This window comes from Mixophyes fleayi, chromosome 1 (assembly GCF_038048845.1).
Source record: "Mixophyes fleayi isolate aMixFle1 chromosome 1, aMixFle1.hap1, whole genome shotgun sequence".
Taxonomy (NCBI): domain Eukaryota; kingdom Metazoa; phylum Chordata; class Amphibia; order Anura; family Limnodynastidae; genus Mixophyes; species Mixophyes fleayi.
In genome coordinates, this window is record NC_134402.1 from 314,184,598 (window position 1) to 314,256,686 (window position 72,089).

Below are 72,089 nucleotides of genomic sequence, written 5' to 3' on the forward strand. Positions count from 1 at the left end.
AAACCTGCTGCTGTGATCTGTTCATTGCCAGAACAACACACTTCTCTCCAGAGGATAGTTCTTGGCTCCAGGTTCCAGTGTTCCTGTCTGCATCACTAAGTGCAGTGTTCCTGTCTGCATCACTAAGTGCGCTGTTCCTGTCTGCATTACAAAGTGCGGTGTTCCTGTCTGCATTACAAAGTGCAGTGTTCCTGTCTGCATTACAAAGTGTAGTGTTCCTGTCTGCATTACAAAGTGCAGTGTTCCTGTCTGCATTACAAAGTGCACTGTTCCTGTCTGCATTACAAAGTGCACTGTTCCTGTCAGCATTTCCAGATTGCTCATTCCCCTGCTATATTCTACATTCAGCAAGAACTTGAGCAGGAAGATCATCCAGGCTGCTAGTTTCTGTTTCAGTCCTGCTCCAGCTCGGCCCAAGGGTCCCGAATCGGATCAGGAAATTCAGACGACCGTGACACTTTTTGTCCACTGTCATCCACTAGGTGTTTCATTCTGTATTTGGCACGTTGACCCCTATACTTTCTAGCTAAAAGCTTCCCTGCTCTGTTCCCTGCGACATAAACATTTTTGCCTAAGTTTAGTCAAAGCTTGTTATGTTTTTGACATCAAGAAATTCTGGAGTTGACCTCGGACCTTTGTAAGTTCATTCTTTAATTCAGTACTGGGGCGCTCCTTATTTTGGCATTCTAGGGTTTGTAGTTTTAATTCTAACTCAGTTTAATAGTGTGCATTAGATCTTTTTAGATGGGATCCTGTCTGAATCGCCACTTCTCTCAAAGCTGCCTTCAGAGCACACCAAAAATTAAAAATATTAGTGTCCTCTGGAAAAGTATTTTGACAATATTGGTGGAGAGCGTTCTTAAGGTCTAATTTGGCTTCTAGAAGTATCAATAGGTATGTTGGCATGCGCCAGGGCCTAGGAGGTTCATATGCTCTTTCTCTATGCCAAGTCCACATTACTGGAGCATGATCAGACCAAAATATTGGTAAGATTTTAATTTGTTTAGTGGCCGGTAGTGTCCACTTATCGGTTAGGATGAGGTCTATATGGGAATATGACTTATGGACAGAGGAAAAATATGTGTAGTCCCTGCCACTCTGTTCTGAGGTTCTACAGACATCGTACAGGTTGAATTATGCTAACAATTTAGAAAAAGCTAATGAGGGCACTGGTATAACAGGTAGAGTAGGGGCATGGGGAGAAGATGAAGAAGGGGAGGACCTATCTAACCTAGAGTCTGCCACAATATTAAAGTCCCCCATGATGATCAAATTACGCTCTTTGTGTTTCTCTATTTCCTGGAACACTCTTCTTAAAAAAGGAATGTGGTGGGAGTTCGGGGTGTAACGTGACACCAAGATCACAGGCTTGTTTTTTAATAGGCCGATTAGAATCAAATATCTATCCGCTTTATATGCTATGGTAGTTTTATGCACATAGGTAACTCTACTACTAAATAATAAAGCTACTCCATTATGTTTTAGTGGATCATTTGCCGTGAAGCAAATTGGATAATGGTTATCCCGAAGGGGGGAAGCTGCTGCCTTAAAATATGTTTCTTGCAGAGCTACTATGTCAGCGTTAAGCTTGTGAAATGAGGTTACGGCTAGTTTCCTTTTATTTGGAGAGTTCAAAACCCTAACATTTTTCGTAAGAAATGTAACTATTCACAATAATAGGTATGTCTGTTATACTACATGGTAGGTGATCTAATGTCGTGTGGTCTTTCCTGGAGAGGGGCGTCCAGATGCAATGTATACTGGGGTAAAGAGAATGGTCCATATGTGGGACAGCGGTAACTAAGAAATAAGTTTTGAAAGTCGCAATTTTAGCATGTAATAGGGTGTTCCAAATTGGGCGGGGGTGAAGGTGGGTGAGGGGGGTATAAGAAAAAGTAAGGGGGAAAAACTGAAATAACTCAAAACATTGGGTTTGAGTATTTGCTGGTAGGGGAGAGAAACCAGCAAAATAAGTAACTAGGGGAGGGTTGAGCCATTAGTGGCTCACCCCATCATTGTCAGCCCAATAAATTTTTGCAAATTAAAAATCTGAAACTGCTAATTCACAGATTTGTATGTTCACTAGAATACACACATACAGTAGTAGTACATTTTCTTAGTTTACCTTTATCGTAGTTTAGCGTCTCTGGGCCTGAGTCATTAAGGAGAGCAAAGCATAGAAAAGGAGTAACTTTGGGCAAAACCATGTTGCATTGTGCATTGGAGGGGGAGATAAATTTCAAATGTGGGGACAGATTTATAGTTGGGGTAGGGGATGTCCTAGATCAATGTTAAATTTCAGTGTAAAAATAAAGCTAGCAAGTATTTGTATGCTAGATGAAAAAACAGCCAGTATTTAACTTATCTGCAAAATAATAAATTCATTTGCACCCTTGCATTGTAACATGGTTTGTTCCAGAGAACATTTGCTCCTATTTTTTGCCTTACTTTCCTTAATGACTCAGGCCCTCTGTGTCTTAGAAAGGGACAGTAGAATAACTAAAATAAAAAAAACTACAAAATAATGTATTTGAAATAAATTTAAATGGTAGAGTCTCTGCTTAATTTGGTTATCAGTGAGCAAAGTTTGCCGTTACATTCCCTTAAAAGGCCTAAGCTGACTTTTAACAACAATTCAAGGATACAAAAAGCCAAAAAGACTTAACTAATAAAATATTTTGCGGTAAACTGCTCAGTAGTGTAAACTGAACACAAAGAGAGCTCCAGAACAAAGCTGCAAGGGGTATATACATAAAATAAGAATATGTTCCGACAGCAAAAGAAAATATAATAATATAATATATTTATAATAAAGGATATTGAATGTATTTATTAATAAAGTAAAAACTTCATGCAAATGGATTGCCAACAATACAAAGTATTTTAAACGTGCAGCGAGTGCTCAAATCAGCATATACAGATAGACACAGGTGTTATAATTGCTCAGAGAAAATTGAGGAACCACAATTAGTCCAACTGTGGTAAAAATGAAAGGTCCTCAATTGGATAAGGTCTTATTGCAGAAGTAACCAACTGGTTTACCAAATCCTCAAGTAATAATAGTACTGATGTTCAAACTTCAGTTATGCACTAGTAAATACTAAATCCTCAATATGAGGTTTTGTTCAGCCAAATCTCGGTACATTCACAAATCAGGCTCTAGTATGTAGCTCCAAACTTGCATACACACTTATATAAATTACCATCCATAAGAGGACTAAGAGGGATGGCTGTGGGGACTATCATCTGTGTATTCCAGTGAACACACAAATCTGTGAGTGACAGCAATCTCACTCCATGACAGTGCTGAATCTGCAGCTAACCACAGGATGTGATGGCATACCATGTCTGTATTGCGCAAGGAACACGTCCATTAAAGTTTCTACCTTAATCGTTGTAATTTCATTGCTTTTTGCAGTTTGAGTCGAAGAGTTTCAATCGTTTTCTTACAATGTAGATTGTGTATAAGGAACCTTAATTGGACATGTTAAACCGTAAGGTTTTTTATCTATGGAATATATATATATATACATATATATATATATATATATATATATATATATATATATATATACATATGTATAATGCCTCCAATTCACATTATGCTACACAGTAGTGCCCCCAATTCACATTATGCCACGCAGTAGTACCCCAAATTCACATTTTCCCACGCAGTAGTGCCCCAATTCACATTATGCCATGCAATATTGCCCCCAATTCGCATTATGCTGTTGACTTATATGTATGTATATATATATATATATATATATATATATATATATATATATATTCCCACCAAATTTCTAAGCTACACAGGCGCTTATAAGTGTGCAACCAAAAGTGATAGTGACAGAAAAAATAATTTGTATACTCAGTACATGAGATGGCAGCTCCCAATACATTCGACACCTATCTGCAGGTATCAGCCTAATAAAATACAAAAAGAGAAAGGGGCACCAACATAGTGCATTAAATATATAACATCTTTGGGATAGTCCACAAGTGTGCATATATATCCACAGCAATTATTTATTTCGACCTGGTGTGGTTTTTCCACTCCTTTCTCTTCTACTATTAATATTATGTTATCAGCATGTGAAAATATGCTATATAATGTGGGAGGTTAATGAGAGATTGCCATAACTTAAGTAGACAGTGACACATGCAGCAATAGTCACTCTGCAACTAAGTCTCAACAGAGACATCTCTGAGTGATGAATATAAGTGAAACCATCTCTGAAGCAGGCTACACTATTGTGGTGGGATCAGAGCACTTAAATGTCCTTTCTGATGCCAAGGAAAGAGAAGTAGAACTTCTACGTAAAGATAGTTTTCAATTAATCGTTTAAGAGTAGTGTGAGTTCAGTGATGTAGGTAAGCCAGGTGCTGTCATCCGGACTGAACATGTAGAAGCAAAGTAAAGGAACTGTTATTCATTTAAGTCTTGTGTAGGAGGAAATATATGGTCTGGTGCCCATTCATATTGCCAATTGCAATTGTAGGGTGCCAGCATACCTGTCGGCTCAGTCATGCCCATACTATAACCATACCCTAGGATAAAGATGACTGAGTTAGACCTATGTCATGAGTATAAGGAGCTCCAGGGGGCTACATAAGAATCCCAGTATACAAAACAAACGATACAAGCCTGACAATATGGGCAATGAAAGATAATAGTAAATTATTGCTATTGTTTGGTGAGAATGTCATACATAAAGACCCTCTTTATAATACCACTCTCTCTACAATGCCAATGGATATTTTATGATGATGGTTACAGAGATACGTCTATATACATAAAGAAGTATGACTCCATATAAAAAGCTGGGCAATTGTATCCCATTCAATGGAGTGTTGGGAGATACTGCTGCTCTGCATGACTGTGCTTAGAAAAACTGGTGCTGAATGCACCTGTATCGTGCGGTATCAAAGGGGTGCATTTAAGGGAGGCAAGGAGGTCTGGAATCAGTCCAGCATGTTGGAGGGCTGGACTCACCCCTGAGATGTGGACCCATTACCCCTTTTTACTGCGGGGCATGCACATTTATCCCAATTCCCCAACTTAAAAAGTTATGAGCTATGGATGCATTTGCCCTACCCTTCCAATCCCTGTCTCGTCTCTCCAGTTGCTGTGGGGCGTAAGAGCCAGAATCAAGCAACGCTGCATAGGAGCGTATAGGAGCATATGGATGCACTTTCTTTCTGAGCATGTGCAGTCGGATTTAACGAAAGTCAAGTTTTTAAGTTAAAGTTCCGCAAGTTATCCACTATTTACTGTGTGTATATATATGGATATGTGTGTATATATATATATATATAAATATATATATATATATGACACCCAAAAAGTTCTTTAAGCTAACCAGCGCTTAGTAAAAGTGAACACAGTGAATTATATAGAAAATTTATACTCAATGTAATAGGCAGCTCCCCAGTCAATCAACACCTGTCTGCAAGTGTTACACCTAAGAGATAAAACACAAAAAGACAGGGGGCGCCACACATAGTGTATTATCAGTGATATATAATATACAGGTGACTCCAACGATAAGATAGTCCCGTACCAAATATGTGATGAAATTAGGCAGATGTAATAATCAGGCTGACCATAATATGGATCCACCTCAGACTTGGATAGCAGGATTCCACGATCACAGACCAAGTAATGGAAGACAATCTGCGGACTCAAATAAATCCACAATAGTGTGACACAGTATAAAAGGAGACCAAATTGGTCTCAAATACCACAAATTTAATGGCACCACATAAAAAATATTAATGCCCGTACATAGAGCACAATAAAACAAGCTTATCTGTCCACTGGCACAACATGGAAGAGAAGGGTAGCAGGCGGCGACACCTCAGATCATCCAGCAATGAGCACAGGGACCAAGAACCTCTCCAACGCGTTTCGTCTTGTAGGTAAGACTTTATCAAGGAGTAATGAATCTAGCATCATCGCGGGCTCCTAAATACTTGAATCCTTTTACATAGGAGCCAATGCGAACATGACCTTAGCGTATGGGCGGTAACCTCCGACTCCCGATACGTCACATCCGGGACTCCACTTCCGGTATGGCGGTTTTGTGTGAAGATAGATTTTATATATTAGATGACATCAGGAGGGGATATTCCCAACAACTCCAGCTCCCGATGTGTCACATCCGGAACTCCGCTTCCGGTATAACGATTTTAGATATAAAGACAGACTTATATTTACATAACATCAGAGGGGGAAGCCCAATGTCTATCAGAATATATATGATAGAAACTATGTACCATCACATCACATCCCGTTCATCATCAGCAATATGAGTATAAGAAGAACTGGATCTTAGTCCAATGCCTCAATAAGCCATACAACATAAAAATAAATACACTAATAATACATACATAAATAAAATATAGCGTCATACTATCTAATACAGAATACAGCTAACTAGTCAGCATTATCACATAGTACATAAAAATTCTAAATATTCCCAGAACACAACAATGTAGTATTTAGCAACATACAGACCGCCCCTTAAAGAGACAGGCAAATGATCAACACCCAGCAGTAGGCTAAAGAAAGGGGGACAGTAGACCCTACCAATACACGAAAATGGCACTACAGAACCCCATATTAGAGTTCCATATGAACCACCTAAAGGGAAGAGAAAATATACCTAAAAAGAAAAACCGGCATTAGTATACAAATCAGTACATAATTACATCAAAAATGAAGCCATTTCGAATGCTTCATTTAGGCCTCTAGGTGCCAAGGTGTCCAGTTTATACACCCAATACATCTCTCTACAGGTGAGTTTTTTAGCCAAATCTCCACCTCGTGCACCCAACACCACATGTTCAATACCTTTAAACTTGAGACCACTAGGGTCAGCATTCTGACAGGAAATAAAATGTCTGGATACTGTATGTAAATCTGATCTATTTCTAATCGCCCTCACATGCTCCTGAAGACGTATCTTAAGGGCCCTCTTAGTTTTACCAATATAGACTTTTCCACAAGGGCATTCTAGTTGGTAAATGACTGACGTAGTAAGGCAGGTTATACGATCTTTCACTTTATATTCCTTCTGGTGCAATGAATCATAAAAGACTTTATTCAAAGGAGAAACAAATTTGCACATATTACAATTGTTGCATTTGAAGGAACCTTTCCCCAGATTATTGAGAAATGTAGTCTTATTACCCTTTTCCTCTTTAAGTAAACTGGGTGCTAATAAGGATTTTAAATTCCTAGTTTTCTTGAAGATGACATCCGGTTTCAACGGAACTACCGGACCTAAAATTGGGTCCATACAAATTAAACTCCAGTATTTATTCAAGACAGATTTTATCTTCCTTTCATCTTGACTATATTCCGTAATGAAGGGAACTAATGTTTTATATCCTTCCTGTTTTCTATTCTTATAAACCAACATCTCTCTTCTATCTACATTATTAGTTTTTATTAGTGCTTCTGAGATAATAGGGTCAGGGTATCCTCTTTCCATTTCTATTTGGATCTAGTTCTGGAAAGTAAGGGTCCTGAAATTCATACAAAAACCTTTATTAAGGAGGTCGATACGAATAGTTACTTACACTATGATAGTTGCCATCTTAGAAAATGGAAGGATAATATTCCTAGGTCACAATTTTACCGTATTAAACGTAATTGTTCGGATGAAAATTCATACAAGGAACAATCCCTTATTTTTGCAGAAAGGTTTAGGGAAAGAGGATACCCTGACCCTATTATCTCAGAAGCACTAATAAAAACTAATAATGTAGATAGAAGAGAGATGTTGGTTTATAAGAATAAAAAACAGGAAGGATATAAAACATTAGTTCCCTTCATTACGGAATATAGTCAAGATGAAAGGAAGATAAAATCTGTCTTGAATAAATACTGGAGTTTAATTTGTATGGACCCAATTTTAGGTCCGGTAGTTCCGTTGAAACCGGATGTCATCTTCAAGAAAACTAGGAATTTAAAATCCTTATTAGCACCCAGTTTACTTAAAGAGGAAAAGGGTAATAAGACTACATTTCTCAATAATCTGGGGAAAGGTTCCTTCAAATGCAACAATTGTAATATGTGCAAATTTGTTTCTCCTTTGAATAAAGTCTTTTATGATTCATTGCACCAGAAGGAATATAAAGTGAAAGATCGTATAACCTGCCTCACTACGTCAGTCATTTACCAACTAGAATGCCCTTGTGGAAAAGTCTATATTGGTAAAACTAAGAGGGCCCTTAAGATACGTCTTCAGGAGCATGTGAGGGCGATTAGAAATAGATCAGATTTACATACAGTATCCAGACATTTTATTTCCTGTCAGAATGCTGACCCTAGTGGTCTCAAGTTTAAAGGTATTGAACATGTGGTGTTGGGTGCACGAGGTGGAGATTTGGCTAAAAAACTCACCTGTAGAGAGATGTATTGGGTGTATAAACTGGACACCTTGGCACCTAGAGGCCTAAATGAAGCATTCGAAATGGCTTAATTTTTGATGTAATTATGTACTGATTTGTATACTAATGCCGGTTTTTCTTTTTAGGTATATTTTCTCTTCCCTTTAGGTGGTTCATATGGAACTCTAATATGGGGTTCTGTAGTGCCATTTTCGTGTATTGGTAGGGTCTACTGTCCCCCTTTCTTTAGCCTACTGCTGGGTGTTGATCATTTGCCTGTCTCTTTAAGGGGCGGTCTGTATGTTGCTAAATACTACATTGTTGTGTTCTGGGAATATTTAGAATTTTTATGTACTATGTGATAATGCTGACTAGTTAGCTGTATTCTGTATTAGATAGTATGACGCTATATTTTATTTATGTATGTATTATTAGTGTATTTATTTTTATGTTGTATGGCTTATTGAGGCATTGGACTAAGATCCAGTTCTTCTTATACTCATATTGCTGATGATGAACGGGATGTGATGTGATGGTACATAGTTTCTATCATATATATTCTGATAGACATTGGGCTTCCCCCTCTGATGTTATGTAAATATAAGTCTGTCTTTATATCTAAAATCGTTATACCGGAAGCGGAGTTCCGGATGTGACACATCGGGAGCTGGAGTTGTTGGGAATATCCCCTCCTGATGTCATCTAATATATAAAATCTATCTTCACACAAAACCGCCATACCGGAAGTGGAGTCCCGGATGTGACGTATCGGGAGTCGGAGGTTACCGCCCATACGCTAAGGTCATGTTCGCATTGGCTCCTATGTAAAAGGATTCAAGTATTTAGGAGCCCGCGATGATGCTAGATTCATTACTCCTTGATAAAGTCTTACCTACAAGACGAAACGCGTTGGAGAGGTTCTTGGTCCCTGTGCTCATTGCTGGATGATCTGAGGTGTCGCCGCCTGCTACCCTTCTCTTCCATGTTGTGCCAGTGGACAGATAAGCTTGTTTTATTGTGCTCTATGTACGGGCATTAATATTTTTTATGTGGTGCCATTAAATTTGTGGTATTTGAGACCAATTTGGTCTCCTTTTATACTGTGTCACACTATTGTGGATTTATTTGAGTCCGCAGATTGTCTTCCATTACTTGGTCTGTGATCGTGGAATCCTGCTATCCAAGTCTGAGGTGGATCCATATTATGGTCAGCCTGATTATTACATCTGCCTAATTTCATCACATATTTGGTACGGGACTATCTTATCGTTGGAGTCACCTGTATATTATATATCACTGATAATACACTATGTGTGGCGCCCCCTGTCTTTTTGTGTTTTATATATATATATATATATATATATATATATATATATATATATATATCAATGGTTTTATGTTAGCCTCATCACAATACATGAGAAAACATTAACAAAGGATGACTGCAATCATGTTGGTTCAACTTAAAGGGCATTACGGCACCTCTACATGTAAGGCAACAGAGAATAAAGCAACACTTGTTCACTGCAGAAGTTAGTGATTTATTTCCTTATTTTTCTGCATTAATAGTTGTCACTGAATGAGAAGCAAGAAACTGTCCTTTTTATTTTTTTTGCATACATATATATGCGTATATAAGTAAACAATCTGTCATCGGACAATTAATAATAATAGTAATAATCATAACTATGTCATAAATGCAGATCACTGAGCAGCAAGGAGCACTTCTATGTCTAGAACAGTATGGGAAAAAACAAGTATCTACGATATATCATATATTAGACATGGTAATTAAAATACTTAAAACCCCTTATAAAGAAAACCCTGTCCCAAACATGCCAGATACAAAATCCTCATACTATATGTAGTGAAACGGCAAATATATATTCTGTAGTTTCAAATATACATTTATGATAATCAGAAAAAGTCAAATAATGTACCTTTGAAAAAAAACAAATTTATATGACATTACTTAAAGCTCGCTAGTAGAAAAAAAAGAAAATTATGATATGCTACTTGAAAAAATTGTTAAAAAATAAAAGAAAGGCGTGAATTTGAAAATAGCACAGTGAGTTACCTTGGAAAACACACTGACATTATAAGGAAACAATTGTTACATAGTACACATGGAAAATATAGTTTAGGGTAATTGGGTTTATTATTAAGCAATGTACTGTATTTGACCACCTATTTACCCGCCCCCCCTTTATACTATGTAAAGCTAAACATTACTATAAAATACATGCTTACAGAAAATAATGCAATGTAAAAGAGCAGTAAACATACAAAAGTCAAATTAAAGCCAATTATTAGGATTATAATAAATATCTGTTAATTTATTTCACTCACATGTGTATAGTTGTTGTGCTCATTGCTGTGATCAGGTCTGAATGTTAATTACTGAATGTCTGAATGTTAATTACTCTGCCTACATAGATTGTCTCTACAATGCAGTATTAAGTCAGTTCCTTATTTCATTTCACTTTGTCTAGACCACAGATATCTCAAACTTCAGATATCCTTGTTACAGCATTTATTTCCTGGTGTGACATACAATATGCAAACTCATCCTCTTTGTATAGTGAGTTATGAGAACGTGACCAGCTGACAGCTTGAGGGCATGGGGTTTAGAACTACTGTATATTGTAGGAAGGTTGGCCCATCTATCACATGTAAGTGAAGTTATTGAAATATATATCCTATTTATAACACTTTATTAATATCTGGGAAAAATTATTTCTTCATAAATTGTCATATTTCTATGAATATTTATATTCCTTTTGTAGCTGGGTTGGTGTAGGTTAATTTGTACCGACTACGTCAGCCTCTGGATTGGCTCAAACTTTTATTTCCTTTGTTTCCTTGAAATTTAAATTAGACATATGAGCAGACCCCCATGTTTTTTTTTTTTCTAAAAACATCTTTGTGCTCTGGTTTTGATTTTGTTTGTGGCCAAAAATTCTCATGTGCTTTGGTTTTGGATCTGAACTCTATTAAAAGTTGTGAAACACAGATACAATCATGCAATTTTAAGCTGTTTTTGTTCCTACATAGTAATTATATAATTAACATTAATTTACAGTCATTTACAGCCTATTTTCTAATTACCTCTTCACAACTATCAAAATTTTCACCAATATTGGCCAAAGTCTGCAGCGAGCTGCCTGGCTAAAATTAGTGACAAAGCAGTGGCAGAAATACATGGCAGTTTAATAAAAGATACAATCCCTATGAAACATAGTGAAACAGCAGTGGCAGACAGGATGGCAGTTTAATACAGTAAAGGACATCTTTAAAACATACAGGCAGAGCACTAGCTGATGAGATGGTCATTTTAGAAAATAAAATATCCAAAGGTAGGCCCTCCCCACAACTGAAATAGTTTGAGAAAACCATCTTATTTTATTCTCGATGTTGTACAGCATGTGTGACATGGAGAGGAATAACAGCTGCAGTAATTAAAGCTAATTTTAGAAAAGAAGATAGACCAAGGTGGACCTCACCCAGAGTGAAATGGTTTGATAAACACAATGGACATATTTGTTATTTTCATCATTAGACAACATTTGTGACACATTGAAGAGGGACAGCAGCAGCAATAATAAATTGTCCTTTTAGAAAATAAAACACACCAAGGTGGCCAAAGCCCATAAAACTGAAAGGATTTCCCAGTGTACTGGAGAAAGGCACCATATTGCCCCTTTCCCCATCTCATGGCTTGATGTGTAGGTCTTGATGGCCTATTCTTATTCCTCCCAGAAATTATGTTATGTCTCGTTTATAGATCCAAATTTGACACAAAAAACTCTGTTTGACTGGGTACCCCAAAATTCAGATCTGTCGGATTTCTTTGAATCCGAACCACTCATTAAACTATCCAATCCCACCACAGAGCCCAAGGTGTGGACCACTATCAATTAGGCTAATCACGAGGTCCACTCCACTGGTACTTCCCAACATCAAAGTCCCTCCTGTCAAAGCCACTTTTAAGGGCCTTTGGATGCTCCAGTCCATCTCTCAATTTGCATGGTGTCTCTGAGGTTCTCGGGCTCTTGACTGGTCTTAATACTGCAGCTATTGCTTTTTCCTCGATCACAGATCATAAGCTAGGCCTGAGACTCCTTACTGTTGCTCCTCTCCCCTGCTTATACTCTGTTTGATAAGGCTGCAAAGATTAAGTTGGCTACACTGCAAATGTTTTCATCTCCTTCCTTGTCAGGCGTGGGGCTGAAAGTAAATGACATTTTCCCAACAACTAATAAATGGGCAGAGACTCTGGTCCTCAAATGCTCCCCAAAAACTTGCCTGGCTAACAACCCCAACCATCACATAATCCTGAGAAACAGCATTATAGGAGGTGGTGTCTAAGTGATTTGTAGAAGCAAAAGGGTTAAACCTCTTGTAGTTGACCTTGACAAAGTGGCATTCTGTTTAATCTGACACTCATCTGTAAAAAATTTGTCCCTCACCAGGTGGTCATGCGTACATTTATTAATTTAATTAGGTTTAATATTTTCAGAGTTTTCCCAAGGTTATCATTGGTTGCTCCAGAAACATACTGGGCCTGACTCATTAAAGCACGCATCTCTGTTTTTTTGTGCGTATCGAACGCAAATCCCGTCTGCACTCATTCACAGTGGGACACTTGACTGTTAGCAAACACAAGTCTGCTGCATATACACATGCAACAAGCACTTACTATAGTCTAGAATACTGGAGTGTGAACAGGAAGGTAAAAGGGGGCGTGGTGACATAGTCAATGTACAATGAGGGCGTTCCTTTGCAGTAACGTCCAAGTCAGGGTTGGGTGAAAGTAGATAGCAGCGTGGTTTACGGCATAAAATATGCACCTGCCAGGGCTCTAGTAACTCCCCTCAATTAACCACCAATATACATCACAGTACACCGGCTCATTATGTCGTTATGACGTATGCTTCCTAATCACCTGCAAACACTACACACATTAAACACTGCTATAATAAGCCCAATTGGAGCATGCGTTATATGCTGCCATTTTCGTATGCATCTGAGATTATTTGCATTAGTTTATGTGTACAATTCTCCGAGAGCTACAAGCAATCAAGAAGGTTTTTTTTTTATTTTGTCACATTTTTTGTTTGATGTTATGGCCTAGTGAGGTGGCTGTTTAAGAGTACAATCATATTTTTGTTTTTTTTATTGCTGTTGTTTGTGCATTTGTATAAATGCATCACTTTGTGTTTTTTGTTTTTCTCACTTTGTTTCATGTTATGGCCTAGTGCAAAGTCAATGAAAGCCTTCAAAGAATAATTTACTTACAGAAATTATTCAATACATTTTATTAAGTTTTATTATGTTCTTTTGTAAATAAAATTGTTTATTTAGTTTGAAAAGTTTGTGTGTGTGTTTGATTTATGTTTTAAAAATGGATATTACTATTTTTAAGTAAAGCAGTGTGTCTAGCAGTAGGTTAAAGAGTGATGAGGGAACAAGCCAGTCACAGTCTATCAATCATAGGGGCAAACCTCCTATTAGTGCCAGGCCTAGTGGCAAAGTTTACCAATTGTAGTAGCAACAAGCACCTATTCATGGCTGCCAGGACAATGGGCATGCTGACACTTTGGGATTCACAAGTGCCTGTATGTTCTCATACACAGAGACCACTGGTGCCTTATAGGTGAACAAAGTAGCATAACATAAACTAGAGATGAGCGCACTCGGATTTATGAAATCCGAGCCCACCCGAACGTTGCCGATCCGAGTCGGATCCGAGACAGACCCGGGTATTGGCGCCAAATTCAAATCTGAAACTGAGGCTCTGACTCATAATCCCGTTGTCGGATCTCGCGATACTCAGATCCTATAAATTCCCCGCTAGTCGCCGCCATCTTCACTCGGGCATTGATCAGGGTAGAGGGAGGGTGCGTTTCGGTGGTCCTCTGTCTTGCTCAGGGCCGCCGAGAGGGGGGGGGAGCGGGTACATTTTACCCGGGCCCGGCCATGCAAGGGGGCCTGGGCCGGGCCCTCTCCGCTAATTTAATTATTTTTTTTTATAATTTTCTTTTTTGCGATTTTTATTTATTTTTATTTTTTTTCCCACGGGAGGGGGGGGGGTTATTCGTTGGTGGGGGGAGCTGGAAGAAAAAAAGAAAAAGAAAAAAAACGATACTCACGTGATCGCGCGGCGCCGTGTCCCTCCTCTCCTCTTCTCCATTCACACTGACTGTCGGGCGTGACGTCATCAAGTCACGCCCGTCAGTCAGTGAGGAGCACCGCAGCCAGCATGAAGAAAGAAGACAGAAGAGGAGATAGAAGAAAAGTAAGGAAAGAAGTTGACAGAAGAGAAGAAAAGAAAGGAAAGAAGTTGACAAAAGGTAAGTAAAGAAACGGAGAGGCAAGGGGAGGAAAACAGAGAGGGACAGTACTATAAAGAAAGGGGAGAGAGAAACAGAGGAGGGAAAAAAAGCAGAGAGCCACAGAGGAATTAAAAAAAAAGTGGGAAAGAGGAACAGAGGAGAAAAAAAAGGAGAGAGGAACAGAGGAGAAAAAAATGTGGGAAAGAGGAACAGTGGAGGAAAAAAAAAGTGGGAGAGGGAACAGAGCAGAAAAAAAGTGCGAAAGAGGAACAGTGGAGGAAAAAATAGTGGGAAAGAGGAACAGAGGAGAAAAAAAAGTGGGAAAGAGGAACAGAGGAGGAAAAAAAAGTGGGAGAGAGGAACAGAGGAGAAAAAAAAGTGGGAAAGAGGAACAGAGGAGAAAAAAAAGTGGGAAAGAGGAACAGAGGAGGAGAAAAAAAAGTGGGAGAGATAAACAGAGGAGAAAAAAAAGTGGGAAAGAGGAACAGAGGAGGAAAAAAATGGGAAAGAGGAACAGTGGAGGAAAAAAAGGAGAGAGGAACAGAGGAGAAAAAAGTTTTGGGGGCTATTGAATGTTGGGGTGAGTTTAGGGAGAATGAGGTCTATTTATTAAATGTGACTGAATTATTTAATGGCAGTGATGTTTGCAAGAGATAGGTATTGCTGGGGCTGTTTGCAGGAAGTTTTTTTATTAAATGTGAATAGTATTATTTTAATGTTGGGGCTGGAGAAAGGCCTAATTATTAATCGTGAGTGCTATTGATTTAACGCCGGGGCTGGCTGTAATTTTCTAAATGTAGCCATTTTTTTTTCAAAATAGGTCCTTCAACATTCCTGGATCCTGACAAGCCACAACTAAAGAAACCAGCAGCCACAGGTGGAGAAAGTGAGAAGAACAGGTAGGAGAGAGCAGCACAGTGTGTGAAATGTTGTGATTCTAGTAGGGACAATGGCAATTTTTGTTGAATGTTGTGCCCAATGTAAGGTGTAGGCCAAGACTGAACTGTTTGTGTACACACTGCATTCTTTCTATACTACACTGTGGTGGTAGATGTCCTGAAAGTCAGGAGTGCTTGAACATATGTGACACTCCGGCGAATTGAGAGTCTAGTGATTTTGATGCTAGCCACGAACCAATGGCACATTTGTCACGCCCCCAAATGCATGACCACACCTCCGAAAAAATTTGCACCGCCGTTAGGCTAGCCACGCCCCAACTGCCCATAGCCACGCCCCTGAATGCATTACTACACATCCAAAATTTTGGGGCTTACTCGACTATGAGGGGGGGCCCCATGAATTTGTTGTACCCGGGCCCTGAATTTCTCTTGGCAGCCCTGGTCCTGCTATATCTCGTGCTGTTCAGTTAAGTTCTGTGCTGTTCAGTTAAGTTCTGTGCTGTGCTGTGCTGTGCTGTGCTGTGCTGTGCTGTGCTCAGTCCAGTGGTGCTGTGTCCTGTGCTCTGTCCTTCTGAGGTCAGTGGTGCTGCTGGGTCCTGTGCTGTGTCCTGTTCAGTCCAGTGGTGCTGTGTCCTGTGCTCTGTGCTTCTAAGGGCATAGTTATTTCCCCAATATTCCAAAGTGTTTAAAAAAATAAAAAAAGTTATTTAAAAAAAATACAAAAAACTAATTACATTTTTTTTTAATTACAACAAAATTTGCACAACCAATCCTGCAGTATAAGCCCATTGGTACTGCAATATTACCAAGTTCACACATTCAGCAGTAAAAGTCCAGTGGTTCTGCAATATTACAAAGTTCACACATTCTGCAGTATCAGTCCAGTGGTGCTGTGTCCTGTGCTCTGTCCTGCTGAGTACAGTAGTGCTGCTGGGTCCTGCGCTGTGTCCTGTTCAGTCCAGTGGTGCTGTGTCCTGTGCTCTGTGCTTCTAAGGGCATAGTTATTTCCCCATTATTCCCAAGTTTTTAAAAAATAAAAAAAAAGTTATAAAAAAAATTAAAATAAAAAATTTAAAAAAAAAATAATTATAACCAAATTTGCAAAGCCAATCCAGCAGTATATAAGCCCATTGGTACTGCAATATTACCAAGTTCACACATTCAGCAGTAAAAGTCCAGTGGTACTGCTATTACAAAGTTCACTGATTCAGCAGTGTATAAGTCCAGTGGTACTGCTATTACAAAGTTCACTGATTCAGCAGTATAAGTCCAGTGCTACTCTCCTGTGCCGCATATAATTTTTAAAGGCTTTGCCGAGTGTGTGTGGCTTAGGGGTACGCTCTCTTGTGCTACATATAATGGAAAACCAAAATTTGGAGGATAAAGTAGGGAAAGATCAAGACCCACTTCCTCCTAATGCTGAAGCTGCTGCCACTAGTCATGACATAGACGATGAAATGCCATCAACGTCGTCTGGCAAGCCCGATGCCCAATCTCCTAGTACAGGGCATGTAAAATCCAAAAAGCCCAAGTTCTCAAAAAATAGCAAAAAGAGAAACTTAAAATCATCTGAGGAGAAACGTAAAGTTGGCAATATGCCATTTACGACACGTAGTGGCAAGGAACGGCTTAGGCCCTGGCCCGTGTTCATGACTAGTGGTCCAGCTTCACCCAAGGATCTAAGCCCTCCTCCTCCCCCCCTACAAAAAATTTAAGAGAGTTATGCTGTCAGCAACAACAACAAAACAGCAAAGAACTCTGCCTTCTAAACAGATGACATCACAAATCCCCAAGGCGAGTCCAAGGGTGTTGTTGGTTGTGAACCCTGACCGTCCCATCACTGTACGGGAAGAGGTGACTCCATCCAGCATTTGCAGCACGCCCTCTGCATATGCTGGAAGGATCACCCACAGTCCAGTTACAGATTTGGCTAATGAAGGTGTGAATGTTGTACACTGGGAGGAGGATATTGATGTAGCTGGCGCTGAGGAGGATGTTGATGATTATGATGCAGACAGATACCAAATTGCCTTTCTCAATTTCTATTTATATTCTAGATTATATAACGGCTGAAAAGTTTTCTGTTTTACTCCTAGTGGAGAGGGGATCTGATGCAGACAGATACCAAACTGCCTTTGTCCATTTCTTTGTATATTTGAATTTCTAGTTCTACAGTCTATGCAGGCTGCTTTATTTATATTCAACTACAAGTGTAGGGCGGGGGGGGGGGGCATAGATAGCTACCAAAGTAACGTGGTCCATTTAATTTCACTTTCTAGCTCCACAGTTTGTGCAGCCTGCTTTTTTTATCTTCAAAGTATTTATATTTACAAGCCTTGCAATCTAAATTAACTAGAGGTAGTGATGTGGTAGAACTCCAAAAGGCAGTTTGGAAGCCCCTGTACAAACTGGCTCTATTTTTTAACTGAGTTGTCCCCCCTCCAGTGTGTACTCGGAAAGAGTTTTTAGTGCAGCGGGGAACCTGGTCAGTGAGCGGCGAAGGAGGTTGCTTCCTCACAACGTTGAAAAAATGATGTTTATAAAAATGAATAATCAATTCCTCAATGAAGTACAGCACTGCCCTCCAGACAGTACAGAGGGACTGTGGTTGTGGAGTCCAGCGGGGACGAATTGATAATGTGTGAGGAGGAGGAAGTACACACTGTAGGGGGAGAGGAATCAGAGGTTGAGGATGAGGACGACATCTTTCCTCAGTAGAGCCTGTTTAGTTTGTACAGGGAGAGATGAATTGTTTTATTGGTGTGGGGGCCCAAACAAACCAATCATTTCAGCCACAGTTGTTTGGTAGGCCCTGTCGCTGAAATGATTGGTTTGTTAAAGTGTGCATGTCCTATTTCAACAACATAAGGGTGGGTGGGAGGGCCCAAGGACAATTCCATCTTGCAACTTTTTTTTTGGCATTATGTGACCATTCAACAGTCATTTGCCATGTTCAAAAAGTAAAAGAAAATGCCAACAAATTCAATAAATTAAATCAAAAGTTAAATGCCCTGTCATTATTTAAAACAAGAGGTTTTGACGTGCTAGAATTAGTGTAGTGTTAAGATGTTATAAACACTATACTTGGAAATTGGAGGAGGTATTGTGGCCCCGCTATCAAATTGGGTACCGGGGCCACCCCACTACGCAGTCCAGATACTTGTTTGGTGGAATTCAGACCAGTTGAGGGTTTTATTATTATATTGTGGGGACCACTCTATCTATACCACACTACAACTCTATACCACTCTATTTAATACTTTAATTCTATTTAATACTTTAATTCTATTACTAATTCCCATAAAGAGGAACTGCAGCTTCTATTTAATACTTTAATTCTATTAGTAGTTACCATAAAGAGGAACAAAATAAACCAATTTTACCAAAAGTATAATATGACTTACAAACACTACACTTGAAAGATGGTGCCTTTAAATGAAAAAGTCAGTCTTCATTGCATGACTATGTGCAACAGGGACAGTTTTTTGGTTTACAAAGTCAACCAATAACACTTCGACCCTGTCTGTCTTTAACATACTTGATGGGATCTCAATGACGAATGGTCTGTACCATGTTTGGAGGAGGTATTGTGGCCAAATTGGGTACCGGGGCCACTCCACTATGCAGTCCAGATAGAGGTGTATCAGATATTAAACAACGTTGACTGTTGCTGCAAAAATTTTAAATAATATTGTGGGGAACACTACACTACGCAGTCCATAAACTTTTTGGGTGGAATTCAGACCTGTGTAGGGTTTTTTAATAATATTGTGGTGACCCACTCCTCTACGCAGTCCAGGCATATTATTGGTGCGAATCATACAAGTTCAGGGTTTTTAATTTATATTGTGGTGACCCACTCCTCTACGCAGTCCAGGTACATTTATTGGTGCGAATCATAAAAGTTCAGGGTTTTAAATTTATATTGTGGTGACCCACTCCTCTACGTAGTCCAGGTACATTATTGGTGCGAATCATAAAAGTTCAGGGTTTTTAATATATATTGTGGTGACCCACTCCTCTACGCAGTCCAGGTACATTTATTGGTGCGAATCATACAAGTTGATGGTTTTCTTATTATATATATTGTGGTGACCCACTCCTCTACGCAGTCCAGGTACATTTATTGCTGCGAATCATACAAGTTGATGGTTTTCTTATTATATATATTGTGGTGACCCACTCCTCTACGCAGTCAAGATACATTTATTGCTGCGAATCATACAAGTTCAGGGTTTTTAATATATATTGTGGTGACCCACTCCTCTAAGTAGTCCAGGTACATTTATTGGTGCGAATCATACAAGTTCAGGGTTTTTAATATATATTGTGGTGACCCACTCCTCTACGTAGTCCAGGTACATTTATTGGTGTGAATAATAAAAGTTCAGGGTTTTTAATATATATTGTGGTGACCCACTCCTCTACGCAGTCCAGGTACATTTATGGTGCGAATCATACAAGTTGATGGTTTTCTTATTATATATATTGTGGTGACCCACTCCTCTACGCAGTCCAGATACATTTAATGGTGCGAATCATACAAGTTCAGGGTTTTTAATATATATTGTGGTGACCCACTCCTCTAAGCAGTCCAGGTACATTTATTGGTGTGAATCATACAAGTTCAGGGTTTTTAATATATATTGTGGTGACCCACTCCTCTACGCAGTCCAGGTATTTTATTCGGTGCGATTTATACCAGTTGATGGTTTTCTTATTATATTGTGGGGACCACTCCACTACGCAGTCCAGAAAGATACCTCGTTGCAACGTTTTGGACTAATAACTATATTTTTAGGTGTTCAGAATACACTGTAAATTAGTGGAAATGCTTGTTATTGAATGTTATTGAGGTTAATAATAGCGTAGGAGTGAAAATAAGCCCAAAAACTTGATTTTTAAACTTTTTATGTTTTTTTCAAAAAAAATCCTAATCCAAAACCTTTAATCCGAACCGAGAACTTTCGTCAAGTGTTTGGCGAGACAAATCCGAACCCCAAAAATAATGAAAATCCGGATCCAAAACACAAAACACGAGACCTCAAAAGTCGCCGGTGCACATCCCTAACATAAACGGGGACACATATTTTAATGTACATTACAACCACCACTACACCACTATACAACCATCACCGTGTGATGTCGTCCGAATGCATGCTGCGCTCAGTGGGCCTCAGTCATTAAGGATAGCAAAGCATAAAAAGGAGTAACTTTGCACCTGGGCAAAACATTCTTGCATTGGATGGGAGGTAAATTTAAAATGTGTGGACAGATTTATAGTTGGGGTAGGACATGTCCTAGATCAACTTTAAATTTCAGTGTAAAAGTAAAGCTATCAAGTGTTTGTGTTGTAGATGAAAACAACAGCTGGAATTTAACTTATGTGCATAAATATTAAACTAATTTGCATCCCTTGTATTGTAACATGGTTTGTCCCAGAGAACACTTACTCCTTTTTTTTGCCTTACTTGCATTAATGACTCAGGCCCTGTATGTGTGCCTTAATGACTCAAGCCCACTAAGAGAGGGAACATGTCAAAATACATGATCTGCATTATTTTCTCAACTCTTGTTTATTCTCAACTATTTGGTTATTTTTTTACACTATGTTAAATGTGTTTAAAGTTTTTCTTTGTTACATCTCTTAAATGAAACATTAGATGCATGTGTGACCAATTAATACATATCTGTGGAAGGTAAATGAACTAAAGGCCTTGTGATGATACCCACGGGGAAAGGGCTAAACTGCAGCTCAATTTTAGCTGGTTTATGTCAGTTGTGGTTGAGAGATAACTAGGGCATCGAATGCAGAGGCACTGGATACCAATGCGGGGTGGGAATCTCAGCTCATACTAAGATTTATTAAATATAAAGCATGCTTACTTTATAGTTTCCAGGAGGTTGAAAGCGAGAAACACAAATATCCCACTAAATAGTAAAAGTGCAATTTAAATTGTAAGGGGAGTATACATACAACAACAGTGCGATATTACCACATTTTAGCCAAACACCCCCAAACCACCCCCCCCTATATCTGGGGATCAAACTCACAAAGGGCATAGAAGGTTCCATATTTGCCTTGATGCTATTAACAGTGGGCAACGCCAACAACTCTTCTGCACCTCATCAACCAGATGGGGGCCCTGATCCCCTGCATTATCTTATCCGCAATAATCCTGATCCTTCCCCAGAAATGTCTTTTATCCATTCAGAAATACCAATGCTCCAGGGAGGGTCAACTCAGTTGGGAACCATGGGTGTTAGTGGGCTCAACTGGAATAGTCCTGATGTGCTTGGGATGGAGACCTATGGACAATAAGCCAGCTAATGCAGGAAAAAAAGCTATGATAACATAGTGAATACTTGTGGATTTATTTTATTTAGTCCCACTGTCTTGTTGAAAGTCTATGGAGGGGAACATATAAAAAATATTCCCAAGAATATGGGTGAAGAGCTTGACACACACTTGGAAATGTGACTAACTAACAATATGAGCAATCAATTTCTGGCTTTTTGTATTGAGTGAAGGGGATCACAAGAGGGTGTGACATTTATTAACAACCCCCTTTTGTTACATCCCTTTATTAGATGTCACAAGAACACTATCAAATGACTTATTGGTTATGTGTTTGTTCATGATCCCCTTTGGCTTTGGCTAAGCTATATCATAAGATTTGCTAATAAAGGAGCAAATAATTAATATAATCCCTTACACGGTTTTTATATCTTCTACATACTTTTTTGAGTATTTTTGAACTCAATGTTTGTAGTTATTGATTTTAAAAAAGCAGCAGAAGGCTTCACTGTCTTTAATGTACTTTGAAATGGTAAAAGACACTTAGCAAACGAAGAGTTATTGAAAATTGGAGATCATGTGATACCTTTACCAACATTTTTTATTTTCTCTGGTGCCTACAAAATGATTGACTTGGAATCAAAGAAACCTGTAGAAGAATTGTTTTGCTCTTCTCTATTTAAAGGTGTGTAAGCCCATTTTTATGTGCTAGCAAATCTTACATTTAGTAAGGCATAGTACGTACTTTACGTACAAAGAAAGCCTATGTCTTTTCTCCACTACTTATTCCTCTTACATCATTGTCTTCTCTAACACTTGTGTATGTTTGGTATCAGGTGACAGTGCTTATAAAAATGTGTTCATTTTATAGTCATACATTTTAATGCATTTAATGATTTTTATTTGAGGCAGACTGGCATTGACATATATACAGCTAAACACTTCCACTTCTCACAGGCTTTTGGTTAATTCTTTTTTTAAAAAACAAGTGTTGTATCAATGCTTAGAAGAAATATGTTTATTATAATGCCTGCTACAATAAACAAAAATGTAGCAAACATAATAAGGGATGCACCTATTGTAATGTGTGTCCAAATCATGTTAGTAAATCACTAAGTTTTAATTCCTGGAGACAAAAATTTCCTGGATACCATAACTGTGTCAGCTAAAATCATAGGAAATCCAAAATTGTTATTTAGTTGGCCCAAACCAAAATCTTGCGACAGATTCTTTTAATTTGCCAGAATGCATAACTGATCGCTGGATTTCTAACTCAATTGCTCCATAGTTATTACTCTGTGAAACATTTTGTGTCATCGTCGTTGTGGAACTGGTGTATAATATAGAGGAGTGAGCGGTTCAATTGCCTGAACATTGGAGTAGGAATTTCCACAAGAATCTAAACAATAAACCAAAGATTCTACACTTTTTGAAGGTCTTGGTGTTGGTGACGATTTCTCTATGGTTGGGCACAGATCTATTTCCGTATATAGATGTTGTTCTTCTATCACCTGCATAGCCAATGGCATCTGCAATAATGGAGATGCTTTTCTTGATTTTCCAGTGTCCTGGGTATTAGAGTTCATCCACTAAAAAAATAAAGAGTTTGTGAGAATCTACTGTACTCATTCAGTGATGCAAACACATGTATAAGGTTCCCAGTATAGATTCCAGTCTAGATTCTAGTCTGTGCTAGATTTACAGCATCACTGCACAAGTAACTTGAGGACGTGATCGTTACATGCAACAAACTAGTCTATGTCCCTGTAGTAAATTTCTATGTGGGGTTATGCAAGAGAATGACTACTAGTGTCTAACCAATTTGAAACTTCTCTTACCTTTCAAAAGCTATAAAAGAATTACTTTGACTTTAATCAATATTATACATACCAACAAGGTAAAATAACACTAATTTAGATCTTGTAGCAATAACATTTTTCAGATTCATTTTCTACATTATCTTTTTCTACAGCTTTTTTCAATATAGAAAACTCCCTTCTGAGCATTATCGTTCCATTTTACTTCCCTATAAAATGGACAAGTGATAGGCTGGAATCTCTCCTGAGCTGCCCTTTCTCTTTTCTGTGTCACCACATGACTGATGGTGGAGCAGTGCAGACAATTGTAACTTCATAAATATATTTTATTTTGCATTACCGCATGTGATATGTGTTAATCACCTAAAATTTAATTTATTAACCTGTGAAAAACAAGTGATTGCTGTCAAAATAACTTTACTTTACCCACAGTAGCTTTATATAGGAATATGTAAATTATTTTTTAGAAGAAGATATCAGTAACTTACAAGATTTGCTTTCACAACTTTTGCTTTCTTTCCTAATAAAAAAAACACATAAATGTCAATGTAATATTTTCAAGCGCAAGATTGTCAAGTGGAAATGAAAGGGGTATGGATACACAGATGAGGAGATACCAAAAGCAAGAGATAGACAGACAGAAAGAGAGATAAATAAATGGATCAAATTAAATATTTGTACAGTATAAAATTTTGAAAAATTAAAAAAGTTGCTAATATCACGTATCTGATGACACACACAAGTATTGTTTCACTTTATTATTAGTAGTATTATTCAGATATGAATCAACAATGTATCATGTGGTTCTCTAGAATGTGGCTATGGAAAAGGAATAATAAGTAAACATTGTGGTATAGTGTATCAAGAAGAAAAGATGTGTGTTCACACCTGAATAATACACCACATAAATTTGCCACCTGTAATAAAACAAATAAATACTCAATCAACCTCCAGTGAGTCAAGAGCATAAGGTCCCTTTGTAATACTGAAAACCACTCCCAGGTTTGTCAATGCAGTGATGGAGGGGAAAGTCCACCCCCAGCATAATGGACAGGAATCCCTAAAACAAAAGTGCTAAAAAAAAAAGGCATAATTTTCAAATGAACTTTAATTGAATAAAACTACTACGCTTGTTCAACATTTGAAATAGTTCAAATGGGAAACTCCACATAAAAATTTGCTCACCCTATGACCAACCAAAATGACTATGATCCAGTGTCAGCCAACTTGATAGGCTTCTGGTGAAGAGGAGTCCTAGTTACCATTGACTATAGTCATTTTTTGTTTGGTTGCACTGTGTGGGTGGGTTATTTTTTCATTTTTATGTTTGTTTTTATATTTATCAGATTGGTGAATGAGAGTTTGATTTAGTTACAGTTTACTTGAAAATTGTGCATGTGTCTTTTTTTCCCATACTCTTTTGGTATAATGGGTGGAGACTTAAGGTTACATGCCCATTATGTTGGGACCACTGCATTTAACCCAGCCCAAGGGTGTCAGGAAAAGCCACCGTGTGGGGTTTGGGTGGTATGTTAGGTTTAATGTGCTTTCACTCAAAGAGACACTAGCCCTGCACTAAGCACCCTATGGGCTGGTTTTCACTATAGAGAGTTAATCCATGTTTGTGGTCTCTATGTTCTAATAGAAACAAGCCTAGCACAGAGTTAATTGAAGATTTGGGGAGGGGAACACGCTGCCAATATTTAAAAGGTATTTATACTACACAGTGCACTGTGCATGGAAAATGTTTTTTTCTCATTAAAATTATAGGATTAGACACAATCTCTGCCATCACTCAGTTGGTGCAGAGTTCAAGTCATTTTGTGGATAGGGAATACCTGTGCAGGACAGGGAAAATCACTGAAAATATAACTGCTCCACCTCTTTATCTCACTACAATATTCTTGCTATGCAAATTAAACATTGTTTCTGCACTACTCAGCAAATCCAGGCACATTGTTGCACCTACTTCTTACTTCCCTAGGACACCCTCACTCCACCCAACTCCTTCCCTCTGCCTATACAAACCTATGCACCTCCACAAGTGTAGCAACCTATGTGCTGCTATTGTCCAAGGCAGCAGATCTACACTTTGTAATGGCCAACTGACTGTTCAGAGATATATTTAAAATACAAAAGCAGAGCACAGACCTGGCACATCCAGCAGGAATTGGCAGTGCCAGGAAGAGATTAGTCTCCCATATGAGAGTTTTGTTTGATTTATGTTGGTAAGTGTAATATGTTTGGTTTAATAAGAAAGGAGTCGACACAGATAGTAGCTTCGGAAGGTTTTGTGTCAATGCAAACCAGCATGGGAGATTGCAGTATGATCAAGTATGATTGCAGTATGAGAAGTATGAGTTACACAATGGGAACTGTGAAGTACATGTCCAAGTCTGGAGATCAGATTAATAACAGACGCATAATGAGGAAGTAAATGTTTTAAGTTGGGCAATAATATAGCTACATTTTAAATAGCTGAATGTGAAATACTATTAGAAACAAATGGAAGGAAAGTCAATTTAGAAAAACTGCTCATGGGTTAAACCAATGATTGCACAGTTTAAAGTATTGTGCTACATGATGGAGGGAGGAACAAGGCAAGAGAAATGATATGCTGTAAGTGTGTGCAAACAACAATATAGATTGTTTAAAGCTTGCTATGGTTATGTCTGCAAGAAATAAAGTGACTGAGAGAATCCAGGGAGATTCTAGAATGTAAGCATGTGAATCAGAAGTAAAATTGAGTGAACTGGCTACATGGAACAGGAGGAATTAATAAGATGAGCATAATGGGCCTGATTCATCAAAACACGCAAAACAAATGTATTGTGCATTTTTTTAAAACACACATACTTTGGACGTACAGACAACAGTATTCAACATCTTTTGTTGTATAAGGGTCTAAGTTTGCTCTGCTCTGACAGACAATACACTGCAGGATATGCACAATACATATTTGGAATACAAATTCTCAGAAGAACAGAAAACACACAATTATTGTCACCTGTTAATAATATAGTCCTTAATGAAAAAACATGAAAAAATGTCTTTTATTTCATTTTTGTTCATGAAATACATTTATCATGGTGTTACTAATGTCTACTGCACTTCAAATGCACTTTTATAGTTGACTGCAAACACTTTTGGCACTTACACCTGACCTGTAGCTGGTGCAACTGATACGACAGAAAAACATGTACCTTAGAGATGCCCAAAGCTTAAATCGGGCACTGCTGCATGCGCTGGAGCTTGGCACGCCCTTACTGTAAATCTACTATGTGCATATGCTCATTCCCCTTCAATCGTAGGCTGTCGGAAGTGTCCTTTGCACTCATTGATGTATTGCATACACTTCTGTTCTCTTAGCATATAGTTCATTTCTGGGCATACACAGAGCAATTTGATGCACAATACGGAACGTATCGACATTTACGTTCCTTAATGAATCAGGCCCAATATGATATTAAAATCAGAGAGTGCAAGGGAAAGCGGAGGTGTGGTAGCCAGAAGACTGGTGAGCAAGAGACTGAGAGAACTATTTTTTAAAAACCTGTGATAGCGATGATTTGCAATTGTGGTCATAGAAAATCCGGAATTATCACCATTTATCAATAAAATATCACCAGGGTTAATGTTCGGAAGCGGTAAGGCTTAACTTACTACTATGCCAGGACAGTCTTGAGTGATTTGTGCATGTGAGAACCAGCTAGCCAGTTCACACATGCACAGTGGATGACCAGATAAAATAAATAGTTTAAAAATAAGTAAAATATATAAAAAAGTAAATTCTTTAAAAATATTGACCATTGAAAAAATACTTCATTCACATAATAAAGCCATTTTTCATCTATTTTTCTCTGTTACACCATCCTGCCATGTTGATAACAGAACAAAGATTGCAGCAGTCCTTGCACTGCCACAATCCTTATTAAATAGGCTTCCTTATACCAAGAATGACACAAATTGCTCCTTGTGAAGACACTACACAAATGAACAACGAGGTCAATATGCAAGCAGCCAATCAAATTGGCTGGAGCAAAGGAAAACCACTCATATTGACTGTTTGCATATTGACCCCTAAATGTTAATTAAGTTAATTTGTATTGCTGCTCTGCAAGGGACAGGTTGCATATTTCTCTTATGTTTTTTGTACTTTTAATCCAATTAGACTGCTTCAGGAAAGAATGAGTGTTTCTGCCTTAACCCTGTTTACTAATTCACCCAATGGCTTTCTACCTAAAAACCCTTCACTCCTTCACTTTTCCCTTTGTTCATTAATAAATGTACCACATTGGTCTATCCTCCATGTCTGCATTCAGTGCCAATGATCCATTAAGCATCCTATGCTCCTGCCTAGGGCCACCTGGAGTCTGCCACCCTGGGATTACCCTAACCCATTTTTATGTATTGGTTTTACTTGTGGTTTTTTTTGTTAAAAAGTAGGGTGGGAAGGCAGTCATAAGCAGTACATTGCCTAAGGTCCCATTGGGTCTTAATTTGACTCTGCCTGCATTGATAATTTGTTTTGGGTCTGATAGACCTGGGTTGACCCTTGGTGAGTGAAGAATCCATTTGTCACCAGGGCCAAGCCCAATCAAGACTGGTTCCGGGTGAAAGCACTGAACATTTCAACTGTGAGTGGATCATCAATCAAAATATTACATTCCTGGAACAAAAGTGTCCAGCAGTTACGTAAGTATGTAAAGCCACTAGGTCCCTGAGCCTTCAGATTGAGGTTTAGATTAATCAAGAGAAATCATTTACAACCATTCAAATATGCAACATATATGGTCTTTTGTGACATAACATGCCTACTTTTGCAGAGGTGCACCCAATTTTATGGAAACGCCCATTTACTGGGGCAATACCAGAAATCGGGAATTAGGCATAAAAAGAAGCATAGTGGTAATTGAGATGTTTAAATTTTTTCACAGTACTCTTCTTCAGATTTTTCTGAATCCCCACAAAGCTATCTGCACTTCTAATTTGTGGAGGCATTAACTGAGAGCAGAAAGTATTTGTGCACACTGATATATGCTGAGCTGACCTAAGAGTACATGTTCAAAACCAAGGCTTCTTGTGGGGCGCCTTCAGCAAGTGAGTTCTAGAGTGTCAGAGGGCTTCTATTATTGAAGAATACTTTATGTCAATGCAAATACACTTCTCACACAATGATCAATAGACTTACCCTTCTTGGACAAGCAAAACTTGAACAAGAGAACTATCATTGCAACACACAGTAAAATGAAGAGTATACTGCCAGCAATAGAGTAATGTATCCATCTTGATGTGTGATCTAAAAAAAATGAACTCTGCAGGTAATTCAATATAAATCACAGTGTAAACAGTTAATCATAATACATTACTATTATTATTTAATGATGACTTGTCCAATACATCTTCTCACAAGTCGAATAGCTTATCATATGGTGGCATGTTTTAGTCTTATTTCTAAAACCATCCTTGCATTTTGGTGTTGGTAATGATTTTGGCAAAAAAGGCTAATATTTTATTTTTGGTTTTTTTTATCAAAAAAATGCAAATCTGATGAAAAATGGAAAAAAAAATCATAAAATCAAGTAGTTCTGAGCAATATTTTGTTTCTTCATTAGTATATTATTTACTCTGAGTTACAATCTATGTTATAACGACCACCTCATGATATCAATATTTTGAGCAGCATTGGCCAAAGGCTACAGCAAGCTAGCTGGCTAAAAATGTTACTTAATCCCAATAAGTATCTGCAACTCAGTAGACTGCTGGAAAGAGAACAAAAATAAAACATGACAAAACATACTAAAATATTAGAAATATTATAGTAAGCCAATATGACAGGAGACAGAAGCATAGTTTTGTATTAGAATACACTGAAGTAAAATGTTATCCGACATTGGCCAAGTTTGAAAGATAGTTTGCCATTCCACAACACTAAGGGCTAGATTTACTAAGCTGCGGGTTTGAAAAAGTGGGGATTTTGCCTATAGCAACCAATCAGATGCTAGCTATCATTTATTTAGTGCTTACTAGAAAATGACAGATAGAATCTGATTGGTTGCCATAGGCAACTTCCCCACCTTTTCAAACCCGTAGCTTAGTATATCTAGCCCTTAGAGTTTGAATAAGGGTCATTAAGAAGTAGTGCTTTTATTCTTCACCTGCATTTTTGTCACCTATTTTTTTGTTAACTCTTGATACACATGTGGAATAACATGCCATGCTTTATAACACATGAAATACTACTATGTTCTTGAGATGTTGACGCACATACTGGCACATATTCTGGCCAGTAACACACAGAAGCAGCCATGTGTCTTGATGTCCTGTTGGTAGACATTGTATTGATATTGACCAGGAACTGTGGGGTTTCTTTTGGTTTTTGTTGAGTAGGAAGACAGGAGATCTGTTGTAATAGAAGCCAATGAGAAAGCCACAAAAAAGTAGTGAAATGCTTTGGAATTTACAGACACACCCCACGGATTACTCAAGACCCAGTTTGAGCTGCTTATTTTTATTACTTTTTATTAAAGGGAGTCATGTAGTCTGATGTAAGTCTGAAAACCAAAACATGATGTTAATACAGACCCAAAACCAAAACACAGAGGTCAGTGAACATCCCTAATTTATATTGCTTTGACTAATTCTTATGTCTTCTCCTCATTCCTCACCTGTGTCTCTGTCGTGCACCATTTATCTCCTCTCCTCCTACTAAGCAACAACCAAATTGTCCCCAAAATTGCTCTTCAGCGTCAATACAGCTCTCAACAAAGGCAACAAGCAGTTTTCTCATTACTTCTAGATTTTCTAGTTGAAGGACCCCTTGATGACAGCACATACACTTCCCACCCACACTGCCAAAGCATCTGTGCTTCCGGCTCTAGATAATTTTATGGGCTTATGTATTCACTTTAGTTGTTTCTGCCTTAGCTAAATCATTGGAAAAAATAAATTATGGTTATTTTTGGGATGGGTGGTTAATATTATCTTGGAAACCTCTCCTCCACGCACACAGGACCAAAAATACTTGGTGTGCTGTAACCATAGAGATTGGGCTGTGCTAATACCACTCTTGGATTCCACAAGGATCATTGCATATTTGCAATAACTAGACATTTGCTCCATTCTTTTATCATATTAGCACCGTTACCTTTAGAGGTGTTTTGAATTACTGAAGGCTGCTGCTGGGAGATTGAAGAAAATGTTGCAGGATCTGCAATGCAAATGAACAGTGAAAATATGGCATGAAATGCTTACATTAGTAAGATAAAAACCAGTGATGCTAAAGTAAACCTATAAATATAAGAATACCAAGGGGTATATTTACTAAACTGCAGGTTTGAAAAAGTGGAGATGTTGCCTATAGCAACCAATCAGATCCTAGTTATCATTTATTTAGTAGATTCTACAAAATGACAGCTAGAATCTGATTGGTTGCTATAGGCAACATCTCCACTTTTTCAAACCCGCCGTTTAGTAAATATATCCCCAAGTGTCTAATGAGCAAGCATTTGTCTTATTTCTCGTTAGTCTTCCCCAGCAGCTCCTTTAGCATTTCCTTTATAGACCTATTTTTGGGCTTCCTGTGTCTGAGAGCCTGCTGAACTCTAATATGCTTTTCTTAAAATAGCTGCTAAACATCAACTGTAAATTCCTAGATCTCCGGAAGGGAGGTCCAAAAAGTTATTAAAGATGCTTTTCACACTTCACATTCAAGAACTTTTAAAATAATGTAATTTGGGCAGCACTAACCAGTATCCTTAATCTCATTAAAGACTCAATTGAAATATTCTCTAATGTAGCGATCAGTTATATGCTTCCCCATAAACAAAATGTCATCAACTTGACTTGTTTTGATGCAGTAGCAAAACCATTTTTCTTCTTATTTATTTTACATCCCTTTTGGTAGTTTTACTGGCAGCAGTTGAAAATTTGATTGAAATTTCTTACATAAGGTCATGACAAAGCAGAACCTGACAATACAAATGATCTTGCCTTCTGTGGTAAAGTATTTTTGAAGGTTCTAATGTGCGCCTATGTGATGAAAAGCTGCAGGTTACAAGGTCTGGACCAGAAAAATTTGCTGTGAAGTGTAAAGTTCATATAGGCTCAGAGTCAGGGAGAGCTGTAACAAACTGTGGGAGTAGCTAGGACATTACAGAGGGATGGACTGGAGACTCATAGAAACAAACTGTCAGGCAGGGATGGAAGGTGCGACATCTCATGGCTTGGCTACCTCTACTGAGAAGACACAGTAAATGTTCATGTGTTTCTCCCCTTCATGGGAACCTTCTGTTAACCCTTTCCGACCAAGTGAAAAAAGTACAATTGTCAGAACTCTTTTAAGTTCTGGATTCTATTTTGAGTCTGTTTGAGAAATTTGAAAAAGTTCTAGGGTTCTAACCTTTTTTAGAACTTTTTAAAAACTTGAACATTATATTTAACTTGTGCGGCCAGCAATGAAATAGGTGAAATGGGAAATTGTCTGCTATTATATAATGGGGAGAGAAATGATCATTTGTGGAACTGGTAGGAACAGGTTAATATATGGTTTCTTCTGTTTGCTAAAGTCAGCAAACTAGGGCTCATTAGTGCTCCATTTTTTTCAGTATAGCAAATTCATATGTTATATTTAGTTATTACACCCCAAAGCGTTCTCAAAAGTGCCGTATTTAGGACTGTGTCCCGCTGTCTCACCCGAGGACATGTATGTGAGAATGTTGGGAGGAATCTTCCATTTACAGCTGCTCTGCATAGCAGTGTTTGGGGGGTAAGGGAGATTTCTAGGGGGCAGCCTGGTGCTTTACAGCATCGTAATGTGGCCATGTCCCCTGTCCCAATGCTAGGTACTGAAATGGTGGGAGGTACACTTACATTATAATATTGTGTACAAATAAGGTAATGTGACTTTATAAAAATACAGAAGAGCGCTGGTTATTGGGAAAAAGCTAACTTTTATATTTATTAAAAACAATTTATTAAATATATATATATGAATCACATAAGAGTGACATATTAAAATATACACGGCAGTTATGGCAATATAAAGTGCAATTGCAAACAAATCCAGACTCAATATTCAACTGGCTCTAATTGATTATTCCCTCCTATAAGCACACATATTTGGAACCACAGATTTTTAGTATATGGTCCAGATGGTCAGTAACAGTTCCTTTTGTGTAACCAAGCCAATATGGTACTCTAATTTGTTATGTGATCAGATAACATTGTCCAAAAACAAATCCACATAAAAATTTAATTCAGTTGTTCATCGAGTATCCATAAATGTATTCAATTGGTGTTAAGATAGCAATCCACTGCTCATATCTTAGGTGAAAAGGTCCCACCAATGAAAAATTACGACAGGATCAATCCATTAGGCAACAACTTGAAGCCAGAAAAAATTCCACTGTCAACAGATGTACTCAACTAAGGTACGATATTTAGTACATCTGTTGACACTCAGCACTTACTCCTTCCCTATAGCTTTTGCAAATGATATGACTGAAAATCACTTAGAGATGCCTAAAGCTTGAATCGGACGCTCATCGTTAGCATTCCCTTACTGTACATTGACTACATGCATACGTCCCTTCCCTGCACGGTCCTGCCCCTGAAATAGTAGGTTGTTGGAAGTGTCCTTTGTGTTCGTAGATGAATTGGATGCATTTGCATTAACTGGCATATAATCTGTTTCTGGGTAGGCGAAGAGCAATTTAATGCAAAATACAGCATTAACGTTCTTTAATGAGTCAGGCCCTCTATGTTTCCTCCTACAGTGACTGAAGAGTGCATCAGTGGTTGCTTACAGGAATGGAGAGCGATATTTCCCCCTATAAATACCCCACTCCTAGCTGTTGAGCACATCAAGCTTAATGTCTTTAGTAAATAAAACAGGTTGTATGATTTCCTATTGCTCAGGTCATGACACCAACTTTCTTGGAATCTGTAAGCAGTTAAACAAATATGAGACTCGGGCATTCTCATGGCTTTTTTTGTTTGGCTTACCTGTAGATATGTGGGTTGCTGGTGATGTTTTTTTTGCCTCATCATTTGTGTCTTGTTTTGATGTTGAGTAGACAGAAGGCATAGTAATGGCGTTCACTGCTGTATATTCTGCTATACAGAGAACACAGAAAGAAAAATAAATATATTAAAATAAATTAATATGGAGGGGACTTATTTACTTATATCACTTTGTAATATTTCAAAACTAGTCTTGGACAGTATTGTTTACAATTTGTACAAAAAATGAAATTTCCGTTGACAATTTTGATGAAAGAGTTGACACTTGTGATTTTTAGCAGTTAAGAGCTAGAGGATTTTTTTAATTCATTCTCATTGTTACCTGCAGATGTGTACGGTGTCGGTGATGTCTTTATGTTTTCATCTTTCCCTGTTTGAGTTTCGGATGTCTGGGAGATAGGAGTGATTACGGTCGGGATCTCTGTTACAGAGTCTGCTTACAAAAGAAAATCACATTATTTGTAGTAAAATTAGACATTTATTAGATATCTAATCATTTCAAGTGCAAAATCAGTTTGCTTTAAAAGAAAGTGAAAGTCTTGATATTTGAAATGAGCACTATCTCCCAAATATAATAGAGGTACTTCATGAGTGTCTCATGTTTTTATATAACCATAGAACTCTGGGGAGACTTCTATTATCCATAACAACTACAGTAGATGATTCTTTTATCCCTGTTTATAATTTCTCAGAGTTACCTGACACGCTCAATGTCAAAATTTCACTAGTCCGTGAGTCAATCCATCTTCCAAGCTTCTCTACCCGATAATTACATGAAAATTTCCCACCAGTCCCTCGTACAGAGATGACTATTTCATTGATGACCAATTCTGACAATGACTCTGTAAAAAGTATTTTCTGTTCATTTATGTAAAATTGGATCTGTCGTCTCTCAGAGCCACCAGCAGCAGCACAAGTCACAGCTATGGGCTCTCCATCTGTATATTTCTGGTGTGACGTGCTCAGTGAAATGAATGGCGCAGGAAAGGGGTCTGTAAGAAAGTGAGATGCAATGGTTAATACTCCATCTGACTCTGAACACAAAGATAGGAAAATGTCTGTTTACTTTATTTATTACAAATAATCATATTGAAGGTGTACATGAAAACTATGCTTTTTTCATTAAACTTTTATAGAAACACTTCTCTATTATTTATTTTTATTCCCTTATCGTTATTGTATTACTTTTCTATACTACTGGGAAAAAATTGTTTTGGACACATATGCGTTAAAAAAAACTGTAAAAAGCTGCATTTGAAAGTGCCAAATATTACCAAGATAGAGTGGGTAGAATCTCCAGGTTGCTTCCAGTAATAAACTGAAATTGCCACAGAAAAGAGATCGCAAAGCATAGGGTATATGGTATACCCATATTGATTGGGACATTCAGTTCACATGATCAAGCGAGCCTGGTTTGTGATCTTCCGCTCATGTGATCTAGCTGGCTCTGAATGGTTGCTGGAATCCACATGATCGCTATTTCTAATGAAATATGGATTTATATTCAGTTTCCACAATATATCGGGATTATACCGAGGACAATATTCAGGACATTCTTTAGACTAATGCTATATTAGTTTTATTAATTTATGAGCTCTTTTTATGTGATATTCAATATATATCAGTTAATAAATCTATTCTTTTTATACTCTTATATACCCTATGCTTTGCGCTCTCTTTTCTGTGGCAATTTCCATTTATTCCTTTAGCAGGTCCTGATCCTGCTGTAAGAGAGCTGCAGCACATTGGTACCTATAAAGGGTCCCATAGCGCCTATACATTGGTTCTGTTTTGCTTTCCAGTAATGCTTCTTAAATAGAGGACTCAGGCCAGGCTTAAATATTCCATCAATTAAGGAAGAAAAGGTGAAGGGAGGGGTGGGAATTTTATTGGTGGCTTATCCCGAAGAGAGGCCCGCCACAGGGAATTAGGGTTGGACACAATACTCCCCATAATGGGGATCACCCGATAAGCTACTGATAGTGGTGGCCCCGGGTGGACTTCCCAGGACTTGCTGGGTCTTAGGCTACCTATAATGATCTGGCCTTGGATGCAAGCGTGGTTTAACCAGGTTACAAACATCATAGGATTTTAAATACTGATTAAATTTTAATTGAATTAGTTAGATAATGTCTTAGAAACATAGGTAAAACTTTGGAAAGCTAGATGTAAAAAGTAGGGGTGTGCACCGGGCACTTTTAGTGTTTTGGGTTCTGATTAGCTTGAGGTTTTGGGTTCTGATTTGTTTTGCCAAAACACCTGACGAAAGGTTTTGGTTCTGATTTAGGGTTTTGGGTTCTGATTTATTTTTAAAAAAGCATAAAAAGCACTAAAATCCAGTTTTTTGTTTTTTTTACACTCCTATGCTACTATTAACCTCAATAACATTCAATAACAATTATTTCCACTAATTTCCAGTCTATTCTGAACACCTCACACCTCACAATATTGTTTTTAGTCCAAAACGTTGCACCGAGGTAGCTTTCTGGACTGCGTAGTGGAGTGGCCCCGGTACCCAATTTGGTACAGGGGCCACAATACCTCCTCCAACTGGTCTGAATTCCATTGCACAGATGGCTGTTCCTCCATCCTCTGCAGCATATAGAGGGTGGAGTTCGAGCGCGTCAATACCTCTTGTTTTTGACGATGACAGGTCATTTTCATTATTTTGGATTTGGCCCCAACACTGAATGTAGTTTAATATCTGATACGCATCTATCTGGACTGCGTAGTGGAGTGGCCCCGGTACCCAATTTGGTACCGGGGCCACAATACCTCCTCTTACTGGTCTGAATTCCACTGCACAGATGTCTGCTCCTGCCTCCTCCAACTGGTCTAAATTCCACTGCATAGATGGCGGACACCGGATGGACGTCTAACACCAACATAGCTGTTAAGGCAGCAGTTACTCTTTTTTGGGACTGCACAAACAATTAATGTAGTAATAGAAATGGCAGTTCCTCTTTTTTGGAACTACAAAAACAAAAAAACGTAGTAATAGAAATGGCAGTTCCTCTTTTTTGGAACTATAAAAACAAAGAACATAGTAATAGAAATGGCAGTTCCTCTTTTTTGGAACTACAGAAACAAAGAACGTAGTAATAGAAATGGCAGTTACTCTTTTTTGGAACTATAAAAACAAAGAACGTAGTAATAGAAATGGCAGTTCCTCTTTTTTGGAACTACAAAAACAAAGAACGTAGTAATAGAAATGGCAGTTCCTCTTTTTTGGAACTATAAAAACAAAGAACATAGTAATAGAAATGGCAGGTCCTCTTTTTTGGAACTATAAAAACAAAGAACATAGTAATAGATATGGCAGTTCCTCTTTTTTGGAACTACAAAAACAAAGAACGTAGTAATAGAAATGTCAGTTCCTCTTTTTTGGAACTATAAAAACAAAGAACATAGTAATAGAAATGGCAGTTCCTCTTTTTTGGAACTATAAAAACAAAGAACATAGTAATAGAAATGGCAGTTCCTCTTTTTTGTAACTACAAAAACAAAGAACGTAGTAATAGAAATGGCAGTTCCTCTTTTTTGGAAATATAAAAACAAAGAACGTAGTAATAGAAATGGCAGTTCCTCATTTTTGGAACTACAGAAACAAAGAACGTAGGAATAGAAATGGCAGTTCCTCTTTTTTGGAACTATAAAAACAAAGAACATAGTAATAGAAATGTCAGTTTCTCTTTTTTGGAACTATAAAAACAAAGAACATAGTAATAGAAATGGCAGTTCCTCTTTTTTGGAACTACAGAAACAAAGAACGTAGTAATAGAAATGGCAGTTCCTCTTTTTTGGAACTATAAAAACAAAGAACATAGTAATAGAAATGGCAGTTCCTCTTTTTTGGAACTATAAAAACAAAGAACATAGTAATAGAAATGGCAGTTCCTCTTTTTTGGAACTACAGAAACAAATACAACCTCCTCCAACTGGTCTGAATTCCACTGCACAGATGTCTGCTCCTACCTCCTTCAACTAGTCTTAATTCCACTGCACAGATGGCGGACACCGGACGCACGTCTAACTCCAACATAGCTGTGCCGGTGACATGGCCTGCAGGAATATCTCTGATGGAGATAAAACTAGGCGCCAAAGAGAACATAATGCCAAAAAAAGAGTTGCAAGTTGGAATTGTCCTTGGGCCCTCCCACCTACCCCGATGTTGTTGAAATAGGACATGCACACTTTAACAAACCAATCATTTCAGCGACAGGGCCTACCAAACTACTGTGGCTGAAATGATTGGTTTGTTTGGGCCCTCACACAAAAAAAGCTATTCATCTCTCCCTGTACAAACTAAACAGGCTCTACTGAGGCAAGATGTCATCCTCATCCTCATCCTCTGATTCCTGGCCCCCTTCAGTGTGTACTTCCTCATCCTCACACATTATCAATTCGTCCCCGCTGGACTCCACAACCACAGGCCCCTCTATATTATCTGGAGGGCAGTGCTGTACTTGATTGAGGAATTGATAATTCATTTTTATGAACATCATTTTTTCAACGTTCTGAGGAAGCAACCTCCTTCGCCGCTCACTGACCAGGTTCCCCGCTGCACTAAAAACTCTTTCCGAGTACACACTGGAGGGGGGACAACGCAGGTAAAATAGAGCAAGTTTGTACAGGGGCTTCCAAACTGCCTTTTTTCCTGCCAGTAAGAATATGGACTGTCTGACATGTCTACTTGGATGGTGTCAGCAAAGTAATCCTCCACCATTTTTTCAATAGCGACAGTAGACATGTCTGCAATGGTTGGCAGGTCCTTCAGTCCAGACCAGATGTTCTCAGCATCCCTGCCAGCGGGTCTTTTAGGAAAACTGAGCTTTTTCCTCGCAGCCACAGGTGTTGAAGAAAATGAAGGAGGAGCTGTTGGCATGTCACGGTCCTCTTCAGAGGACAATCTCCTGACCAGCAGGTCTTTGCACCGCTGTAGACTTGTGTCCATCGGAAACAGAGACACAACATACGCTTTAAACCGAGGATCCAGTACGGTGGCCAGAATGTATTCCTCTGACTTTAAAAGAGTGACCACCCTTGGATCCTGGCAAAGCGTAGGAAGGGCTTCATCCACAAGAGCTACATGCTTTGTTGAATCGCAATGGTTTACCAGCTCCTCCCTCACTTTCTCCAGCTGTGGCTGTGTAGGCTTGAATGGCCTTTTGCTGCTCCTCCATCCTCTGCAGCATATAGAGGGTGGAGTTCCAGCGCGTCACAACCTCTTGTTTGAGGTGATGGCAGGGCAGGTTCATGCTTTTTTGATGTGCCTCTAGTCTGCGGAAGGCACTGGCAGAATGCCGAAAGTGTCCGGCAATTTTGCGGGCCACCGCAAGCATCTCCTGCACACCCCTGTCACTCTTCAGGTAATGCTGCACCACCAAATTAACGGTGTGGGCAAAACATGGGATGTGCTGGAAATTGCCCATATGTAATGCCCGCACAATGTTACTGGCAATGTCTGACACCACAAATCCCCAGGAGAGTCTAAGTGGGGTAAGCCACTGTGAGAAGATTTCCCTCAGTTTCTCTAAGAGGTTGTCAGCGTTGTGCCTCTTATTAAAACCTGTGATACACAATGTTGCCTGCCTTGGCACGAACAGCCGTTGTGGAGATGCTGCTACTGATGCAGCTGCTGCTGTTGCTGCGGAAGGCGATGCATCTACCCAGTGGGCTGTCACAGTCATATAGTCCTTCGTTTGCCCTGAACCACTTGTCCACATGTCCGTGGTTAAGTGGACAGTGGGTACAACCACATTTTTCAGAGCACTGAGGACACTTGTTCGTACTTCTCTGTACATCTTTGGTATCGCCTGCCTAGTGAAGTGGAATCTCGACGGGATTTGGTACCGGGGACACAATACCTCCATCAACCGTCTAAATCCAAATCCACTGATGGCGGACACCGGATGCACGTCTAACACCAACATTGCTGGTATGCCGCTCATCTCTAGTAAAAAGTAATGAATGAGGATAAGAGGTTTTAACAAGGATACAGTTGATATCTGCACTGAAGAATGTACTTTGAGATGAAAGGAGACAGCATTAACTTTCTAAGGAACAAAAGATGTGGGCAAAGTACTTTCAATTTGATATTTTTGGACCAAAGCAAAAAATGTTCTCATGGTCTTAAATGAGGAACAGATCTTCAATGTTTATCTGCCGCCTTGGCTTCATGGACTATAGACTAGAAAATTAGAAGGTTATGGTGGGTATCCAGTCTATTTTTTGCTTTTTTTAAGACACAAACAAATAGAGAAATGGATTTTAATGTTTAATATTATCTTGCAGAACACTTATAGACGTGCTTTGAAAGTATCACAGTATTCAATTCACTATTCTATCAATGAGCAGCACAAAAAAACTTCCTGGAAACCAACATCCATTTCTAGTGAACATGTAATAATGCTGGTCTGCTATTATAAATACAAAGTAATAGTAATGATAATTGTTTCTTACCAGACACATGGATTACTCTTTGGTTACTTCTTGGAGAGATAGATTTTAGGTCCCAGTATTCACAGGTGTAAATCGCCACATAAGAGAAATCCAGCTGCGGTATGTGAATAGTTGAGATGTTTTGTGAGGCTAAGGAAGTACTATCCTTAAAAAACATAAAATATTGTTGCTCTTGTTTGTCAGGAACCTTGCATGTCAATGTAACAGCTTCTCCTGTTATATACACATGGTAATCAGGGTCTGCTGTGAGTGTTGGGGCTATTTTAGCATCTGAAATAAAAATGGAAGAATTCAATGTTAAACTCCTGCATCCTCCAGTGAGGTTTCAGATTTTGATTGGCACCTCACTTGCTGGAGATGTGACTCAATAGATGATCTCAAAATAACTTGTATGGGTTATCACAGAGTAAATAAAATGTCTATGATATTTAAATCAGGTGCACTAACACTTTAAGAAAAAATGTCGAAGTGAGCAAGCTCTTGGACAAAACACCTACTATTCTTTAGCTAATGAACATACAATACGTCAAGCATTACTTTATCGTTCTGTCTCCCAATAGGGCATAACCAGGACAAAAGCATTAAAATGCTCTGTTTTCGGAATAAAACCTTTGTATGCAGTATTTTTAAAATTATGTTAATCTATCTTTAAAAGTAAACAAAATAAAGTTAATTACATTAAGTAAAAAAAAAATCACAGATGTTATTGGTTATATTTTATATAGAATTTTGTTTGCATTTTTTAATACTAAAACCAGGTGCACACTGCAGAAAATTACTGCAAATATTGTGCAGATCACACGATAAACAACCATTTGGTCAAATATTACAACAGTATGTATGCTCCCACAATCATGTTTTATCTTATCAAAACACATTGCTGCTGATTTGGTTTCATAAATTTCCTAAAAATCACTATGGAATAAATCTCAACTATGAAACGGGCACATGTGGAAGTGTGCATGAACTCACGACCAGCAGTGTAGGCTTTCTATAGAGTTTACAGAGTCACGATCTAGATCATTTTGAGAGATGAAGATCACAGATGTGAAGGTAAATTTTGTAGGTGTGTACACATGAATCTGCATGACCATCTGGACTTTCAGTCATTGGTAAAATCATTAAAGAAAACGCATCTGAAGTCATTTTCTGTAGAGTATACCCAGATATTTTTTCCCTAATGGATCTGATTGAGTACAACATAGACTGGCCCGACTATGTGGTAATATTATATTACTGCTCTGGTTTAGTATTATTGAGGCATCTGAGTACCACTCAGTTGCCTTAACAATATTTTATGATTAACACGGACAATATGTAAATATCACAATTTATTGCCCCTTTTACAGTGCCATCTAATATACCCACCCAACTGCCACATGTATCCAACATTCCAACTCTGACTGCATCCTGACTGTATAAGATAAATACATTGAAATAGTTCAGCACTAAATGAGCCCATGGTTAAATGCTTAGCTATCTAAATAATAATTTATTCATGCACAGAATGAAAGTAAAGAAATGTATGTGTAAAGTAAAAAAAAAATGTGTAAAATAGGCAATTTCTTGCATGCAGTTCTTTTTCTTTGGTTGCTGTTTATCAAAAGCTGTCTGTACTCTTCTCCCATTTTTCTTAGATCTGGCTTGATATACCATTGTTCATGTTGCTACATATGGTATATATGCATATATCATAATAACATCTAAAAAAAATATTATTTCTATGATTGAGGCCCTTATTTATCAAAAGACTAAGGGCTAGATTTACTAAGAATCGTGTTTGGTGGTGGTTTGAAACCGCCACCCATCGCCGGCGGTTTAGTGGTTCAAACCGCCGCATTTACTATAGGGCGGCTTGAGGCTTCAATTTAAAATGACTGGTGATGTATGTCGGATTGAAAAAGCTAAACCGCCGGCGGTTTGGATGAAACCGCCATCCAAAAGACAGGACAGGACAGTTTTAATACCTGCTTCAGAATGGCTTGATAGCTGTCACGGACTTACCTGATCCCCGCCGCTCCATCCGGAAGCCGCACTTCCGCATCCAGGACCACGTGACCGCACCCGGAGGCGGTCACATGACCACATCTCAGAGGCAGGGATTTTGAATCCCCTTCAGCATAAAAACCTCACTCTGGCACTCGCTGAGTGTCAGAGCAACACTTACCTGTTCCTGGCTCCTGTTCTTCGTGGATTGCAGTGTCTTCCAGTTTCCAGTGTCTACCTGTGTGCTGATCTCTGCCTGTTTGACTTCTCTGGTTCTCCTATCCCTGTGTACCGACCCGGCTTGCTGACTATTCTCCTATTCTTGTGACCCGTGTACCGAACCTGGCTTGTTGACTCCGAATTGCCTTCTGATTCTGCCTGACTTCATTCCTGTGTACCGAAACCGGCTTGTTTGACTCCGCTACCTCCGCTTCACTCCGCTGTACTACATCTTGGGGCGAACTTGGGGGCCGCGACCTGCGACTCCTGGCAGCGAAGCCCACCCCGCCTTGCGGCGGTTCTTGGTGAACACCGGGGAGATCGTTAGACTCCGCATCTCAGGTAAGCCAGCGCTAATCAAGATTAGTAATATAGTATCCAGAATCTGTTACAGTTTGCTCTGACCATGGATACCACAGCTAAAGATCTGTTGGAGCATTTAGTAGGAAGGATGGATAAGCAAGAAGCTAACCAAGAGCAACTTTTAAAATTCCTCAATAGTTTATCCACTCGGTTGGATGTTGTCCAGAACACCCTAGTGGCTGGTGGATCACCCGGGCTGGCAGTGGCTCCTGTACCTCAGGCCGCAGCAGCAACTTCTTCCTCACAGTTACGGTTACCTAACCCACCCAAGTTCGATGGAGATCCCAAGTATTGCAGAGGATTTTTAAATCAATGCTCCATACAATTCGAGCTTTTACCCAGGAACTTCCCTTCCGAAAAAACGAAAGGGGCCTATGTGATTTCGTTATTGTCCGGTCAAGCCTTAGCATGGGCTTCCCCCTTATGGGAGAGGGACGACCCCATTCTAAATAACTTCAGCATCTTCTTGTCTACTTTCAAGAAAATATTTGATGAGCCAGGAAGGGTGTCCAATGCCGCTTCCGGCTTATTACGTCTCCGCCAGGGAAACCAGTCTGTGGGACAGTATGCGGTCCACTTTAGAACTATGGCCTCTGAACTTAGCTGGAACGATGAAGCCCTAGTAGCTACGTTCTGGCAGGGCCTTTCAGACCGAATCAAAGACGAGCTGGTATCTCAGGAACTCCCTACGTCTTTGGACGATGTTATCTCCCTCTGTGTCAAAGTTGACTTGCGTTTCAAGGAACGTAATTCTGAGAAGGAACAGTCTTGGCGTAGTATGATTCGCTTGGCCCCAGACTTCCAAACCCCTGTTCTTCCTCCTTAAGAGCCCATGCAACTGGGGAGGACCCGCCTGTCAGCCGAAGAAAGGGAGAGGAGAGTTCTTGTTCTAAATGCTCGGGAAACGACAGGGCCTAACGAGTTCAGGAGCTGTATCATTGGGCCTCTTTTCTCAGTGTCAGTCAGTTCCCAGTAGTAATGATTGGCTGTCTATTCCCATTTCCCTTCAGTTAGGACAAAAGACTTTCCCGCAGTCGGCTCTTCTTGATTCTGGAGCCGCAGGAAATTTAATCTCTACCGCGGTAGTTAAACAATTTGCCATTCCCACACAAGCTTTGGAACAACCCATCTCTCTAATGGCCATTGATGGGGAAAGAATTCCTGAGGGGTCCATTCTGGTAAGCACTATTCCCCTACTGCTTCAGATAGGAGCGCTTCATCGGGAGAAGATTTCTTTCCTAGTAATTCAAAGATCTACCAACCCAGTCATCCTAGGACTTCCATGGCTTCGTCTCCACTCTCCCACCTTGGACTGGAAATCAGGTCACATATTGTCCTGGGGACAGTCCTGCTTCTCTCAATGCCTACAGAGAGTGGTTCCTCCGAATAGTCCCAGACGTTCCCAAGAATTTCCTGTGACTCTTTTGCCTGAACCATACCGAACCTTCTCTGATGTTTTTTGTCAACAAGAGGCTACTAGACTTCCTCCTCACAGAATCTGGAATTGTGTCATTGACCTGATACCTGGTAGACCCATTCCCAGGGGCCATGTTTACCCCCTTTCCCTCCCGGAGTCTAAGACTATGGAGGAGTACTTCCAAGAAAATCTAAAAAGGGGCTTCATCCGCAAGTCTGCCTCCCCAGCTGGGGCTGGCTTCTTCTTCATAAAAAAGAAAGATGGGGGCCTCCGCCCTTGCATTGATTACAGAGGCCTGAATGCCATTACCGTTAAAAATCGGTATCCACTGCCACTGATTTCCGAATTATTTGACCGGATTAAAGGTGCCACCATCTTTTCTAAACTTGACCTCAGAGGAGCGTATAACCTTATACGCATTAAGGAGGGAGATGAATGGAAGACGGCGTTCAACACCCGAGATGGCCACTTCGAATACCTGGTCATGCCCTTCGGGTTATGCAATGCCACGGCCATCTTTCAGGGCTTTATGAATGAGCTGTTTCAAGACCTCTTGTACCAATCCGTAGTCGTCTACTTGGACGACATTCTCATCTTTTCTCAAGATCTAGTATCCCATCGCACTCATGTATTAGAGGTCCTCTCTCGTATCCGAGAAAATCATCTATTTTGCAAATTGGAGAAGTGCACCTTCGAGCAGAAACAGATTCCCTTCCTGGGATATATTATTTCGGGCACCGGTCTACAGATGGATCCCACGAAATTGAAAGCCATACTTGACTGGCCCCAACCATCGGGTCTTAAGGCCACTCAACGCTTCCTAGGATTCTCCAACTATTATCGTCAATTTATCAAAGGGTACTCTTCTCTTGTGGCTCCCAACACAGCATTGACCCGTAAATCTGCTGATGCTAGTATTTGGTCCACTGAGGCTATCCAAGCCTTTATATTATTAAAGTCTCTTTTTTCATCTGCACCCATTCTTCAACAGCCGGATTGTTCACGTCCTTTTGTCCTGGAGGTAGATGCCTCTTCTGTTGGCACAGGAGCTGTACTATCACAGCGAAGCCCTTCTGGAAAACTTCATCCCTGCGGATTCTTTTCCCGTCGCTTTTTACCTGCTGAGAAGAATTATGGGATTGGCGACAAAGAGCTCTTGGCCATCAAGTTGGCTCTCTCCGAATGGAGACATCTACTAGAAGGAGCGCAATTTCCTATCACCATATATACCGACCATAAGAATTTGCTTTACTTACGCACTGCTCGATGTCTAAACCCTCGACAAGCAAGGTGGTCCTTATTCTTCTCACGTTTTGATTTCAACATCACTTTTCACTTGGGATCCAAGAATACGAAGGCAGACGCCTTATCTCGCTCTTTTGATCCAGCTGACATGGACTCCTCGAAAGATAATAAATTCATTGTAAATCCATGTCAAGTATTGGCAGCTACACACCTGAAAAAGGGTTGTCCCCCGGGCAAAACATTCATCTTGCCACATCTACGCACCCGGCTCCTTAACTGGGCTCATCACTCACTCTTCTCTGGGCATGCCGGCATTCGCAAGACCTGGGACTTATTGTCCCGAAGTTACTGGTGGCCTTCCTTGCTGGAAGATGTGAAGAGATTTGTTGCTGCTTGTTTCAAATGTGCTCAACACAAGACCTCTAGGAAGAAGCCTTATGGATGCTTGCTCCCATTACCCATTCCTGATTACCCGTGGTCACAGATCTCCATGGATTTTATCACGGACCTTCCTTCTTCCAAATCCTGTACTGTGGTGCTTGTGGTCTCGGATCGCTTCTCTAAAACAGCTCACTTTATTGCTCTTAAAGGCCTTCCTTCTTCCTCCTCCTTAGCCGATATTTTTATCAAAGAAATATGTTGTCTCCATGGCTGTCCTCAACATATTGTCTCCGATAGGGGATCACAATTCATATCAAACTTTTGGCTGTCTTTTTGCAATAAATCCGGGATTAAGCTTGACTTCTCTTCCGCATATCATCCCCAGTCCAATGGGGCTACTGAGAGAACCAACCAAGAATTAGAGAAGTTTCTAAGAATATTTATCTCAAGTAACCAAGACAACTGGGTGGATCTTCTCCCTTGGGCCGAGTTCGCCCATAACAATCATTTCTATGATGCCATCTCTAACTCCCCCTTTTTTGTTCTTTATGGCTGCCATCCTAGACTACCCACCTTCTCTCAAATCTCATCTTCGGAAGTTCCGGCGGTGGACTCTCGGTTTCGTAACTTCTCCGCTATTTGGGAACAGACCAAGATAAATTTAAAGAAAGCAACCACTAATTCCAAAAAATTCTATGATAAAAGGAGAAGAATGACTCCAAGTTTTTCAGTCGGTGACAGGGTATGGCTATCCACCCAGAACATTCGTTTAAAGATTCCCAGTAAAAAATTTGCTCCCAAGTTTATTGGTCCATTCGCTATTTCTGAGATTATTAATCCCGTTGTCTTTAGATTGAGTCTGCCTCCTTCTTTACGTATACCCAATGTCTTTCATGTCTCCTTGATAAAACCGATGGTAGCCAACAGATTCTCCACCTCATCCAGAACTCTGCCTCCTGTTGTGGATCGGGATCAAGTCGAATACGAGATTAAAACTATCCTAGATTCTCGTAAAGTTCAAGGTGCCATACAGTTCCTGGTGGATTGAAAGGGTTACGGCCCTGAGGAGCGCTCATGGGCAAGAGCCATGGATCTGCATGCTCCCCGTCTGCTTAAATCCTTCCATAAAAAATTTCCTTTGAAACCCTATTAGGTGTTCGGAGTCCACCTTTATGGCAGGGGGTACTGTAACGGACTTACCTGATCCCCGCCGCTCCGTCCGGAAGCCGCACTTCCGCATCCAGGACCACGTGACCGCACCCGGAGGCGGTCACATGACCACATCTCAGAGGCGGGGATTTTGAATCCCCTTCAGCATAAAAACCTCACTCTGGCACTCGCTGAGTGTCAGAGCAACACTTACCTGTTCCTGGCTCCTGTTCTTCGTGGATTGCAGTGTCTTCCAGTTTCCAGTGTTTACCTGTGTGCTGATCTCTGCCTGTTTGACTTCTCTGGTTCTCCTATCCCTGTGTACCGACCCGGCTTGCTGACTATTCTCCTATTCTTGTGACCCGTGTACCGAACCTGGCTTGTTGACTCCGAATTGCCTTCTGATTCTGCCTGACTTCATTCCTGTGTACCGAAACCGGCTTGTTTGACTCCGCTACCTCCGCTTCACTCCGCTGTACTACATCTTGGGGCGAACTTGGGGGCCGCGACCTGCGACTCCTGGCAGCGAAGCCCACCCCGCCTTGCGGCGGTTCTTGGTGAACACCGGGGAGATCGTTAGACTCCGCACCTCAGGTAAGCCAGCGCTAATCAAGATTAGTAATATAGTATCCAGAATCTGTTACAGTTTGCTCTGACCATGGATACCACAGCTAAAGATCTGTTGGAGCATTTAGTAGGAAGGATGGATAAGCAAGAAGCTAACCAAGAGCAACTTTTAAAATTCCTCAATAGTTTATCCACTCGGTTGGATGTTGTCCAGAACACCCTAGTGGCTGGTGGATCACCCGGGCTGGCAGTGGCTCCTGTACCTCAGGCCGCAGCAGCAACTTCTTCCTCACAGTTACGGTTACCTAACCCACCCAAGTTCGATGGAGATCCCAAGTATTGCAGAGGATTTTTAAATCAATGCTCCATACAATTCGAGCTTTTACCCAGGAACTTCCCTTCCGAAAAAACGAAAGGGGCCTATGTGATTTCGTTATTGTCCGGTCAAGCCTTAGCATGGGCTTCCCCCTTATGGGAGAGGGACGACCCCATTCTAAATAACTTCAGCATCTTCTTGTCTACTTTCAAGAAAATATTTGATGAGCCAGGAAGGGTGTCCAATGCCGCTTCCGGCTTATTACGTCTCCGCCAGGGAAACCAGTCTGTGGGACAGTATGCGGTCCACTTTAGAACTATGGCCTCTGAACTTAGCTGGAACGATGAAGCCCTAGTAGCTACGTTCTGGCAGGGCCTTTCAGACCGAATCAAAGACGAGCTGGTATCTCAGGAACTCCCTACGTCTTTGGACGATGTTATCTCCCTCTGTGTCAAAGTTGACTTGCGTTTCAAGGAACGTAATTCTGAGAAGGAACAGTCTTGGCGTAGTATGATTCGCTTGGCCCCAGACTTCCAAACCCCTGTTCTTCCTCCTTAAGAGCCCATGCAACTGGGGAGGACCCGCCTGTCAGCCGAAGAAAGGGAGAGGAGAGTTCTTGTTCTAAATGCTCGGGAAACGACAGGGCCTAACGAGTTCAGGAGCTGTATCATTGGGCCTCTTTTCTCAGTGTCAGTCAGTTCCCAGTAGTAATGATTGGCTGTCTATTCCCATTTCCCTTCAGTTAGGACAAAAGACTTTCCCGCAGTCGGCTCTTCTTGATTCTGGAGCCGCAGGAAATTTAATCTCTACCGCGGTAGTTAAACAATTTGCCATTCCCACACAAGCTTTGGAACAACCCATCTCTCTAATGGCCATTGATGGGGAAAGAATTCCTGAGGGGTCCATTCTGGTAAGCACTATTCCCCTACTGCTTCAGATAGGAGCGCTTCATCGGGAGAAGATTTCTTTCCTAGTAATTCAAAGATCTACCAACCCAGTCATCCTAGGACTTCCATGGCTTCGTCTCCACTCTCCCACCTTGGACTGGAAATCAGGTCACATATTGTCCTGGGGACAGTCCTGCTTCTCTCAATGCCTACAGAGAGTGGTTCCTCCGAATAGTCCCAGACGTTCCCAAGAATTTCCTGTGACTCTTTTGCCTGAACCATACCGAACCTTCTCTGATGTTTTTTGTCAACAAGAGGCTACTAGACTTCCTCCTCACAGAATCTGGAATTGTGTCATTGACCTGATACCTGGTAGACCCATTCCCAGGGGCCATGTTTACCCCCTTTCCCTCCCGGAGTCTAAGACTATGGAGGAGTACGTCCAAGAAAATCTAAAAAGGGGCTTCATCCGCAAGTCTGCCTCCCCAGCTGGGGCTGGCTTCTTCTTCATAAAAAAGAAAGATGGGGGCCTCCGCCCTTGCATTGATTACAGAGGCCTGAATGCCATTACCGTTAAAAATCGGTATCCACTGCCACTGATTTCCGAATTATTTGACCGGATTAAAGGTGCCACCATCTTTTCTAAACTTGACCTCAGAGGAGCGTATAACCTTATACGCATTAAGGAGGGAGATGAATGGAAGACGGCGTTCAACACCCGAGATGGCCACTTCGAATACCTGGTCATGCCCTTCGGGTTATGCAATGCCACGGCCATCTTTCAGGGCTTTATGAATGAGCTGTTTCAAGACCTCTTGTACCAATCCGTAGTCGTCTACTTGGACGACATTCTCATCTTTTCTCAAGATCTAGTATCCCATCGCACTCATGTATTAGAGGTCCTCTCTCGTATCCGAGAAAATCATCTATTTTGCAAATTGGAGAAGTGCACCTTCGAGCAGAAACAGATTCCCTTCCTGGGATATATTATTTCGGGCACCGGTCTACAGATGGATCCCACGAAATTGAAAGCCATACTTGACTGGCCCCAACCATCGGGTCTTAAGGCAACTCAACGCTTCCTAGGATTCTCCAACTATTATCGTCAATTTATCAAAGGGTACTCTTCTCTTGTGGCTCCCATCACAGCATTGACCCGTAAATCTGCTGATGCTAGTATTTGGTCCACTGAGGCTATCCAAGCCTTTATATTATTAAAGTCTCTTTTTTCATCTGCACCCATTCTTCAACAGCCGGATTGTTCACGTCCTTTTGTCCTGGAGGTAGATGCCTCTTCTGTTGGCACAGGAGCTGTACTATCACAGCGAAGCCCTTCTGGAAAACTTCATCCCTGCGGATTCTTTTCCCGTCGCTTTTTACCTGCTGAGAAGAATTATGGGATTGGCGACAAAGAGCTCTTGGCCATCAAGTTGGCTCTCTCCGAATGGAGACATCTACTAGAAGGAGCGCAATTTCCTATCACCATATATACCGACCATAAGAATTTGCTTTACTTACGCACTGCTCGATGTCTAAACCCTCGACAAGCAAGGTGGTCCTTATTCTTCTCACGTTTTGATTTCAACATCACTTTTCACTTGGGATCCAAGAATACGAAGGCAGATGCCTTATCTCGCTCTTTTGATCCAGCTGACATGGACTCCTCGAAAGATAATAAATTCATTGTAAATCCATGTCAAGTATTGGCAGCTACACACCTGAAAAAGGGTTGTCCCCCGGGCAAAACATTCATCTTGCCACATCTACGCACCCGGCTCCTTAACTGGGCTCATCACTCACTCTTCTCTGGGCATGCCGGCATTCGCAAGACCTGGGACTTATTGTCCCGAAGTTACTGGTGGCCTTCCTTGCTGGAAGATGTGAAGAGATTTGTTGCTGCTTGTTTCAAATGTGCTCAACACAAGACCTCTAGGAAGAAGCCTTATGGATGCTTGCTCCCATTACCCATTCCTGATTACCCGTGGTCACAGATCTCCATGGATTTTATCACGGACCTTCCTCCTTCCAAATCCTGTACTGTGGTGCTTGTGGTCTCGGATCGCTTCTCTAAAACAGCTCACTTTATTGCTCTTAAAGGCCTTCCTTCTTCCTCCTCCTTAGCCGATATTTTTATCAAAGAAATATGTTGTCTCCATGGCTGTCCTCAACATATTGTCTCCGATAGGGGATCACAATTCATATCAAACTTTTGGCGGTCTTTTTGCAATAAATCCGGGATTAAGCTTGACTTCTCTTCCGCATATCATCCCCAGTCCAATGGGGCTACTGAGAGAACCAACCAAGAATTAGAGAAGTTTCTAAGAATATTTATCTCAAGTAACCAAGACAACTGGGTGGATCTTCTCCCTTGGGCCGAGTTCGCCCATAACAATCATTTCTATGAGGCCATCTCTAACTCCCCCTTTTTTGTTCTTTATGGCTGCCATCCTAGACTACCCACCTTCTCTCAAATCTCATCTTCGGAAGTTCCGGCGGTGGACTCTCGGTTTCGTAACTTCTCCGCTATTTGGGAACAGACCAAGATAAATTTAAAGAAAGCAACCACTAATTCCAAAAAATTCTATGATAAAAGGAGAAGAATGACTCCAAGTTTTTCAGTCGGTGACAGGGTATGGCTATCCACCCAAAACATTCGTTTAAAGATTCCCAGTAAAAAATTTGCTCCCAAGTTTATTGGTCCATTCGCTATTTCTGAGATTATTAATCCCGTTGCCTTTAGATTGAGTCTGCCTCCTTCTTTACGTATACCCAATGTCTTTCATGTCTCCTTGATAAAACCGATGGTAGCCAACAGATTCTCCACCCCATCCAGAACTCCGCCTCCTGTTGTGGATCGGGATCAAGTCGAATACGAGATTAAAACTATCCTAGATTCTCGTAAAGTTCAAGGTGCCATACAGTTCCTGGTGGATTGAAAGGGTTACGGCCCTGAGGAGCGCTCATGGGCAAGAGCCATGGATCTGCATGCTCCCCGTCTGCTTAAATCCTTCCATAAAAAATTTCCTTTGAAACCCTATTAGGTGTTCGGAGTCCACCTTTATGGCAGGGGGTACTGTAACGGACTTACCTGATCCCCGCCGCTCCGTCCGGAAGCCGCACTTCCGCATCCAGGACCACGTGACCGCACTCGGAGGCGGTCACATGACCACATCTCAGAGGTGGGGATTTTGAATCCCCTTCAGCATAAAAACCTCACTCTGGCACTCGCTGAGTGTCAGAGCAACACTTACCTGTTCCTGGCTCCTGTTCTTCGTGGATTGCAGTGTCTTCCAGTTTCCAGTGTTTACCTGTGTGCTGATCTCTGCCTGTTTGACTTCTCTGGTTCTCCTATCCCTGTGTACCGACCCGGCTTGCTGACTATTCTCCTATTCTTGTGACCCGTGTACCGAACCTGGCTTGTTGACTCCGAATTGCCTTCTGATTCTGCCTGACTTCATTCCTGTGTACCGAAACCGGCTTGTTTGACTCCGCTACCTCCGCTTCACTCCGCTGTACTACATCTTGGGGCGAACTTGGGGGCCGCGACCTGCGACTCCTGGCAGCGAAGCCCACCCCGCCTTGCGGCGGTTCTTGGTGAACACCAGGGAGATCGTTAGACTCCGCACCTCAGGTAAGCCAGCGCTAATCAAGATTAGTAATATAGTATCCAGAATCTGTTACAATAGCTTAAATATGCTGTTTGAACTATTTTGCCATTCAGAACATTAGAGAAAACACCAGTGACATTTAAATTATATTGGCAATCATTATTTATTGATTAAGGGGCAAAATGAATTAAATATTAACTTATGAGGGAATAAAAAAATGTCATTATATTAAGGGGATAAAATTATTTAATTATTATATTATTTGGACAATATGTCATGACAAATTCTGCAACATAAATAATTATATCCACCATTAACAATCAGTTAATAATATTATATATTCATATTTTCTACATAATATAATGCTCTATAATAGTGTCCCTTTAAAAAAATATATAAAAAAATATTTCTCTCATAAATTAAAATTACATTTATTTTGTTCCTTTATCAATAAATAATGATTTTCCAAATGATTAAAATAGCAATGGTGCTTTCTCTTATGTTCTGAATGGCAAAATAGTTTAAACAGCAGCAGTTTGATCAATCTCGCCTATTGCAACAACCTCTTTCATTTTGCCCGTCTGGATGGCTGTTTTGCGGCGGTTTTGAAAACCCAGCTTATTAAATCCAGCTGTTTGTATGTTCATCATTGTTAAAATCGGGATGGCCGGTTTGTAAAGTGGTGGTTTTGAAAAATGTAATTTCTGGGCGTTTTGGCGGCGGTTTGGGCTTTAGTAAATCTGGCGGTTTCAAAACCGCCGGAAAACTAGCCGAAAAGCGGCGGTTTGAGCAAACCGCCCTTTAGTAAATCTAGCCCTAAGAGCCCTAATGCCAGCAAAAATGGGTGGCTATAGGGCTTGCTATTGCATCATCCATTACATGCCTTTGTATGGGGAAGCCTATTTGACAAGTTTTACAGTGATACTTTATTAAGTGGCTATAAAAAATTATACTTATTGCACCTATGGGGTTAACAATGATAAAAAGGCCTCTAAGATTCTTCTGTAATAACATCCGTAAATATTCTTAAACATGATGCTAATGTGTTTATTTTATTAAGAGCACTACATTTAGTCATCCTTCGTGATCATATGCTCCTTTTTCATTGTATAGCTGAACTTCAATTAAATGTGTTCAATGTGAAGTGTTGTCTAGTTACTTTATTGTTGCCATATTGAAAATACATTTCTGAGAAATGAAAAGTTAGTTTATTTTTAATAAAACATTATTGCTGCCAAGACCACTAAAGCTGCAATGCTCCTAGTTCCTGTATTATGGTTTACTGAGTCTGCCAACACTTTGCAGGTTACTTCATTCTGGTGCTTGTTGGTTGTCACTTCTGCTTCTATCACATCCTTTTCACCAACGTGTAGTCTCTCCCCTGACATCAGAGGACATGGAGTCGTCTGTGGGGAAGCCCCCACTCCTCACACACTTCTTATTCCAGATATCACAACATGACCAATTTCATCAGGGAACCATTAGTCTGGTTCCAGATTACCCATTTTTAACTGAATAAATCCAGTCTCAGTTAATTAGTTGATAACAATCATAGCTTTTTCAACAATTAAGTCATAATAATAATTTATGTATGCTTTTTGTCATTTATTTCTTTATGCTGTGCTAGATTTCATAATTAATATCGTTTATGTCAATGACAGAATTGTGTTTTTAATTAAGCTGAAATCTGGGGAAGTTGTTTTGCCCTGGGCCCCTGTTATTATAACCCTACCCTACGTGGGGCAAGTAAAGTGGAAGCTTTCCTGATTTCAGGCTAGTGAAACAGTACTACTCAGGTCCACGGGTGTAATTATTTTTTTCCCACAATATAATTTAAAAACCCTGAACTTGTATGATTCGCACCAATAAATGTATCTAGACTGCGTAGAGGAGTGGTCTCCACAATATAATTTAAAAACCCTGAACTTGTATGAAACGCACCAAATAATGTATCTGGACTGCGTAGAGGAGTGGTCACCTCAATATAATAAGAAAACCATCAACTGGTATGAATCGCACCAGAAAATGTACCTGGACTGCGTAGAGGAGTGGTCACCACAATATAATTTTAAAACCCTGAACTTGTATGAATCGCACCAAATAATGTACCTGGACTGCGTAGAGGAGTGGTCACCACAATATAATTAATAAAAAACCCTCCACGGGTCTGAATTCCCCCCCAAAAAATTCTGGACTGCGTAGTGGGGTGGCCCCCGTACCCAATTTGATACCGGGGCCACAATATAATTAATACACCCTCAACTGGTCAGAATTCCACCAAACAAGTATCTGGACTGCGTAGTGGGGTGGCCCCGGTACCCAATTTGATATTGGGGCCACAATATAATTAATACACCCTCAACTGGTCAGAATTGCACCAAACAAGTATCTGGACTGTGTAGTGGGGTGGCCCCGGTACCCAATTTGATACCGGGGCCACAATATAATAAATACACCCTCAACGGGTCAGAATTCCAGGAAACAGATGGCGGACACCGGATGGACGTCTAAAACCAACATAGCAGTTAAGGGCGCAGTTCCTCTTTTTTGTGACTGCACAAACAATTAACGTAGTAATAGAAATGACTGTTTTTGTTTTTGTTTTAAATATATAAAGAAAGAAGGTAGTACTAGAAATGGCAGTTATTTAGTTTCTTTTAAATAGAGAAAGAAAGAAGGTAGTACTAGAAATGGCAGTTCTTTAGTTAATGGGGAAATAACTATGCCCTTAGAAGCACAGAGCACAGGACACAGCACCACTGGACTGAACAGGACACAGCACAGGACCCAGCAGCACCACTGAACTCAAAATTGACAGAGCACAGCACACAGCACCACTGGACTGATACTGCAGAACACAGCACAGCACAGCACAGCACAGCACAGAACTAAACAGCACAGCACGAGATCTACCAGGACAGAGGACCACCTAACACACCCTCCCTCTACCGTGATCAATGCCCGAGTGAAGATGGCGGCGACTAGCGGGGAGTTTATAGGTTCCGAGTATCGCGAGATCCGACAGCGGGATTATGACTCCGAGCCTCGGTTTCAAGTTTTCATTTGGCGCCAATACCCGGATCTGTCTCGGATCCGACTCGGATCGGCAACTTTCGGTGGGCCCGGATTCAGGAAATCCGAGTGCGCTCATCTCTATGATATAGTGATTGTAATTGAGCTTTTCTCTTATACAAATGAATTTAACATTTGTAATAGGGTAGTGTACACTAAAAAATACAGGTCGTATCACATTAAACCTCATTAAACATACAGACAAGATAGAAACCACAGTTTCAGACTTTTGCACAGATAGAATAAATATATTCCCAAGATGTTGTTGCATTCTACACATTCAAGTAGGCCTCCAAAAACAGAAAGTTTGGTGCCTTATTAAAAGCATGTTGATCACTCAGAAGAATTGATGAAGGGTAAAGTATTAGCTTTTCCCCTCCTTAATTAGTCATATGTCCTAGACACTGACAAAAATAGGAAATACAATTAGTTGTTCTATGTGGTTTACAGAGCAACTGAGTGTATACAAATTAGTGTTGATTTCAATTCAAGCTGATGTCACAAGGCTGATGTAAACAACAAAGATAGCACTAGATAGGCGTCAGCCAACGGGTTATGACCACAGCAGGGAGACTGTCATGGGTCCCACTGCTGCTGCAAGTAGGGGCAGTCTCATTGGTGAGTAGGAGGAATGTTGAGATTTCCCTTGTAGGAGGTACACATGGAATGTAAGGACTTTAAAAGACCTGCATAGGTGGATAGGAGAGAGAAAGCAAGAGTTATGTCCGGCCTCCAGTGTCATATAAAATCAGAAGGCACGCTCACTTCTCTCTTTTTCCAGCAAAACATATGTAGGCAATCTCATCCAACCCCCAGTTTGGAGCAAGAGTGGTATAAGATAAGAATGTCTAATTGTGTTAATTGTTGTATTGTTTAATTTTATGTGAACTTTGTTATACTTTTATAAAGAAAAAAGAACATGAAAGATAATGAACAGTATACATTAAAAAAAATCAAAGAAAAAAACACAACAAAAGAAAAGGAAAAGAAGTAGAAATATATGTAAGAAATTGAAAGAATGGATATCTGCAGTGGCAAGTTCAATATGTCACAGTCTATGTTGCGGTTCATCGCGGAGGGTCTATTGGCTGTCCCATGAAATGGATTATTACAGTCAGGTTTATGGTTATCACCAGTAGAGAAGGTCAGGTGCATGGTTAGATGGGAATGGCATACGTGACCATTGGTTTGGTTAGTGGAGATGGTTTCTTTGCTTTTCGGGGCACTTGATTGCCCGATACACCCCTTCCCTTAGGGTTATGGTGAAATAAGTAAATAAAATGCTGTGGCCATATTCCCTCTGCTGCTTCAGTGGTGTGTAATTATTATAAATGTTATTATATTGATAAATATAAGACGGATGAACAGATAGCTTCCCTGTTTAAGGTCATGTTCCTTTTCCTTTAGTAATTTACTCAATGCACTACAGTATTATGCTCTACATATTTTGTTTTTCTATTCTATAACTTATCAACAATGTAATTGAACATCAGAATAATATATAATATTTACACACTAAGCATAATGTATATCATTCAAAAAAAGGTGAAATGCTTACCTATTAGGTCACATACATATATGTTGCATAGTATGCCTGAAACACACAAAATGTAGTCACTATCAATTCATTATACACATAAAACAAACAAATTTGCTCTACTGCAACATTTATTATGAAATCAAGGAAATATCTGATTGTTGTTATAATCTGATAAATGAAATTATTATGAAATCAAGGAAATATCTGATTGTTGTTATAATCTGATAAATGCATTTACTTCATCCAGTGGTTTATGTAAATTACGGTAATTAGTACACAGCACTACTGGACAAATGATATTACAGCTTTAACGTCTCCATATATCTCCTTGGGTCCTTCCTTTTTCAAAACTCATTTATTGAACACTCAATTTCTGACACTGTACATATGTAAGGCCTCCTACTAACTGTGGTTAAATTGCATGTGTTTACTAACATTGTCTTAGTGTTACATTTTGCCAGTTTTCTGAATGTGACTTGATCTATTCAATGCATTTAACACAAATTAAAAGCATAGAGATCAATGTTGAAATCTCCAATGTCCTCCCGAACTGCAAATGGAAATGCTGGCCAATAATCACATTTGCATTTGACACATGGGTGTAAATGTATCAAGCTCTGTTTTTTTCAGAGATTATCGCCCACAATTTTAGTGCCCATGTCGCGAAATGTATTAAGCTGCCTGTTTAACTCTGATCTTCAAAATCGCTGGTCATCTCTCGCAATTTGCTGGGATTTCAAACACGCAAGTGTTTAGCTAACTCTCCCGTGTATAGGTTAAAATTATCATAGACAACCCGCTGCTTCCTAGCTGAGAGATTAGTAAACACATCATTGTTACACTGCCTGCCTATAGAGTCCCGGTGGCTGTCAAAAGTAAAAATAGATAAATGTTGGGAAAAAAAAGCATGGGCTCCCCTGTCTGAGCATTATTAACCCTGTTGCTGCCAGCCTACTGCTGCTTGCGTGAAAATCGGGAAAAAATGTGCGTGGGGTCCCCCCATTTTTAGAGAACCAGCACTAGGCAAACCGCCCGGGGTGGTTGGCACTATAGCAGAAGGACATGCGCCAGGGATCCCCCTTCAATAGTGACATACCAACCCTGGGCTGGATTCCCTAGGGAGTGGGGAGCGCAAAAAAAAATGTGTGAGTCCCCCCTCTAGGAATAACCAGACCAGTGCTGAAAGAACTAGGGCTCTTCTTACACCCCTGAGCGGTGGGTGTAGGGTAATAACGGTGATTAAAGTAAGAAGAAAACAAACGGGCACCATTTTTGCCATAAACAGTCTGGGCATGCTGATGCTTGTATAACTACAAACACAGCATACCCATGGCAGCCAGGAAATGTTGGCACTTGGAGAACCACAAGTGCCAACATGGCCTGACACCCATGGCTGGCTCAGACCTGTAGTTCCACAAAGCAAAATGTTAAAATATCCAACACACCCTGTTTAAAACCACAAAAAAAAATAAAATAAATAAAAACATAACACAATCTCTTTATTGCCACATCAATTTATTAAAAATAATAAATTCCAATATATCTGAACTCAGATTACCACCTTTAATATGCCTTTTCCACCCTTTTATCTCATTTAAATAATCTTTTCTCACAAAATGAGATCTTGTTTATGCATGTGGGTACTTATGTGCCTTATGTACCTTTCCAATACACAGCCAGGAATGCCCCCGATACATCTAATGCCTCCCATCCCTATAGGTGTTGCCATATTGTAAATCCAAGCACTTCCCAGGTGCTTTAGCACAAAAAAAGTCATCTGTCACAAAACGGCATGTGCTGTTGGCTTGCACTTCTGTTTTCATAAATGATCCTTAATAAATGACAGAGGGTTTGCAATTTAACTCACAGAACTTTTAGTGTACTGTATCTTCTTTGTATTTCTCTACTCACCCATCAAGGTTGCACATCTTAGTATCATGTTGTCAGGTGATGTTCAAGGTGAGCTGGAGAGTCCTAGAAGTCATAGGATTATATATGATATAATTATTTTAAAACCACAGATAAGTACATTAAATAATATTTATATGTATATGTGGTTTAGTTGATCAAATAAAAGATATTCAGTATGTATGGCAAACAATCCATTACATTTGTCATTTTTTAAGCTTTTACTATTGTATCTATACACTTAAATAATATGTTTAGTATTTAAAGAGGTAATGGTGTCAATGATCAACATACAAAATGTGAGGATACCACCCTTAGCTGGGATGGCAGTTACCCTCTGTGGGATTCAACTCTCGGGTAGACCAGAATATATCCAAAATAAGGCTTTATTGGTAGTATGTATCCTCCAGCAGCCTCTTGCAGTCAGCACCCCAAAGTTATAATTACAGTCTCTTTCAGAGTCTTATCCTCCCACAATATTACCACTACCGATTAGCAAAACAGTTATGGTGTTGCCCAGCCTGGGTTACTGGCTCACACAGACCCTGTATAATAAGAAAATCCCAGAATGAAGGGCATTTAAGCAGAGAGTTAGAAACAAGATGATGAGTTAGGTTGAAGTATACCAGACATTTCAAAAGTTTGGTTGTACAAGGAAGATTAGAAACACAATTGTAGCTCACTGAGAAACACTGTACAATAGCTCATTTAGGATCTGATGGTACATTTTTTAGGATAGTTTCCCCTGCTTTTTTAATCTGCGTATACTTGGTAAATGCAATGTAATAATGCAAATGTATGTCGACTTAGACACTTTACATGCTAATTGCACCTTTTTCCTCTCTGGTTTGCAAATGAAAAGCAGTTAGGTTGCTTACTTCCCAGTTTGAACCCAGCAGAATCTTTTCGGGTGTCTTGAATACCCCAATCTAAGAAATATTGTCCATACTTGGTATGATATTTAATAAAAATTGTTGTGACTGTTTTCAGTCTGCTAGAGCTTTAACTGGAGGCATTCTGACACCCTTCCTAGAATTCTGTGCTTGTCCCTCACTAAAATGATGTGCTTGTGTCTCTTATTGTGGGGTTCAATGCTTCCTCTAAATACTTGGGAGTTTTTCTCCCGCTAACGCAAGGTGTGGGAGAAAAAAGATATCTGATTGTAAATATGGTTATTCTAAGTTAAAGCTTTATGTGAAATTAACAATGTAATCCCCAGATCCTGTGTTCACCTGTTTAATTGTAGGAGTGTAGAGGGAGGGGAGGTGGACTCTTTCAATGAGGACAGTCCATTGCTTGCTGAAAGCCACCCCTCCCAGGAAGCTCACAGAGCTGAGAGGAAGGAAGTGATAATTAGTTTGGCAGCAGAGAAGGAGAAGCGCGGGAGTGTGGCCAGAGTGAAAGGAGGTGCGGCAATTGATGGGACTGCCACACGATTGAGAATAGCAAATGGGGAAGGCAAAACAGAACAACCAAATGTGGGAAGCCTGCCAGTAAAGGCAGCATCCACTGTGAGATCAAGTACTCTGGAGGGATAGGCTGGTTAGAGTGGCACAGTCAGTGAGACTCGCCGGTACTCCATACAGATTGAAATTTGGAATAAAACAAGGGAGAAAAGTTCCAATACTGCTGATACCAGCCATCCAAAGCGCAAAGAAGCATGAAGAATGTGGAGATGGCACCAAAAATGTCTATATGTTTGCCTGACCAGCTGCATTGTCACATTTCAGAGGCTCAGATTGCATATGCTGCTTTGACCGAGGATGTGGAGGTAAAAACCCCCAAACACTGTCTTCCATGAAGCTTCGAAAGCATGTGCCAGTCTTTCAAAGGTTCTCAATCTACAGTAAATGACACAGAATTGGTTCAACTGGCAGACTTCCTTGGGCACGACATCAGGGTGCACTGGCAGTTTTAATGCCTCTCAGAAGTTACCCTCCCAGAGGCAAATGCAGGATTTCTAGAAAGGGGTTTCCATGCCACCAAAGTGTATGCAAGTGGCATGGTTGTCACTTGAGACAGTGCTAGGCTGCTTGCAACTCTTCCCATCACCCTTAAAATACAAAGCAATGGTAGCCAGCTGTCCTAAGTATTGTGGGCAGCCCAAATTTTGTGTGACTTGTCCACTCAGTCAGGGCTATGTCCGCATGTAAGGATGGTTTAATGTTGGTCCAGCTTCACACTGTATAGCTTATTAAGGGCGTGCTGCTTGCACCTAATTGTAGTGCACGCAGCTTGCCCGTAATGACCAGAACTGTGTGAGACAGGACGTACATCCCAACTATCGTTGCAGTCGGGACAAAGTCCTGACAGAGTTGGATAGTAACACAAAATTGGAATTGCCCCACCAGAATCAGGATAGATGGCAGACTGTACTGATCTCTCCTGCTTGTTCTTGCAGCATTCTCTACTTGTAGCTGCCAATCTCTTAAGATCACTTGCTGCTTGCCGGGGTCCTGAAATGTTGAGGCCCTGTTTGGAAAAAAAAGATAGGCACATAACATATGAAAAGTTTAGCAGTGAGTGAAATATTTAGGTCTCTCTCCTCCCAACCAGCTTGACATTAAATCAATTGCACATACATTTAATAATTAGGCCTCTCTACCTAAAACCAGCTTGGCATTAAATTAATAGCACTCACATTTATTAAATAGACCTATTTCTTCCCTACCAACCCTGAAATTAAATTAATAGCATTCACATTTAATAATAGAACTATTTCCCCCCTATTAGCACCAACATTAAATTAATAGCATTCAGAATTAATAGATAGACTTATTTCCACCAAACATGCCCTGACAATAAATTAATGGTACACACCCTTAATGAATACACCTATTTTCCCCCAAATGGCCACAACATTAAATAATTGGTATTCACAATTAATAAATAGCCCTCTTTAATCCTAAACTCAACTCCACATTAAATTATTAATCCCCATATGACGCCACTATTAAATGAAATAGTCGCCACCATCAAATAAATTGCCCCATCCACCCACCTTCACGATTAAATTAATACCCAGCCTCCACCGCTATTATAGTAAGAAATCTACCCCCCACACCTTTTAACATCCAGCTCTGTAGACTCTTCTGTCTGCCTGCCTGTCTCTCTTCTTGCCTGCCATGCTGCCCACACCAGGAAAGAGGAGGTCACGACGTATAATGTAAAAGGGAGGGTGTCACTCACCGGACTGTGAGTGCTTCTTCCCGGACATTTAGGAACCGTGGCCGTCCTCCATCCTGAGGGACTGCGCATGCGCAGTCCTTTCCATACCTCCAGTGTATGTTCCTTTAACTAAATTGGCAGATCAGGCAACCTCCCTATATTAAGCACCTGTGGTCAACACCACGTTGCCTGATCTTGGAGTCTCATTCCCCATGAGTCTCTGAAGGTGTTCCTGTGTTTCCTTGTTTATTCAGCCCAGCTGATTCCTGTGGTTTCCAAACCACTTCTACCTCTGTGGTTTCCAAACCACTTCTACTACTGTGGTTCCCATACCACTTCTACCATCTACTGTATCATCGTGACTGTGAGCTGATTCCTATCCGCTGCCTCCGTGCACTACAGTCTTCTAATCACTTCAACTCTACCATTTATCATTGGGACTGTTAGCTGATGCCTATCCGCTGCCTCCGTGCACTACAGGCTTCAACCACATCCACTCACCTGTTCATGATTGTGACTGCCAGCTGATTCCTATCCGCTGCCTCCGTGCACTACAGGCTTCAACCTGCAACTCGTCTGTGTTTCATCACCGTGACTGTTTGGCTGATTCCTATCCGCTGCCTCCGTGCACTACAGTCTTCAACCTGCAACTCGTCTGTGTTTCATCATCGTGACTGCTAGCTGATTCCTATCCACTGCCTCTGTGCGCTTCAGTCTTCAGTCCTTGTCAACTCTACCGTGTTTCCTTGAGTCTGCTGCCACTATTGCTACCCGCTACTCTCCGTGATCATCTGTTCCAGTTCAACTCTGCTCCGGGGTCCCATCGTTACTGCACCTGCTGGTTGCTATTGGTTACCTCCGTGTTCCCGCAGAGACCCGCTGCTGTGACTTCTCAGCGCTACTCATCCATCTACTGCTGATCCGCTCTCCACGCCTTCCTGTGTTCCCTGCTGGTCTACCTACCTGTGCGCTGCACCTGCTAGACCCCCGCTTCACCCATCCAGGGACTTGTATCCTGCTGGCCTCCTGCCCTTCAGGTATCTCTGCACTCCTGTCTGACTGCCTTCTCCTGAACCACGGTATGCATACTTCCCATTGACTGTGCTGTGTATTGCATACCTTGCTGGACTGTGTTGGTTCTCCTCTGGAGTGTACTATCCGCTGAGTCTATTGCCATCATTGACTGTGTTGGTTCTCCTCTGGAGTGTACTATCTGCTGACTCTACTGCCATCATTGACTGTGTTATCTCATGCTGGATTACTTCAAGAGACTTTCTATATTGGCAGTGTTGTTCAGTCATTTATACATTTATATTGTGCATATTACTGTGGATCAAAGTCAAGGTGCCCGTGTATATATTGTGTTGCAGTCTCTCCCCGTGCACCTCCTCACATATATATTCAGTGGTACAACTTGCTAGTGGCAGACCACTGACTCCTGTTTACAGTTTCACCTGTTCCAGTATCCTCTCACATAGCAGTGGTACAACTTGCTAACGCAGACCACTGACTCCCCGGATACCTCCACTTGGATTCCATTCCTTCACTCAGACAGCGGTACAACTTGCTATCCGCAGACCGCTGACTCTCATCACCTCCTCGTTTCTGTTGGACATTCCTCCTCACTATAGCAGTGGTACAACTTGCTACCGCAGACCACTGACTACCTTCACGTGTCCTTTGTCCATACAGTTCCTCGTGTATTACTACCTCCATATTGCCAGTGCTGCTAGTCATAGACTTTCCTGAGCATCTCATCATCTGCTATTTCCTGTTCCGTGATCACCCTGCTACCAGAGTACCATATTACCACCTATACTGCTCTGGTAAGCCTATCACCTGGTGATCCCTGGGTAAAGACTCCTAGTGCCCGTGACAGTAAGATCAGGCCATGACAGACCCAGATACGGAACCTACTGCTAAAGAGATGCTGCAGCATCTGGTCAGCCGTGTGGAGCAACAGGATGCTCGCCAACAGCTGTTACTTCAATGTTACCAATCGTTAACCTCCCAAGGAACATCTGGACAGACTGTTACAGCTAGTATTGAAGCTCCTGTGCTTTCCTCCGTTTCCCCAGTGCCATCCCAGGTGTCTACAGCTCCTACGCTTCACCTGCCTACTCCGTCAAAATATGACGGGGACCCCAAAACTTGTAGAGGTTTCCTTAACCAATGTTCAGTCCATTTTGAACTCCAACCTCAAAATTTTTCTACCCATCGTTCCAGAGTGGCCTATCTTATCTCATTGTTTTCTGGACAAGCCCTGGCTTGGGCCTCCCCTCTGTGGGAAAGAAACGATCCAATTCTACAAGATAGTGCCAAATTCATTTCCACGTTCCGAAGTGTGTTCGATGAACCAGGTCGTGTGACCTCCGCTGCTTCCAGCATTCTTCGTTTGCGACAAGGCTCCCATACAGTAGGACAGTATGTCATTCAATTTAGGATCTTAGCCTCTGAACTTCAGTGGAATACTGAAGCATTAGTTGCCGCCTTCTGGCAGGGGCTCTCCGATAAAATTAAAGATGCACTGACTACCCAAGAGCTTCCTTCGTCACTAGAAGATTTGATCTCTCTTTGCCATCGTGTAGACATGAGATTTCGTGAAAGAGAATCTGAGAAAACAACTTCTGCTAAAGCACCTCTTCGTTTAAACCCTCAATTTCGTCCAGTTTCACCTTCTGTGATTCCCATGGAGATAGGACGTTCCAAATTATCTTTAGAAGAGAGGAAACGAAGAGTAAAGAATAGACTCTGTATCTATTGTGCTGATTCCACACATATGCTCAGTTCTTGCCCTAAGAAATCGGGAAATGCCAGGCCCTAACTAGTTCTGGAGAGGTGAAGTTAGGGTCCCTGGAGTCCTCTCCATTGTCTATGAAATCTAAAGTCTGCGCTTTCGATGTTACGATTTCCTTTGCTACCAAATCCTTTGAGTCACAGGCATTGATTGATTCCGGAGCAGCAGGAAATTTCATTTCTAAATCACTAGTGAATCAATGGTCCCTACCAGTGATCACTTTAAAAACACCCATTACTGTGACGGCTATAGATGGATCACGTCTCATCAATGGTCTCATCACCCAGAGTACGTCTCCAGTAACCCTTCAGATTGGTGTACTACACCATGAAGAAATTTCGTTTTTAATTCTTCCAGTTACGACAAGTCCGATTGTCTTAGGCCTTCCATGGCTTCAATGTCACTCTCCCCAGATTGACTGGCGCACCCCTCAAGTTACGTCTTGGGGGTCTGAATGTCACCATCGTTGTCTCTCTCAAGTTATTCCTCTTAAAGTACAGCAATCTTCCATCTCAGCTTCCTCCCCGGGACTCCCTCCTCAGTATGCTTCATTTGCCGATGTGTTTGATAAAGCTCAGTCTGAACGTCTTCCTCCTCATCGTTCTTGGGATTGTCCGATCGACCTTCTACCTGGCAAGACTCCTCCCAGGGGTCGGGTCTATCCTCTCTCGTTACCTGAAACTCAAGCCACATCTGAGTACATACAGGAGAATCTCCAGCGTGGGTTCATTCGACCTTCCACCTCTCCCGCTGGAGCTGGGTTCTTCTTCGTCAAAAAGAAGGATGGATCATTACGCCCTTGTATAGATTTTCGTGGACTCAACGCCATTACTATCAAGAATCGGTATCCCATTCCGCTGATCACTGAGCTATTTGATCGCATCAAGGGAGCTCGGATATTTACTAAGTTGGATCTTCGTGGTGCCTACAATTTAATTAGAATCCGTTCCGGTGACGAATGGAAGACCGCGTTTAACACCAGAGATGGGCATTACGAATATTTAGTAATGCCCTTCGGGCTGTGTAATGCCCCCGCGGTTTTCCAGGGTTTCATCAATGAGATCTTTCGGGACTTATTATATGTATGTGTCGTTGTCTACCTGGACGACATATTGATCTTCTCACAGGACCTGCCTTCTCATCACCAACATGTGGCAGAGGTCCTCTCCAGACTACGGAAAAACTCGTTGTTCTGTAAATTGGAAAAATGTTCATTCGAGTTACCCCAGATTCCATTCTTGGGGTATATAGTTTCCGGAGTTGGCCTGAAGATGGATCCAGACAAAGTAAATGCTGTACTACATTGGCCTCAGCCAACTACTCTTCGTGCCATCCAGCGTTTTTTAGGTTTTGCCAATTACTATAGACGCTTCATTCAAGACTTCTCATCCATTGCATCTCCCATTGTGGCCTTAACTCGGAAAGGGGCTAATACTAAGCAATGGTCATCTGAGGCTCTCCAAGCCTTTCAAATCCTCAAAGAGTCCTTCTCGTCTGCTCCCATTCTGCGACAACCTGATGTGACACTCCCCTTCTTCCTAGAAGTAGATGCCTCTAATGTGGGCTTAGGAGCTATTCTCTCCCAACGCTCGGAGCAACAAAAATTACATCCTTGTGCCTTCTACTCTCGGGGTCTTCTGCCCGCAGAGAAAAACTATACTATCGGGGACAAGGAGTTGCTGGCCATCAAAGCTGCATTAGAGGAATGGAGATACTTGTTGGAAGGAGCTCGCCATCCGGTGACGATCTTCACGGATCATAAGAACTTGTCATATTTGCAATCTGCTCAATGCTTGAACCCTCGTCAAGCAAGATGGTCTCTTTTCTTTTCCCGTTTTGAATTAATTATAACCTTCAAACCAGCTGCTAAGAACAAGAAAGCTGACGCTCTATCTCGAGCTTTTGTGACGTCCTCTGATGTAGAAGAGGTTCCCAACCATGCTATTCTAGACCCCAAATGTATTTCTCTGGCTGCTTCATCCACCAAAATGCTACCATTTGGGAAGACCCTCGTGCCTCCTACTCTGAGGCGGAAAATCCTTTCGTGGTTCCATGCCTCTCGTTTTTCTGGACACGCCGGTGAACATAAGACCTTTGAGATTCTCTCTCGTAGTTACTGGTGGCCTTCAATGAGGAGAGACGTCAAAGAGTTTATTGCTTCCTGTAATTTATGTTCTCAGTTCAAATCCTCCCGCAGAACTCCAGCAGGGTTGCTGCGACCACTACCCATTCCGTCCAAGCCTTGGACCCATATTAGTATGGATTTCGTTACTGATTTGCCACCAAGTAAGAATCACAATACTATTTGGGTAGTGGTAGACAGATTTTCGAAGATGGCTCATTTCGTCCCTCTGTCCGGTTTACCTTCCTCGTCTACTCTGGCTGAACATTTCATTAAAGAAATCTTCCGCATCCATGGATGTCCGTCTGAGATTGTGTCAGATAGAGGAGTACAATTCGTTTCCAGATTCTGGCGGGCCCTTTGTAAAACCTTGGGCATACGATTAGCACTCTCATCGTCTTACCATCCGCAATCTAACGGACAAACGGAACGAGTCAATCAAGATCTTGAGACTTTTATTAGGATGTTCTCTTCAGCCAACCAAGACAACTGGGTAGAATTGCTCCCTTGGGCTGAATTCGCCCATAACAACATGTACCATGAGTCATCATCCAAAACTCCATTCTTTGTGGTCTACGGTCACCATCCGTCTTTTCCGGAATTTCCTGCCCTCCCGCCCACCCAAGTTCCTGCTGTGGAGACTGCTTGTCAGACCTTCAAAAATATCTGGTCTCAGGTCAAAACCTGTTTAAAGAAGACATCTAACAAATATAAGTCTTTCGCAGATAAGAAGAGGCGGGCTATTCCACCACTAAAAATTGGAGATCGTGTCTGGTTATCTACCAAAAATATTCGTTTGAAGGTTCCATCTATGAAATTCGCCCCTCGTTTTATTGGTCCATATAGGATCATTCAAGTTATCAATCCAGTATGTGTTAAACTTCTTCTTCCTAAGAATCTTCGGATTTCCAATGCCTTCCATGTGTCCTTGCTCAAACCTCTCATCATCAACCGTTTCTCGACTCCTTCCTCAGCACCGCAGCCAGTTCAAGTTCATCAGGAGGAGGATTTCGAGATTACTGAGGTATTGGATGCAAAAATTTCGCGAGGAGTCCTCCGTTTCCTCGTTCATTGGAAGGGCTTTGGTCCTGAAGAGCGTTCATGGATCAAAGCTGAAGATCTTAATGCTCCTGCCCTTCTGAAGAAGTTTTATTCCAAAAATCCGGACAAACCCGGTTCCAGGCGTTCTGTGCCCACCTTTAAAAGGGGGGGTACTGTCACTCACCGGACTGTGAGTGCTTCTTCCCGGACATTTAGGAACCGTGGCCGTCCTCCATCCTGAGGGACTGCGCATGCGCAGTCCTTTCCATACCTCCAGTGTATGTTCCTTTAACTAAATTGGCAGATCAGGCAACCTCCCTATATTAAGCACCTGTGGTCAACACCACGTTGCCTGATCTTGGAGTCTCATTCCCCATGAGTCTCTGAAGGTGTTCCTGTGTTTCCTTGTTTATTCAGCCCAGCTGATTCCTGTGGTTTCCAAACCACTTCTACCTCTGTGGTTTCCAAACCACTTCTACTACTGTGGTTCCCATACCACTTCTACCATCTACTGTATCATCGTGACTGTGAGCTGATTCCTATCCGCTGCCTCCGTGCACTACAGTCTTCTAATCACTTCAACTCTACCATTTATCATTGGGACTGTTAGCTGATGCCTATCCGCTGCCTCCGTGCACTACAGGCTTCAACCACATCCACTCACCTGTTCATGATTGTGACTGCCAGCTGATTCCTATCCGCTGCCTCCGTGCACTACAGGCTTCAACCTGCAACTCGTCTGTGTTTCATCACCGTGACTGTTTGGCTGATTCCTATCCGCTGCCTCCGTGCACTACAGTCTTCAACCTGCAACTCGTCTGTGTTTCATCATCGTGACTGCTAGCTGATTCCTATCCACTGCCTCTGTGCGCTTCAGTCTTCAGTCCTTGTCAACTCTACCGTGTTTCCTTGAGTCTGCTGCCACTATTGCTACCCGCTACTCTCCGTGATCATCTGTTCCAGTTCAACTCTGCTCCGGGGTCCCATCGTTACTGCACCTGCTGGTTGCTATTGGTTACCTCCGTGTTCCCGCAGAGACCCGCTGCTGTGACTTCTCAGCGCTACTCATCCATCTACTGCTGATCCGCTCTCCACGCCTTCCTGTGTTCCCTGCTGGTCTACCTACCTGTGCGCTGCACCTGCTAGACCCCCGCTTCACCCATCCAGGGACTTGTATCCTGCTGGCCTCCTGCCCTTCAGGTATCTCTGCACTCCTGTCTGACTGCCTTCTCCTGAACCACGGTATGCATACTTCCCATTGACTGTGCTGTGTATTGCATACCTTGCTGGACTGTGTTGGTTCTCCTCTGGAGTGTACTATCCGCTGAGTCTATTGCCATCATTGACTGTGTTGGTTCTCCTCTGGAGTGTACTATCTGCTGACTCTACTGCCATCATTGACTGTGTTATCTCATGCTGGATTACTTCAAGAGACTTTCTATATTGGCAGTGTTGTTCAGTCATTTATACATTTATATTGTGCATATTACTGTGGATCAAAGTCAAGGTGCCCGTGTATATATTGTGTTGCAGTCTCTCCCCGTGCACCTCCTCACATATATATTCAGTGGTACAACTTGCTAGTGGCAGACCACTGACTCCTGTTTACAGTTTCACCTGTTCCAGTATCCTCTCACATAGCAGTGGTACAACTTGCTAACGCAGACCACTGACTCCCCGGATACCTCCACTTGGATTCCATTCCTTCACTCAGACAGCGGTACAACTTGCTATCCGCAGACCGCTGACTCTCATCACCTCCTCGTTTCTGTTGGACATTCCTCCTCACTATAGCAGTGGTACAACTTGCTACCGCAGACCACTGACTACCTTCACGTGTCCTTTGTCCATACAGTTCCTCGTGTATTACTACCTCCATATTGCCAGTGCTGCTAGTCATAGACTTTCCTGAGCATCTCATCATCTGCTATTTCCTGTTCCGTGATCACCCTGCTACCAGAGTACCATATTACCACCTATACTGCTCTGGTAAGCCTATCACCTGGTGATCCCTGGGTAAAGACTCCTAGTGCCCGTGACAGAGGGGCATCTACACTGCAATAGTAAAATGGCTGGTCCAGCCTTTCAATGAGTCCTGAACGGAGGGGGGTTCCAACTCACCAATGTCAGCAAACTTTTAATGGCTCTCTAGCGGGATAGGCAAGATTTTGGAAGTGATGGGCATTGATCCAGACAGTAGGTTGGAAATCTCATATTTGATATATGGTTTGAACTTTACCTCAGTCATTTAGAAATCTTTTTTAGAACTGATCCCGCTACTCAGTGATGAGTCAGAGGATGAGCAATCCCCTGAACCAGAGACACAAGTGGGCTTGCATTTCATTATCATCATCATCTATTTATTTATATAGCGCCACTAATTCTGCTGCGCTGTACATATAACTCATTCACATCAGTTGATCATCACTTTCCTGCTAGAAAGAAGACAGTGTGTGGATCTGGCTTCTCTGTATTTCGCAGATTCGTAATGGACAACTCTGCATCCCTTGAGGTCGTAAAGAAGTGCAGAAAAAAAACCTTGGACAGAGATGAGATTCATACTGTGAAGAAGCATGTGATGAAGTTTATTCAGTTATGCAGGGTCCCCAGAAATAACGGAGTATAACACGTTCCCGGTGAACACCAGGGATCTCCACAGGGAAGTATGGGCTTGATTGCGTGGGACATGCAGGTCGAAACCCTCATAGGCAGTTCTTAGCAAGATAACTGGTGAAAAAATAATGGAGAGAAGAACAAGCCAGGACAAAACTAGTGCGGGCAGAGCAGGTACAGAGGAAGAAGCCGAAGGGTCGTCAGGAATAGCCTTGGTTGCACCATATATATATATATATATATATATATATATATATATATATATATATATAGGAAAATTATAGTGGGCAAAATGAAGTCAAGGGTCAAAACTGAAGCAATAATCCAAGATTCAATAAATGCAGAAAGGGAGATCCATTGGAACCAAAGCTCAGCGCAAGTGATAGCCTGACACTGGGAAGGAGTCAGAGAAGGGTTTAACTAATCCTGATAATTGTGAAGGGGTAGTTAGCATGGTAGCTTAGCGTCCTGCTTCTGATATCCGGGCTGTGTCCCGTTGCCTAACAGGATGTGTAGAGATTGCTTGGGAAGATGCGTCCCTTTGCTAGGCAACTGAGGACGCTTATAAAGCCAGAATGCGCGACCCTTTGTTTTTCACCTTGGGCAATGGGCATGCCAGCTGGAAGAATAAGAAAGCATATTTCCCTGCGGCTCTGCTCCTTAAGGGCAGAGCTCTTTATAGAAATTATTTAGGACTAGTGGTTTTAGTAGAGAAATGTGAAACACATTGTGGATCTTGAGGAAGGACTGTAATTTAAGTTTAAAGGTTACCCAATTTGCACAATGGAAAATGGGCCAATGTAATGAGGTGACAATTTCATAGACGGTACATGGAGGCCAAGGTTTTTAGTAAAAAGTCTTCTCTTGTCTGCTGTTCTCTTATAATGTAGAGCAATCTCTCATACTTTGGACTTGGTTTGACACCAGGGGGTAAATGTATCATACTCCGGTTTCTTCAAGTCGCCGGAAATCGTCGAGTTGACAGCTAAAATTTAAAGCGGCGCTGCCTTGTAAAGGGAAACTTGCCATTACAAGGCAGCGCCGCTTTAAATTTTAGCTGTCAACTCGCCGATTTCTGGCTACTTGAAGAAACCGGAGTATGATACATTTACCCCCAGATCAAAGAAAAGTCATGAGTCAATGAGTCTATGGCTGGAACCTCAGAGTCTCTATGGTAGGAGAATCTGGTAAGCAAAGGATATGAACCAGAAACCATGAAGAATAGGGTGACATTGGAGGACTTGTGTTGGTGAGTGTTGTGGGTGAATTTGGCCCAAGCAAGTAAATCACTCAAGTTGTCTTGCATTCCAGAGATGTACATTTTTAAGAAGAGCTCCCTCTATGTCCGGGTTCACCCTTTCAGTCTGAGGGTGGGGACCAGAGAAAAAAATTAATTTAATGCCTAACATTTTACAGAAGGCTCTCCAAATCCTGAAATAAACTGAGTACCATATAT

General features: G+C 40.9%; 1 protein-coding gene across 1 annotated transcript; it reads right to left on the minus strand.

Moving 5' to 3' along the window:
• Positions 1 to 23,058: 23,058 nt before the first annotated feature.
• LOC142108607 (uncharacterized) lies at positions 23,059 to 35,540 on the minus strand. The gene is made up of 8 exons (XM_075192403.1): positions 35,525 to 35,540; positions 34,471 to 34,764; positions 34,095 to 34,205; positions 33,755 to 33,865; positions 30,897 to 30,959; positions 28,941 to 29,048; positions 24,238 to 24,269; positions 23,059 to 23,521 (listed from the first exon to the last, which is right to left on the minus strand). The coding sequence occupies exons 1-8, from the start codon at positions 35,538 to 35,540 to the stop codon at positions 23,246 to 23,248; spliced, it is 1,011 nt and encodes a 336-aa protein (XP_075048504.1). The 3' UTR covers positions 23,059 to 23,245.
• Positions 35,541 to 72,089: the final 36,549 nt, after the last annotated feature.

What these genes read in the sequence shown, in the direction of transcription:
- LOC142108607 (XM_075192403.1), bottom strand. An exon ending in TTTGACATTGAGCGTGTCAG is followed by an intron (nt 34,206 to 34,470) that starts GTAACTCTGAGA and finishes TTTTGTAAGCAG; the next exon opens with ACTCTGTAACAGAGATCCCG. An exon ending in GTTTTGCTTGTCCAAGAAGG is followed by an intron (nt 24,270 to 28,940) that starts GTAAGTCTATTG and finishes TTTTTTTATTAG; the next exon opens with GAAAGAAAGCAAAAGTTGTG.